The sequence below is a fragment of the Talpa europaea genome (assembly GCF_964194135.1).
Source record: "Talpa europaea genome assembly, chromosome: 1".
Lineage (NCBI taxonomy): Eukaryota > Metazoa > Chordata > Mammalia > Eulipotyphla > Talpidae > Talpa > Talpa europaea.
This window is the reverse complement of record NC_140073.1, coordinates 157489518-157550358: the sequence shown is the minus strand read 5'-3', so window position 1 is coordinate 157550358 and position 60841 is coordinate 157489518. Positions and strand designations below refer to the sequence as shown.

Sequence of the window (60841 nt, the reverse complement as noted above, 5' to 3'; positions counted from 1 at the left end):
CCGATCCGCCGATCTGGAATCCCAAATGGCGCTCTGAGAGCTGCCGCCAGCCAGGAGCCCTGAAGCCAGGAGGCAAGCGACAGCGAGCCCCTCCAAGGCCCACGTGTTTGGTTTTTATACCCAGCCTGGCTGCCCAACTCCACCCTCAGGTCCCAGCCACCCTCCCTTGGATGGTGACGGGATGTGTCTTTCCCAGTGTCCTGATGGCTTTAGTCTGGGGTGGGGGTGGCATCCACGAAGCCTGCGTGGGATCAGCTCAGGACATCCTCTCCCCTGACAGAAGGAAAAGGAGGAAGAGGTTACGGCTCCACGCGCTGCAAATTCGGCACCGTCAGCGTGGAGCCGTAACCTCTGCAGGCCTCCGCCTGGGTGCACCGCGGATGACGGCGCTGCCTGGTGGCTCCCGGGCCTGGGGGCTCCCGCAGGAGAGATGCTGGGGGAAGGGCGGGATGGGCACCGCCCACACAGCCACCGCCCAGTGCCGCCTGCCGCTGTTCTCAGGCCGCATCTGCAGGTTTGGGGATCACCCGCACCCGCTTGGGGGGCCCCTGGGGACGCGGGGTGCGGGGTGCTCGCGCTCGGCGGACCCGCGCTGCTGAGGATAAACAGGTCACAGGTGAAGTTTGTGCGCAGCCCCGCGGCTGGCGTGTTCTCTGGGGGCAAACACTTGGGCTGGGCCAGCGACATGGGGGTGCACCGCACAGCGGGGTGGACACAGCGTGCAGCAGCCGCGGAGAGCGCTGGGGAGGCAGCTCGCGGGTGGCGTCTGTGCCAGCCGTGCCCCGGAGGCATCAGGACTCCCCTTTGCAACTCCAACTAATGCCGAGGCTGTTCCTAGCAACTGACTGTCCCAGAAGCCGTGTGTAGGGGCAGGAATGGACACGGCAGCTTTTCTGATCCAGCAGACCGGGTGAAGGAGGAGTCAGAGTCCTCAGTGGTTTGGCAGGTCTTTTATTGGGATTTACCCGGTACACGGCAGGCAAGAGTGCTGGGGGGCCGGGAGGCGGGCAGGCCTCCCAGCAAGTCTTCACTCTATCTGGGCTCTCCGGCCTTCTCTGCTTCTCTCTCTGCTTCTCTTTCAGCTTCTGCTGCTTCTCGGCTTCTGCTGGCGTCCCCGTGACGCCGCCCTTAAAAGCCCAGTCTCAGCCCAGGTGAACCCCACCTACCTCTGCCCACACCCCACACCAGGTGCCGCCCTCAGGCATGCGTCAGGACCGCAGGGATCCATCATCTGTCCTGATGGCGGGAGGGCAGGAAAGCCTGACATTTTTCCTTACCCTGCACCGTGAGTTTGCACTGCCTGGAGCAGGGACAGCCGCGAGTTCCAGAGAAAACATCTCAAGCGCTCTGGGTGTGTCGAGGGCAAGAAAAGGGTGGCCTGGCTGGGGAGGTGGGGAGGGGCGTGTGCTGTGAAGGCAGCTGCGCAGACACATGGCCCTTGGGGGGCTGGAGCCGGGCTAGGCAGCGGCCCTCAGGAGACAGGAGACGATAGGCTGCAGCTGTGACCCAGGCGGCCGGGACAGCTGGCCTCGCGCCTACTGCCCTGGCTGCCCGCTGCCCTGCCTGGTCATGGCTTTGGGCACCTGGACCAGGCATCAGACCTGAGGGCCTGCAGGCACGACCCTGGCGCCCTTCGGATCCTGGCAGTGGGGTAACCCTTCCCGGCGACTTGCCACAGGTGGTTCCAAAATCTCCTCACAGAGAGTACGACAGCGTCCCCGCGGGGCCTTGTGTAACGACCCCCTCCTTTGGGTGTGGTGAGACCCGCGGCTTTTCCTAGCAGAGACCATGGCAGGTGGCCTGGCATTGGGGCGTCCGTGTGAGGCGAGTGTGCGCGCTCTGGCTCGACGACGCACGCAGACAGCACCTGTGGGAGTTTGCTGGGTGAGGGGCCTGAGGGGCTCCCCCAACAGCCTGCAACGCGGCCTCGGCCTCCCCCGCCCCCCAACCCCCCCAGGAGACTCCTCACAACAACCTGAGCGAGGCGCAGTTCCTTCCTGGCTGGCCTCTGGCGAGCTGCTGCCCCCTGCCGCCCGCCTGGAGTCAGGGGGCCCAGGGAGGCTGACCCGACTTCCGACCAGGCGGGACTCTGACCAGGTGGGAATCCGTGTTGTAAATGCAGGATGCTCGTTTGCTAACCGGCCCGCGCATCCCCGGACACGGTGCACCTGGACGGGGAGGGGGGGGTTGTCTCCAGGTGGTCATCACGCTAGTTTGCGTACAATTACGTGTTTGTTTGGGGTGTCTTGGGGGTGCTGATGGAAAGCGTGGTACAGAGTCCCTCTAGGGCACCCTCAGCCTCAGCAGCTGAGCCCGGGAGGTTGGAGGAGGAGGTGGCTGCAGCCTGGCTCGTGAATGAGGGTAAGTGCTTGGAACATTCTAGGACAATAACCTGGTGTGAAGAGGACGGTTGTGATCATTTTGACTTTTTGACCCAGTTACTTAAATTTAAAAATCACGGTTTTGGTCTGACCTAGAAGTCCCTAGTGGGCCTTGCTGGAGTGTCGTGGGGCTCACGCACCCGGGCCTCTCTCCTGCTGCGTGGGTGCTCGTGGTCAGTGCACGTATGTGGCCCTGCCCTGCCCACCAGACACGCAAATGGCCACCGTTCACGGTCAAGGTTACTCAGTTCCTGCACGTCCAAGGCCATCTACCTTCACCTGAGAAAGCAGAGCAAGGAGCCTCAGCCGGCGCCCAGCCCACCGCACACCAGCCTGTCAGGCCCCTGCCGGCCGGGCTCATGTCCCGGGTCGCCCCAAGAATTGTGGGAGCAGCTTTGAGGGCTTGTGACCAAAGGCTAGTGGGTGTCCCCAAGCACGGGAGACAGGCTGCCCCCCAGAGATCTGCCTGCTGCTTCCACCTGTGGATTACTCTCCCCTGCCTGACCCCTCCCCCGCTTCCCTGCTGGGCCCGGGCAGGTGCAGGAGCAGGCGCACCTGTGGCCATGGCGCCCCCCCGCCTGGCCCCTGCGGAGAAGAACCTTGCAGCGCGCACGGCAGTGTCTTTGTTCTTCAGGCCGCGGCTGTACAGTCAGAGCCTGGAGCCACCCTTCAGTTGTGGGTTTGGGGGGCCCTGGTGTCCCTCCTCCTGTCTCCTCCGGAGCGCCCAGTGTGACTCGAGCCATCCCGGCTGCCGGGCTGCCCCAGGCTCCGGGTGGGGCTCCAGGGGCCGGGAGCCATCGTCGTCCCTGGAGCCGGTCCCCCTGCGCACCCCAAGAACAAAAGTCCATGGGCTGCGGATGGGGTTCCGCAGTGTAAGGGCAGGAATGGACACGGGGCGGGTTTTCTGATCCCATGCAGCCCGGGTGAGGGGGGAGTCAGAGCCCTCAGTGGTTTTTTTGCAGGCTTTTATTGGGATTACCGGGTACACGGCAGGCAGGGGTGCTGGGGGGCCGGGAGGCGGGCAGGCCTCCCAGCCCCCAGCAAGTCTTCACTCCATCTGGGCTCTCCGGCCTTCTCTGCTGCTCTCTCGGCTTCTGCTACTTCTTTCTCGGCTTCTCTTTCGGCTTCTGCTTCTGCTGGCGTCCCCGTGACGCCGCCCTTAAAAGCCCCGTCTCAGCCCAGGTGAACCCCACCTACCTCTGCCCACACCCCACTGCAGGGGCCGCCCTCAGGCATGCGTCAGGACCGCAGGGCGGGAGGGCAGGAAGCCTGACGTTTCTCCTTACCCTGCACGCAGCCGGTGGGCTCTGCCTGGTGGCCGGCCCTTTCCCAGGGAGGAGGGGCCGCCCGGCAAGACCGTGCCATGAGCCTTCCTCAGAGCCCCCCGCAGCCCCGTGCCCCTGAAATCACCCTCGTGGAGCCGCCCCCGCGGCCACCCCTGCACAGGGTTGCAGGGGGGGGTCCTCTTGCCAGTGCGCAGGACGCCGGCCCCGCGGACGGTGGGAGACGCCAGGCGGGCTTTCGTCTCTTCAGAAGAAGCGCGTTCCTGCCGGCCGAGACCGATTCGCAGGCGGCCCGAGGGAGCGCGGAGAACACCCAGCCGCGGGGCCCGCCCCGCGGGCACTGGACACCGGCGGGGGCTGACAGCGACCGTGGGGCCCCGGGGCCAGTGACTGCAGCGCGTGTCACCCCGTTATCCTTCCTCTGCCCACGGCCCCCGCCCGGGACGCGAGAGGACGCCGCGGCCCCGTCGCTCCAAGGCTCTTCTGGACGCTGACGGACACCGTCTCTCAGCCTTCCCTTGTCCTGGAGGACCCGGGCAGCTTGGGGGAAGACAGGTCATCGGCTTGGTGGACTGCTCCTCCCTTTGGAGGTTTCCACTTTTTTGATGATTAGAGGGGGTTATTCTTCTTGAGGGAGGACACGGAGGAGGAGCACCAGCCCTAACCCAGCCTAGCGGGGAAGAACCAGCCCTAACCCAGCCTAGCGGGGAAGAACGCGGGGCTCCCGCTCTCTGGAAGCGCCTTCCTCTCTCTGTGGCTGGAGGGTCTATTTGGGCCTGGGGAGGCTCAACATGTTCCCTCTGTTCGTTCACGGCTGGCGGGGCCGAACAGCTCGCCCCTGCGGTGCTCCCGCCGAGCAGGCGTGCCAGGTTTTCCTATTGTCAAGTTACTTTTATTTTGACCCTTGCTTGTCTTGTCTTGTCTTTTTTTTTTTTCTTGGTGTTAAAAAAAGTGGAGCGCTCACTCACTCCCCGCACCCCTCGCCGCTTCAAGCAGCCAATGCCACTGCTTTGGGCCAATGTGCAGCCAAGGACGGCCATCCCCAGGGCCAACCCTGTTTTCAGGGTTTCATTCTCACCCCAAAAGGGAACCCGGGCCCGTGTGCGGTCACTCCCAGCCCTGTCCCCATGGGGACGGCAGCCAGCCACCCCCTTCCTTTCTCTGCGGATTGGCCTGTTCTGAGCCCTTCACGCCAGTGAGCCGCAGGGTATGTGCTTTCGTGGCCGGCTCCTTGCACGCCGCGTGTTTTCAAGACCCCTCCACGTTGCAGAAAGGATCAACACGTCATTCCTTGTCATGGGTAAACGGCGCTCTGCCCCGTGGATGGGTGACACTCGCCCCACGCGCCCAGGGATGCCCCCTCGCAGGTGGCGTCAGCGAAGCTGCTGTGGACGTCGGTGCCGGGTGTGCAGGCACCTGCCCGCAGGCCTGGCGCTCGGGCTGCACAGCGGGATTTCTGACCGTGTGGGCGGTGGCACGGTTAATAGATGCTGATCGTGTGGCTTTCCCAAAGGGTGTCATTGCTTGCACCTGCGGCAGTATCATCCCTGGGGGGTTTATCACGCTGAAGAGCTTGCCAGCGTCATCGCATAGAAGGCGGCGGCTCACTGGGTTGACCTTGCACCCCTGCCTGCCCGCTGCCGGCCGCCCGCCTGCCACGCGCCCTTCACAGGTCTCTACCTTCCTCCTCTGTATTTGTCCTGCGCTTCAAAGCGTCCCACGGCTTGGAGCGAGGTGGAAATTTTCCAATTCATTTTACAAAGGCCACATAAACCCCCCAGCTCACGAAAGCCTGAGAAGAGGAGACTCCAAAGAAAACCCAGACTCAGCTGCGCAGACACGCAGAGCTGCTCAAGAGTCCTCAGTGCGTAGAAGTAGTTCCTGGGGCTGTGGATACAGAGAGGGCGCTGGCAGGCGATGGGGCGGGTGGAGGGGGGTGTCTCTGTCGATGGGCAGCCGGCCTGGCCAGGTCGGGCGAGGGGGCTGGCCTGGGGCTGGGCGTGTGGGCCCAGGGCAGCTGGGGCCGGGGTTCTGGACCGGGCTGGGGTCGTGCAGCCTGGGCAACTATCTCAGACACCTTCAGGACCTCCTGCCGCGAAGTTCTGCTTCTAAACTCGTGTTTTAAGGAAGAAAACAAAAATTGGCACATCCGAGCATTAATATAAGTCGCAGTAAAGAAATCAGACAAACCCCAGCCTTCTCGAACTTGTAAAGATCGTGCAGGCGTTGAGCCGGCCTCTGTGAGAGGGTGAGTCGGGTTTTTGGGCGGCCCCGGTCCTGCAGGGCTGCACGCGAGCTGCGCCAGGCTCTGCGCCAGGACGGCTGCTAAGAGAGGGTCTGTTCCTTTCGCTCCACACCTTCGCCAACATTTGCTGTTGCCAGTTTTTTTAATATGTGCCGTTCTCCCTGGTGTGAGATGGTATCTCATGGTAGTTTTGATTTGCATCTCCTTGATGACAAGTGAAGTTGAGGGCCTCCCCGGTGGCGCAGCGGTTGAGCGCTGGGTTGCGAAGCTGCCCGCGGCCTCTGCGGCGCCGGTTCGATCCCCGCTGCTCCCCGGCCACCAGAGGAGGGTCCCGCATGGTGCGCAGACCTCTCCTGCCGCCCGCTGCTCCCCTCAGCAGTGTCCTTCGGTCCTTCTGCCTGCTCTGCTCCCCGCTCTGGCTCTGGTGGATTCTCTCACCCTCCCGCGCTTCTGACTGTACCCAGTGCATGTGTAAACAAAAAACAAACAAATAAACAAATAAATAAATAAAAAAAAATGCCTCTAAAAAAAAAAAAAACAAGTGAAGTTGAACATTTTTTCATATGCCTGTTGGCCATTTGCATTTCCTCCTCAGAGAAGTTTCTTTTTAGCTCTTCTGCCCATTTTTTGACTGGCTTATTTTCTTTGTTGTTGTTGAGTCTCATCAGCTCTTTGCAGATTTTTGTGATCTGTCCTTTATCATGAGTGTTGTGTGCAAAAATGTTCTCCCAGTCGGTGGGGTGTCTCTTTGTTTTGGTTATTGTCTCTTTTGCTGGTGGGAGTGCAAACTGGTCCAACCACTGTGGAGAGCTGTGTGGAGATTTCTGGACCTACTAAACATAGAGCTTCCATCTGATCCAGCAATTCCACTCCTAGGTATTTACCCAAAGGACACAGAAACATCCATTCCAAAGAGCACCTGCACCCCTATGTTTATAGCAGCACTGTTTACAATAGCTAAGCTTTGGAAACAACCCAAATGCCCAAAAATAGATGACTGGATCAAGAAGATGTGGTCCATATATACCATGGAATATTACTCAGCATTCAAAAAAGATAAACACATGCAATTTGCAGCAACATGGATGGCGCTGGAAGGGATCATGCTCAGCGAGATAAGCCAAAAAGAAAAAGAAAAATCCCGGATGGTCTCACTCATAGCAGGAATCTAGAAAACTTAAATAAGGGACCAGGAAAATGAATAACTATAAGAAAGTGAAAATCAAAATCAACAAACAACTATGAACCAGAGACACACTTTGGGGGGTGGCGGGGAAAGGAGGGATTAGGGTCAAAATCAGGGGGCTGCAATTGTCTGGGGAAATATTAAAAAAAAAAAAGAGAGGGTCTGAACGGCAAGGTCGGAGGCTTCCTGCCCGCTCGCCTGTCCTTCCTGCCGCGCGCGGGGCGTCCAGAGCAGAAGTCACTGTGACGCGCGGCCAGCAGAGCAGGGCGCGGGACTCTCAGCTGCCTCCCGGCGGCTCCGCCTTCACGAGGGCATCGCTCACGCGGGGAAGAACCGGGGCTAGGGGGGTGGTGGGGACGGGAAGGCTCGCCCTGGGGTCTCTTGCGTGCGCCCCCAGCGGGGCCGAGCACCACCAGGGTTCACCCAGGGCCGCCCCTGGGCAGCTCCACCCCGCCCCACCGGCCAGCACCCCACTTTTCTCTCCGCTGCGCTCCCTCGAGCCAAGCTCCCGCGCAGCCTGGGGAGCCCCCAGCCTGCAAAGCTAGGGGCCTGCAAAGCCAGGAAGGCTTTTTTTAAAACCACAAGCAAGGAAACTGCGAAGTGAGACAGCCCTCCCCCCAACCTGGCGGGGAACCACTGCTGGATGGGTGCCAGCTTGGGGCGTTGGAAGAAAGAAGGGTGTGCAAGGGAGGGTGCCCCCCCTCTGGCCTTGGGTCAGGAGGGGGACAGGCTGTCAGGGTGTGGAGGCTGAGCCCACAACCGGGGCAGTGAGGGACCTTGGGGCCAGCATCGGGGGACCCACACCCCAGCCCTGAGCAGGGGACGGAGCCTTACTTTTGGGGAGTCTCACAATCCCTCCTTCCTGCATGTGATCTCTTGTTCCAAAAATTAAGCACAGCAGGTTCTGGGTAAGGGGCTGAGCCCCTCCTTGGGGTGGTGGGGTAGGCGGAGGCCGGGGCGAGACAAACACCAGGTCCCTCCAATCAGTGGTGAGTGCACGGAGGGAAGAGCCTCTTGTGCCAGGCCAGGCGGAGCCGCCCTCGACCCTGACCTCCGAGTGGGTGCAGGTGCCCGGCCGTGGCTCCGACTTGGGCTCCTGCTGTGGTTTCCCAAAGGGATGGGTGGCGAGGCCTCTGTGTTGGGGCACCGGGCGCAGCGGCTTCCCGAGAGCAGAGAGCAGCCCACCTGGACGCAGGCCCCAGCACTGCAGACCCAGCCGGGAGCCCCTGGATGCACGCTCAGCTGGAGGGGCAGCCTGGCCCTGCCCTCACCTCCCGGCCCCTTCCTGACTGTCCCCATGTTCCTGTGCCGGGCAGAGGCCCAGTCACAGGGGACACCGGGCGCTGGCGCTCAGAGTCCGGCTGCAGCACCCTGTGGGGACACGGGCTCGTGCGCGCCTCCCTGCGGCCCAGGCTCCTGCTCTGCGCCACGGCCATGACCTCTGATGGGCCAGGAGAGCAGAAGGCGGGTGAGCGTCCCTCCTGCAGGCCCCCGCACTGGGCATGGGGTGCTTGCTGCCCGGTCCTGCGGGTCGGCCCCTCGCCCACCTGGGAGGCAAGAAGGCCAGGCTGCCCCTCTCTCCCCTCCCACTGCGCTCACAGGCCGACTCTGCAGGCCTCCTCAACATTCTGGAACATTCTTAGGTGCTCCCAATGGTTGACCCAGTTAACTTGGGAAAATGTGTTTCTCTTTTCCTTCCTTTTTCCTCAGCGCTTTATTTCTTTGTCACATTTCTGAGCCAAAAAGAGAGAGAACAACAACAACAACAACAAAAAACCTGTAAAAGAAACACAAGAAGGTCATCTCGTGGGGAACGCTGGCGGCAGGGGTGAGACAGGCAGGAGGGAAGCCCCCGCGAGGCAGGTACATGGGCCCTGGGAGCCCTGGGGGCCGCTGAGCCCGCAAGTCCCCACCCCTGCGCCTCCCACCGGGCCCGGCCGCACCTGCATCCTGGGGCAGGCCCTGTCGGGATCTGCACTGCTTCTGAGGGGCTGCTGGGCTGTCCCCACATTTCCCAGCAGGGGGCGAGTCTCCCGCAGGGGCCTGCCCTTGGGGTGGGGGTTGCGTCTTCCCCACTCACATGGGGCATGGAGCGAGACCCCGTTCTCAGCGCGTGGCTGCACATGGAAGCAGGGTCTTGAGAAGGTGTTTGAGGTTGGCTGGGGCGACGGGAGGCCCTCTCCGCCCGTGGGGGCCTTATATGGAGAGACGGACATGCGCTGGGGGACACACAGAGGACTCGGCGCAGAGGGCCAGCCAAGGGGGGGGGACTCGGGACACCTGAGTCTGTAGACCCTGAGCTCGGACTGCAGCTCCCAGAACTGAGAAGGCGGCCTCCTGTGGGTGAGGCCTGCCTGGGCTTCCTGAGATGGGCACTGGCTTCCCTGGCTCACGCCTGCATCTGGGGTGACACGCACCAGACAGAAACGCAAACATGGCGCCATCCCAACTTTGGCACAGACAGCGCTGGGAGGCTGTGGACTGTGGGGTCCCAGGCGGTGCAGTGCCCAGGCCTGCTGGGACCGCTGTCACCTGCTGTCACCTGCTGGGCCTGCTGGGGCTCCTGGGCCTTCTGGTGCCCAGTGGTGCCACTGGGGCCCCTGGGGCCTGCTGGGGCCATCGGGCCCGCACAGACATGTCTGTGGCTCAGCAGAGATGACTCCACACAGGTCAGCCTGGCCAGGAGTGAAGCTCAGCCATCACCACATGATTAACGGGAAATATGCTGACCGAAAGCCTCATTTGCATAAAGCGGACCTGAGTGGAGACTAGCCTGCCTTTTTACCTGTTTAACCCGCAAAGCGGGGCCCTGGGGCTGCTGCCTGGTCTGTGTCCCCAGCCTGCAACTATATGGCTGGCCTTCAGTGGGTGGAGCCCTGCAGCTCACCTCTAGAGAGCCCTGCGGTCCTCGAGCCTCTGGAATTCCCGTCCGGCTCACCGTGTCCAGCTCACTGCGGCCGCACTCGGCCCATCCTCACCGTGTCTGCCACCCACCCGTGCCCGCAGACGCTCCTGTGCGGCCTACCCGTGCCCGCACCCGTGCCCGCAGACGCAGACGCTCCTGTGGCGGGCACGGGTAGGCCGCAACCCAGGGCCCCAAGCACAGGCCTCTGCCCACAGCTGGCTTCTTGCCGTGCAGGGAGGGGCTTCTCGTAATGAGAGAGAGAGAGAGAGAGACCCACTCACACGGCGGGTTACAGCCACACACCGAGACAATGGCTGCTTCCCTCCGCCCTTAGGTGCGCGCAGCTTCCCTCTGGGGATCCTGGGATTTGTAGTTCCAGTGTCTTGATGGAGCGGGGGTGGCGTCCACAAAGCCTGTGTGGAATTAGCTCAGGACATTCCTTTCCCCTAACAGTAAGAGGGGTGCTGGGGTCCGAGCGGGGTCCCTGTGTGGCCCAGGGCCGGCGGGGGTAGCCTGGGCCCTCCTCGGGCTGCCCTCACCCATGGAGCCGCGCCAGGGACGGGTGCCCAGGGCCACCTCGCGCGGCCTGCGAGGAAGAGCCAAGGCCGACTCAGGCCGGCACCTCGCGGTGCCCTGTGGGTGTGCCCTGGTCTGCTCCAGGAGACCCGGAGGGCAGCTACGTCCATGCGGGGAGAACTTCTCCTCAAACCTCCGTCCTCGTCCTCCCAAAGCCCACCCGCCGCAGCCCCCACCCGCCCCCAGGCAGAGGCTCCCCCTCCAGTAGCGGCGCTTCGGGCCTCGGCGCCCAGCCGGCGGGTCTCCAGCGTCAGAGCCCAGGACACAGCCCCAGGCGGGCCCTCCCTGCCGTGGGACACGCGCCCCACCAAGCTGCAGGGGGCCATGTCCGAGCGCCCCCTCTGAATGCCAGGGAACGTTTACACACACGCACACCCTCCCACGCACACTCCCACCCTATATCACACCCCACACCCTCCCCCACACTCACTCACCCGCACACACTCCCACTCCACACTCACATTCTCCCTACACGCCCTGCCCCCCTCCCCCCACCCCAGCTCACGCTCCCTCCTGCTTTGCCGCCGCCTTCCCCAGTGAGCTCGTCCCGCGAGAAAACGCCCCCTGCACTTATTCCTGAGGCTTCTTCCTGCCATCCGGGTTTCATCGAGCCGGACAGTCCTCTAAACGCTGCCCAGTGCCCACGCAGCGGCCTGGGAAGGCCTGTGGGCACCAGCCTGTCCCGGGCTGCGTCCCTAGGGGGGCCCCGGGGACACACGTCAGACGGGCGTGTCCTCACCCGCCCTCCCGGGAGGCAGCCGCAGTGGTTTTGATGAGCAAGAGGGACCATCTCAGGGACCGGGACTTCCTCCTGCGGGGCTGCCGCGTGCAGGCCCAGCGGGCTCCGGCCCGGCCCGGGCTGCCCCCCCGCGGGGTATCTCTGTCCGGGAAGCCCCATCTCCCGAGGGATACATCCTGGGGGCTGATTCTCAGGACTCTGGGGACAGCCCAGACGCGAAACTTCGCTTCCGAGTCCTCCCCCTCGCTTGCTTTTTGTTTGTTTGGCTTTGGGGCGAAATTCTTTGGCTTCTTTTTTTAAGATTTATTTATTTTTACACGAGCACTGGGGTGCAGGCCAGAGGCGCGGGAGGGTGAGGGAACTCACCGGAGACAGAGCGGGGAGCAGAGCAGGCAGAAGGACCGAAGCACACTGCTGAGGGGAGCAGCGGGCGGCAGGAGGGGTCTGTCACGCCGTGTGGGAATCTCCCCGGCCGGCCAGGATCGAACCCGCGCTGCAGAGGCCGCGCCACCAGCGAGGCCTGTTCTTTGACTTCCAAGTGACATTTTCTCTGGATCTCCATGACCAAGCTCTGGGCGGGCGGCTCTCCCAGCTCCGAGGGCACCCGGGCGCCCCGGCCTCCAGGTCCCTGGGAACCGGGTGTCTCCTCAGGAGCCGGACGCCGGCCTCGCTGTTACATGCACGTCGGCTGTGGAACAGCTTAGGGCAGCTTGTCCACGGCTCACAGCTGTCCCCTCTCATGGTCCACGCAGGGGGGACTGAGACATCCCCCGGTCTTGAGTTTGCTGAGTGTATGAGGTGAAAGGTGCCCCCCAATTCCATGTCCACCCGGAACTCAGATGTGACCTTACCTGGACCTAGACCTTTGCAGATGTTACCGTCTGAGTTAAAATGAGTCCCTCTGGGTCAGGGTGGGCCCCGAGTCCCTGACTCTGTCCCCACAAGAAGAGGGGGCACCACCGAGAGAGGGGGACGGCCTTGGGGGTGCAGCCACAGGCAGGAAGGCAGCGGGCCCCAGGTGGAGGGCCCCCCAGCGCCCCGCGCTCCGGCCCGGCGTGCGGCGAGGTGAGCGGGGCCGGGAGGCGGCTGGTTTCAGTCCGGTGCTCTCAGTCCGGCCGCACGCGCAGAGCCGGACTCCGCTGGGGCCGGTTCATCCTCATGAAGCCCCTGGTCGGCTGGTCGGAAGCCCCCGGGGGGGCAGAGCCTTGCCTCGCCCTGGCGGACGCTGCCCATCACCGAGGCCCGCCCGGCCAGAACGGGGAGCCCTGAGGCTCGCGGGCCCGCAGGGGAGGCTGGCGTCTGGGTCAAGGGGCTTTCCTCGTCCAAAGCGGAGTCTCAGTAATCTGTGGTCAGCAGGACCACAGGCGCGAGCCCCACTTAGGGAGGCCATGAGGCCACCCCACTCCTGCCCCCAAGGGGCAGACACTGGGGCCCCCATGATCCCTGAGGGGTGGACACCAGGGTCTCATGGGCCCTGTGGGGCGGATACTGGGGCCCCCATGATCCCTGAGGGGTGGACACCAGGGTCTCATGGGCCCCGAGGGGCAGACACTGGGGTCCCCATGGTCCCTGAGGGGTGGACACCAGGGTCCCTGTTGTCCCTGAGGCCAGATGCTTGGGTGCTGTGGCCCTGGAGGGACCAGCACACCTGCTGGCTTCCTCCCTCGTAAAGTGCAGTCCACTGTGTGGCCAGCGCACCCACGGGCCATCAGAGTGGCCCCAGAAGCCCCTTGGGAATCCTGGTCTCTTCGGGCTGGTCACAGGGCCTGCTGGTGACAGTGCCCTTGAAGGCCAGGGGGTCCTTGGGAGGAGCTGGGGGAGCCCCCCTCATGGGGGCAGGTGGGGTCTGGTGGCCCAGCGGGGCCATGGGGGGGCGCCCGTGGCTGTGGTGTGCTGAGGCGGATCAGTCTGGAAGGTGCTGGAATTGCCCCCCGCATTCCAGAGCTGTCCCTTGCTTGGGTCAGGGCAGAGCAGGCTGGGGCTGCAGGGGCCTCAGAGATCTGAGCTCATAGGACATCCTGGAGGGTCAATGCAGGGGACCCAGAACCTTCTGGAAGCCTGGTTATGGGGAAGGGGCAGGAGTTGGGGGTGAGCTGAGGCACAGTAGAAAGAGCCAGTGCGACGCTGGGGGGCAGAATGGAGGTGTGCGGGGGCCAGGCCTGTCACGGCGGCTTCTGGCGGGGCCCAGTCCAGCGTGGGCCAACCTGCCCTGCCTCACTCGTGGCCGCAAGTCCTCTGAGCCCTGGTTCTAGAATCTATGGGGGGTCACGGGGAGCACCTGCCACCTGGGGGCCCCACCCCACTGCCCCCTCCCCCTAGCATCTCACCCTTGCATCCCGCGAGCTCGCCCAGAAACAGCACGCGCCCCGAATCCCAGGACGGCCTTTTAATCACAAGCAGACCCCGCGGTCTGGCCAGCGGGGGAGGGGCGCAGAGGCTCACAACGCGGGGACAGAGCGGGACACCCCAGAGGCGACAGCTGCACCGTGCACCCTGCGGACCCCGGCCCCCCCCCCCCGGGGCGCGTCCGCCTCAGTCGGGGTCCACCCGCCACCCGGGGACCGGGGAGCTTGGGGCGGCGGGGCTACACCACGCCCTCGGGGCGCTTGCTCCTCCAGACCACCAGCCCCGTCGCCAGCAGCGTCACCAGGACGGGCACCGCGATGAAGGGGCAGAGGACGCTGCTGGGCGGGTCCCGCAGGGCGCGGCCGGACACGGGGCAGGCCTTGAAGTAGCGCCGGTGCACGGCCAGGAAGAAGCGGTCCAGGGCGGCGCCGGGCCAGCTGCAGTGCAGCTTGTCCGCCAGCTGCCGGGTGCAGGCCGTGAGCTCCCCGTAGCTCCTGCGGGAGACGGCAGGTCGTGGGCCTGGGCGGCCGGGGGGGGGGCGTCTCCCGCCCCCACAGTGGTGAGCACCCCCGGGCACCCTGCATCCAGGAGATGAAGGTCCCGCGTGGGGGTGCCGAGTCCTGCACGTGCCCTGGGCCCGGAGGGTGAGCCGGGCATGGGCTGAGCCTGCGCCGGGATCCCAGGGTGCCCCCCGCCCGGCCGATCTGGAGGGGGCAGCAGGCGCCAGAGCGCAGCGGGGGCGGCACAGCAGGGGCAGGCGATCCGCAGCCTCTTGCTGCCCCATCACCCCACCCGTGCCCTCAGCCTGGAGGTCCCCCAGCCTCCCCACCCCACCCAAGGGCCGGGCCTTGAGCGCCCCCCCCCCTCACCGGCGGCCCTGGGCACCCGTCACCCTTCGACAGGGCGCGCCTCCCTCGCTCATGGGGGGCAGCGCAGGGCCCCAGGGGGCGCCGAAACCACACACGCTGCCGAGCCCCACGCGAGGCACAGGGCTCCGTGTGAGCTGAAGGGACACGGCCCCCGCGCGGTCACCTCCTGGCCCGGGGGCCCGGGACAGTCACGCATCAGCCCCAAGGGAGGGACGCGCGCGGCGACAAGGGTGACCAGACAGAGCGACCGGGCCGGGGGCAGCGGGGGCGGAAAGCGACACTGCGGGCAGGGGGGGACCCCTGGTGGGGTTGGGGGGCGCCACACGGGGCTGGGGGTGCCGTGCAGCCACGCCCTCACTGCCTTTCCCGGCTGCTGCCCCCGGGCAGGGCCTCGCTGAGGGCCTGGCACGCGGCAAGAAGCAGGAGCTTGTTCCCCTCTTCCTTGCAAAGCAGAGACGACAGCGACCCTTTCAGCCCCTGAGAGCGCGGGTCACGCCCCCCAGACGCCCCCAGGTGGGGAGACCCGCGGGCACCACACGGGCGGGAGTCACGGGACGGGACCCAAACTGCTGGCGCCTGCTGGGCACCGGGTGAGTGCCATGTCCGGCGCGGCCAGTGCCCAGGCTCCGCGCCGCGGGGGTTGTCCCAGGACACGCGGACCCTCCTGCTGGCCCGTCCTCGGCTGTGGGTGGGGCTGGGGAGTCCCCCTGGGCGGGGCGGCGCCACCTCAGGCTGCCCTGGGTGGGGAGGAGCCCCCGGGCCCAGGAAGCCCCGCTCCCACCCCGCTGGGCACAGGCTGAGCCTGGGGCCGACCAGCCGCCATTCTGGGCTCAGGCCTCTTCCCCAGACTTCTCCGTCCAGCCCCGGCCACCCCCGCCAAGAACACCTCGTGCGGTCGCTGCCCACTGGGTCCTGCCTATTTACAGATGGCCGCCGGGGCGAGCAGCAGCTCCCAGAGCGGCGGGCGGGCGGGCGGGCGGGCGTGAGCGTGTCTGCGGGCCTGAGCGCAGGCCTCCCCCAGCCGCCTCCTCCCGCTCCAGGGGCAGCCGGACCAGGGCCCACACCTTCAGGGGCACCCTCCAGGCCAGGGACCCTGCTTGAGCCCTGCGCAGAATGTTCCCGAACACCAGGGCCCGTCAAGGCTCTCCGGGGCGCCACAGTTCACGGTTGCTTATGGCCGTGCCCTGGGGGCCGCCTGCCCTTGGGCCTTGTGTCCTGACACTCGGGAGGGCGCGGACCTGAGGACAGGGCCGCGGTGGGCCAGGAGAGGCCAGGGCTCCGCAGGCGGCCCGGGAGGGGGTCCCCTCGCCTCCTCCCGGACCCGGAGGCCGGGCCCACAAAGCTGCTTTCGAGAGCACAGACGTGAGCAAGAGGACCAGGCCGGGTGTCCGAGCCCTCGGGGCGCGGGGGAACCGCTCCGGGCTGGGCGGGTGTCTCTGCACGGGCCTCCAGGGACAAGGGGGCTTCCAGCTGCGTCACCTGCCGGCGGGGGGGGGGGGGGGGGGGAGCCCCGGTGCTGCAGCCGGCGGCGGGAAGGTGGGCGAGACCCAGACCCAGGTGAGGCCGGCGGGAGCCGCTGCGAGGTCAGGCGATGTGGGGGTGCGCGGCGCGGGGGTGCGGGGTGCTGCCGGTTGAACAGGTTTTCTGGAAACTGCGGGCGAACGGGCGGCTCTGAAGACGTTTCACCCTTAGGGGCTCCAGGCGTCGCCCCAGCTCCAGCCGGCGCCCGGCTCCGCGCACGGCCGCCAGAGGGCGCCCTCCCCGGACCGGCGCCCCCGGGGTCCCCCGCCCCGCCCGCCCCGCCCCCAGCCCCGCCCCGCCCGCCCCCAGCCCCGCCCCGCCCCGCCCGCGCGCGGTCCCCGCCAGGACTGGGGGGGGCGGGGGCGGGTGACGGGCTCGCGGGCCGCCGCAGCCGCACCCCAGGGCCCGCGCTGCTTTTCCGCAGGGTCTGGGCGCCGCCCTCACCCCTCTCCGTCCCCCTGGGCCTGGGGGCGCCAGCTCTGCCTGCCGGCCCGGCCCCCCCCACCCCCCGCCGAGCCCCAGGCCGGCCCGCACGGGCCCTGTCGGGGTTCGCCCTGTCGGGGCTCATCCTGTCGGGGTTCGCCCTGTCGCGGGTTCGCCCTGTCGGGGTTCGCCCTGTCCCCGGCTTCGTGCTCGCGCTCCACGCCCCGCTGCAGCCCCCCTCGCTCAGCAGAGGCCCCACACCCGCTGCCCTTCTGCCTCAGGACCTCTGCGCACGCGTGCACGCGGCTGCCAGGCCTGCACCCCAAAGCCGCCTCTGCTCACCCCAAGGGACAGAGGGCCCTTCTGAGGCTTCAGCGTCACTGGTCTCCCTGGTAACGGGCTCCCTCACGGCCAGCCTCCCTGCACCCCACTGTACAACGGCCTTCTGCTCACCGCGGCCACCACGCGGGCGCCCTGTTTCGGAGCCGGGGGTGCGCCCAGCAGACGCAAGCGGGACCTGGGGCGGCCACCCCACAGGCGCAGCGGGGCGCCCCAGGCAGAGCTACAGCCGCACGGGCGAGGGGCGGAAGGGGTTTGTAGGGACCTGGAAAATGCTAAATAAACCTGACCCGGGCCTGGGTGACGGTCCGCGCCCGAGGCTCTGCTCCGCGGCCCAAGGACACACGTCCCTCGGGGGGACGGTCAGCCGGGCCTCCCCGACCGCACCGCGAGCTCGCACGCGAACGGGACAAGTGGAAAGGCCCCACAACAGGCGGGATCCCCGGCGAGGAAAGCGCCCACGGGGGGGGGGGGGGGGGGTGGACACAAGACTAACACGGTCCCGACAGGCTGACGGGAAACGGCAGCGGGAAGCCAGGATGTCAGAGCTCGTGGGCCAGAACCAGAACCGGCACCAGCGACGCGAAAGCCCAGTTGTCAATCACCTTCGTGCTCAAGAGGAAGAAATGAAAATCAGTATCCAGATCCAGACACTTTCTCCGGCGTAGAGAAAAGCAGGCCGCCTGCGCCCGTGGGGAGTCGCTGCGGGCAAGGCCGAGACACGCCGCGGGCGAACCACGGCGCCGGCCTCCGCGCGAGACCCCCGTGCAGAAAAAGCCACGCTGAGGAGTGGAGACGCCGTGACGCGCGGGAGACTTTGGGGAAACGATGAACTGTCGACCTGGGAGGTGGACAACCTGGGAAGGCGGGAGATGGTCCCGCTCTCACAGAAGGCGCCGGCCCAGGCGGCTCTTTCAGACACTCAAGGCCACAGAGGAAGACGTGGCGCTCCCCGGGTCTTCTGGAAAAAGGAACAAGACCCTGACCCCAAAACTCCTAGGGGGTGGGGTGGGGGGTGTGGCGGCCCCGCCCCCGACGCCCCAGGGACAGGCCGGGCAGACTCAAGGGTCACTGTAACCCACTCGGCGCTTGCCCAGGGGATAAAATCCAGCCTCGGCGCTGACCAGAGAAACCCCGCCCTGTGACCACAGGAGGTTCCTCCTGCAGGTGATAAAATCTGGCAAACCGGCGCGTCATTTCCAGGCCCCGCGAGGCTTCACAGTCCCGGGCCCTCCCCGCGCACTGCCTCCGCCCGTCACTTGCCCGCAGACCGAGTCCGCGTGTGGGGCGGCGGCCTGCCCGCGGGCCGCGCTGCTGTTTGCAGAAGGACGACTCCCGGATTGTTTGCTGGAAACCCTTTCCTGGCCTGGGGCCCGGGCACCCCACCCGAGCTCCCTCCGGGTTTGCGGCGGGGTGAGGCGGGCCGCACAACCGCCCTCCCGGACCCGGCCGGTGGACCACGTGTCGCTGGTGGAGCCCGGGTGGGGCCCTCCGCGGTGCGGCAGTCAGGGCGGGATGGCGGCTCGCGGGGTCCCTGCGGCGGTTGCCTCCCACAGGCCAGACCTGGGGCTTCAGACACTGGGAGGGCCTGGAGTGCTGGCCCGGCCGCCCTGCCGGCCTCGGGGGCTCGCACCCACTCCTGGGTCCGCAAACAGTCTAGACCCCAGGACGGGCTCAGAGGAAACCCCACTGAAGGGGCAGCCTCCTGTCTGGGGTCCTACTCTGGCTAAACTCTCCACCCCCCACCCCCAGGGCACTGGCTGAGCCAGGCACCCCAACATTCCTGCCCGCGGTGAGGGACAACCTGCGAGGAGGCAGAAGCCAGGCGGCAAGCAAAGATGGGGACCCGCGCTCCAGGGCTACAGAACACAGACGGGTCGGCCTCCGGGGCCTAGGCTCCCCGCCCCCCACTTTCTGCTCTTTCAGTCTCTGTCCTGGCCTGAAGCCAGCCTGGCCGCCCCAGGAAGGAAACAGGTGACAGGGCGTCCCCAGTTACTGCACAGACAAGGCCTCGGGGCCTCAGGCCAGTGGCCGCAAAGGCTCTTCTCGTGTCCTCATTCCCCGCAGAACCGCCTCCATCTGCACCTCAGCTCCCACTTGGGCCTGACCCGCTCCTTATCCCAGGGACTGGGAGGGGCCTCCCGCCTCCTGCCCTGGAGGCGACTCCGCTTCCCCAGCCCCAGCCCCAGCAGGGCGGCCAGGCCCTGCGCCTCCAGCCCTGCCTGCGGGTAGACTCCCAGCCCCCCACCCCCTCCCCGCCCTCCCGGCCACCCCGCCAGCCTGCTGACTGACTTCCTCAGGCCTGCTCGGCCCCTGCGGCGCCTGGGCCCTGGCAAAGGTGCACAGTAGGGCTGGCGCTTGGTGGTGAGTGAGGAGGCTGGTGTGCCTGCATCACCAGCAGGGGACACCCCCAAGCCTGGGGTGGGGGAGCCCTGGGGCCATCTGGGGTTCCTGCCTGGGAGGGGTCTGCAGCAGGGAGCCCCAAGGCCCCCAGCTAACACGGCCCCCAGTCTACACACTCAGAGCCGCAGGGCCCTGCCGGCCCACACATCCTGCCTCGGATGCGCCCAGGAGGCGGCCCTGCGCAGACTACCAGCGGAGGGGACACCAGCATCGTCCTGTGTTTCTGTCCCCCTCGACCCATCCTGGGGTTCCGCAGGCTGGACAGGGTCAGGCCAAGCCGGGTGGGGGCACGAGTGGGCAGACACGTCGAGGCCAGCTGCAGGACTGGTGAGGGGGTGCACACGGGTGAGGGGCCAGAAGCCCCAGCTCTTCTGCCAGGGACACCACTGGGGGCCTGCAGGGGCGTGGGCCAGAGTAGCCGTTCCCAGGGCCCCGAGCCCGCAGTGCGCCTCTGGGCAGCACGCACGGTCCCAAGGTGCTTAAAGGGCAGACAGCACCAGGGACTTCGCCCTGAGACCCCCCAGGAGCTGGTGCTCAGCCCTCCTTACAGGCCAGTGTGACCCTGTGGGGGGACCCCAAATCCCTCCATCAGCCCAGCTCCTGTGCCTGCACGGAGCCAGGGCCCCTTGCGAGGGCGCTGGGTGGGCAGCTGGGGGCGCTGCTCCTGGGGACGGCAGCTCACAGCGATGAGGCCGCAGTTTAAATTCCTTGGGGCCGCAGTTTGGGGTATCTGTGCCCACAGCCACCCCCTGGGACTAAGCATATGGGGAACCGAGGCTGCTCACCTTGCGGGGCCCTGGAGGCTGGGCGCGGCTGCGGCCCGGTGACACCCAGGCTGAGGCGGCCCAGGGCAGCCGGCCACACCAGGCCTCCTGGGGCTCCCAGCCTGACAGCTGGGCGCTATATTTGGACGTTAACACCCCAGGGTTCAGCTGTCCGCGTGACGCAAGCCCAGGGCCGGGGGGATCGGCTTTCCCTCCAGTCCCCCTGCACCCCACCAGGTCAGCCCCTCCCCTGCTCTGCCTGTGGCCCCGGTGGGCTTCCTGAGACCTTGAGGGTCCCCTCATGGCCCAGGAAAGCGCCCCTCCCACTTGTGCCCCCCAGCCCTGCGGTGTTGGGAGCCCCGAGTGTGTGGGGGGAGGGCAGGGCCGTGCAACCTTCCACGCTCGGAACAGGGGACTCTGAGCCGGGCCTCAGCGCCTCCACCTTTACAAGGGGCACAGGGATCTCAGCTGCCAGGGAGTGACCCGTCCACCCGCTGCTCTGCTCCCCTCCCACGGGCCCTGGCACCCATGGCTCGCTGACTGCACAGCTGGGGGGTGCTTCTGCTTGGGGGTGCGCGGCCGGAGCGAGTGTGCGGGAGGGAGGGAGGGTGAGAGGGCGCTTGGCTCCCGGCCCGCCGAGCAGCTGGGGCGGCCTACGCGGAGCAGGGCCTGGCTCCGAGCAGTTCTCAGAAAGAAACAGCAAGAGCCCCGCCGGAACTCGGCCAGCGCGGAAAGTGAGGCGGAGAGGAGCCCAGGGAATGACCCGGGGCTGTTCTGGCCCTCCCTGGGGTCCCCGCCATGGAGTGGTCCCCCGCGGCCCAGGGGTGTGGCAGCACGGAGGGGTCACCCTGGTGTGGTGGGGAGCCGGGAATCCCCAGGGCCCTGAAGGTGACCCCAGGGGGGGTGGCAGTGTCCTGGGCCAGCTCTCGGCCCCTCCGGGAGGGGGCCAGCGGCGTCACTGTCCTCCCGGGGACTTGCCCGCGCCCTGGGCAGAGGTGCGCCGGCCAGCAGGGTGGTCTCTGGACAGGGCCCGGGGGGTGGCCCTTACAGTGGGCAGAGGGCTACAGCCGGGCCCGTGCCCTCCGACTGTTGGGGCTCCAACTGTGGGGCTCACCTGAGGGGGGTGAGGGGCTCCCCAGTGGCCATGGTGCTGGGGGAGGGAGGCCAGGCCTGGCCGGCTGAACCCCAGCAAACAGCTACTGAAGCGAATGAGACATCTGGTTCTGAAGTCGCCTAGCCCTTTAGCGAGCTGGACCAAGTGGGGGAGGGTAGTGCTTCCCACGTCACCCTGGCAAGGGAGAAGCTTCTAGTCACCACCGGGGCATTTCTGGGATTCAAAATCCATGAACCCTGAGCAGCCCCAGGGCTGGGAGGATGGGACAGAGGAACAGGCGTCCTGGGGACCCCAGGGCTCAGACCCGCTGGCCGCCAGGAGCGTGTGCACCCTCTGGTGCCGATCAGCCCGAGGGGCCCAGGCACGGGAGCGGCCCACACCCACCCCGGGTCCTGGCTGCGGGTCTGAGCACCCGTCTTGAGCTGCCCCGGGGCCCTTGCACCAACCCCCTGCCGCCCCGCAGATGGCAGGTGCTGGGCCACGTCCTGTCCCCACCTTTGCCATCACTTCCCGGCCCCCAACTCTAGCAACACGCCGAAACGGAGGTCACACCGGAAAAATAAATCAGCACCTCGTCCGCCTTCTCTGACGGGAGGAAAACCCAGAGACGGACAACAGCTCAGGCGCCTCGGAGCGCACGAGTGAGTGGGGGGGCAGACTAGGAACTCAACCCTAGGAACTCAACAACCGAGGGCTCCTGCTCTGCCCTGGCGAGGGGCCCAGAGCACGTGCCGGGCAACGGGAGAAGCAAGTCCGGGGAGGAGAGCTTCAGTCCGTTTCGCATTCCACAGCTGGTCGGGTGAACAACAGCTGCTCCAGGGCCTCCCCGGCGGCGCAGCGGTTGAGCGCTGGGTTGCGAAGCTGCCGCAGCCTCTGCAGTGCTGGTTCGATCCCCGGCTACCAGCGAGGGTCCCGCATGGCGCGCAGACCTCTCCTGCCGCCCGCTGCTCCCCTCAGCAGTGTCCTTCGGTCCTTCTGCCTGCTCTGCTCCCCGCTCTGGCTCTGGTAGATTCTCTCACCCTCCCGCGCTTCTGACTGTACCCAGTGCTTGTATAAATAAATAAATAAATAAATAAATAAATAAATCTTTAAAAAAAAAAAAAAGAAAGAAAGAAAGATAAACAGCTGCTCCACACGTCAGCCCCAGGGAGAGGGAAAGGGCGGCTGCAACAGGAGGGGAAGCTTGGCAAGAAAAGAATGAGGACAAAGCTGTCTGCGGGGGGGCGCGGAGTGCCGGGGACGCCCCCTCCTTCCCGAGGGCCCGGCCTGCCAGCAGGCCCTCGCCAGGGACCGCAGGGACAGGAGGGTGCGGGGGCTGCGGCGTTAGGACGAAGCCGCCCCGAGAAACACCGGGCTCGCGGGGCTGGCGCGGGACGGTCCCCGAAAGCAAAAGCTGCCTGGCGTGACGAGGAGAGGGCAGGCCACCTGCTGCGGGCGACGCGGCACGAGGGCACGGAGGCCGCTGCTACGAGCAGCGAAAGAGACACAAAACGCACTGGGAGAAGAGCAGACGCGGCGCGGTCGGAACCGGAGACCCGGAGGCTCCGTCCTCAGGCCTGAAAGACTCTCAGAAGCGCGTGAGGAGCCGCGCCCGGCAGGGGGGTCCAGGCAGGGCTGGGGGTTCCGGGCAAGTGGACGGGCACCGCGGTCCAGGGTGTCGCGGGTCGGACACGAGCGCCCCGAGGCGGCGGTACAGGCCCAGGAGGGGGGTGACCCACCCTGTGTCCTCACTGCGGCCTGGGAAGCGGATTCAGGAACCAAACCAAGGAAACGGGGGAGCTGAGACCCAGTCCAGGACGGGCTGCCGCGGGCAGCGGTGAGGGACGTGACGGCTGCCCAGGGACGAGGCAGGGGGAGGACGCGCGAGACGGGAGGTCCGGGGAGACGCCGCGGCTTTCACAGCCCTCGCCGTGGGAGAAGTGGCGAGAGAAGAGGACCCGGAACCTCGCGTGTGTCTTCGGAAAGAAGCAAATTTTTTTTTAAAAGGGAAAGAGAGGGAAGAGCAAGGGGCGGAGGCGAGGAGCAAGGGCTCCCAGGGCAGAGGACCCCGCCCCGCGGAGCGGCTGCGCCTGGACGCGCGCGGGCCCCGAGCGGCCAAGCCGGGCCTTGCGTGGACGACGTGGCGTCTGGACGAGAAACACGCCGACAACTGGGCTCCGCGGGGCACTGGCACCTGAGGGGCCCGCGCCCCGGCCCGGAGGACCAGGCATCTCGGGGTGACCCCATGACCGCGCCGCCCAACGCGGAGATGAAGCCGGCTTGGGGCCGGGGTGGGGCAGGAGGGGAAAGGCGCCCCGTCTCCCGGCGCAGGGACGTCCACTCCAGCTCCCGAGGAGCAGGCGACCCCGGCCCCGCGCGAGCCCAGCCTCGACCCCACGGCCGGCGGGCACGGCCCGCACCCCGCTAGGCCGAGGGGACCCTGGCCCTGAAGCTCGGCTGACTGGGGAGGAAACGAAGCCCCGAGTCCAGGCTGGGGTGGGGTCGGCAGGACCGGTGCCCCGTGCCCTGGGGGGCCCCACTCCCGCGGGCAGCTTCGTCAGCTCTTTGCTAAAGGCGCCTCTGGAGGTCGCGCCCAGCCAGGCGGTGCCAGGCCTCGGGGCCCGGGCCACACGCCGCCTGCGGGGATGGTGCTCCCCGGACCTGACGGAGGATCTTCTCCTTGAACCTCTCAGCACGACTTGCTCTGGACTCCGGCAAGTGGCTCTGAATTGCTTTCGGCAAAATAGGCCGAAAATACATTCCAGAGAGTCAACCATGGTGCGGATTCCAGAGCAAGCGCCCCGAGGCCGCAGGGTCTCCTGAACTGAGGAAACCAAAGCCAAGAGGGCTGCCTGGGGGCGGCCTGGCCCAGGCAAAAGCGGCAGCCCCGGGAGGAGCCGGCCTGCAGGACGCGCCTCCCCGCAGGAGCCCCGGCCCGCCGGAGGGAGCACCACGCCCGTACTAGGCCCACCCCGGAGGATGGAGATCAGCTTTCATCCACGCCCTAACATGCTCAGGAGACAGATGTCATGTCAGGGCGCAGCGCAGCTGGCTGGAAACGGCAGGTCCCGCGGAGGCGCGTGACGGGCGCAGCGACGGGTTCTGCAGCGGGGCGGTCTCGGGGGCCCGGGCGTGTGGAGCCGCGGCCGCGGGGCATAAACATCGCCAAAGTAAGCACCGGGGATCCCGAGAGAAAATATTTAGACTCAAATGACAAATCCTCGGCGGTACCATATTCAAGAGTTTATAAAAGAAGATTAAAAACACCCCCAATGACCCCGAAGACCAGCAGCCGCCGTCTGGTCCGACGACCGCACTTGAGAATAAACAAACTCAAGCTGCAGGACGACTGCGGCTCCCAGGGGCGGGGGTGGGGGTGGTGTGTGTGTGTGTGTGTGTGTGTGTGTGTGTGTGTGCACGCGCGCGCAGCAGCAGGGGGGCCCAGCTGGGGGCAGCTGTGGGGAGGGGTGCCGGGAGCGGCCGGGGGAAGGGGGGGCTCTCGATTTGCAAAAATCAAACCTCCACCCGCTCGACACGCCTGAACCAGGGGGAGAGGCCTTTCAGAGGCTGCAGGCTCTCCTACCCCGGCATCCGGGGCAGCGTGGCTGCCTCCTCCGGGCCGGAAAGAAGGGGTGGAGGGAAGGCAGCCGAGGGCCCTGGGGCGGCCCCCGGGGCGGGGGAGGGAGGGCCAGGGGACCGCACCCTGCTTCCAGCAGCTGCCCCACAAGGGACTCCTGACGCTGGCCTCCGCAGACCCATTTTCCCAGGAGCTTTCTGAGAAAGAAAATGGGGTTCCTCCTCCCCCTCCCCCAGAGCCCCCAGCTCGATGGTTGGGCACCAACAGACCCTGTCCCGAGGGGCGCGAGACATCCTCAAGGACTTCCCACCCCCAGGGGGACGGTTCCGCTGGCAGGGGTGGGTCGGGCAGGGCCCCAGTCTTGATCTGGGGTGTCCCTTCCCCCAGGGACTTCTCTCTCTGCCACAGCTGCAGGGGCAGCCCTGGGCACGTGAGGAGGAGAGATTCCAGAACCGTCTTCCCTCTCACTTCCCTCTCTTCTCTGGGCACAGCGGGGCCCAGCCCCGGACTGAGCCTTCCCTCCTCCTCCTGCAGGACCTGCCGCCGTCCCGGCCCTCACCTGCACCCCTGGCCCGGCCCTCACCTGCACCCCCTGCTGCGGGGCCAGGCCCTTTGGGACACTCTCCAAGGCAGCCCAGCCCCACAGGCTCTGCCGACGCCTTCCAGGGGGACTGTTTTGACTGGGCGGGGGCCGGGATCTCTGCACCCTACTCTCTGCCCACCCAGCAAATGTCGACTCCGGTGCCTCCCGGCCAAGCCGAGGCCCCTGCCCTCCGCCCTGCCCACTGCCTGGCAGCTTCATTGGCTTCGCCCCCACAGTGGGGCCTCCCTCCCCACTGCTGAGCCAGCAAGCAAGACCCTCCTGCCTCCCCATGAGCCCCGAGAAGGCCCGGGTGGGGGCAGAAAGGCCCGGCTGAGCGACAGGCCCTGGGAGCGCCCGGCAGGGGCCTGAGCCGGGCCTGGGCTCGCGGGGCTCAGGCTTATCTTGCCCGAGAGGTCAAGGCGGTGGTCAGCTTCCTGGGCTCGAGGTGCAGCTGGAGGTCTGGAGACACTGAAGGCCCCACCCCCACCCCAGGGCCCCGCGGAGGCGCCGCCTGCTTCCCGTCCTGGACACAAATGTGGCCCAGCAGGCGTGGGCCTAACCCTGAGCCCACGGGGTCCTGGCAGCAGCGCCAGAGCGCTGGGGGGGCGTGGGCAGGCGGCCTGGGCCCAGCCCTTCCGAGCCAGGGGAGATGGGCTGGCGTGGGGGGTGGGGAGGGAGGGCTGGCCTGGCCTGACAGGAAGACGCCTCCTCTCAGTTCCCCTTGGGAATCAAAACAAAGGCAGCTGCCCCAGGCTATGGCTGGGTTCTGGAGGCTTCCCTGACTCGGCTGGGCTCCCGGCTGGGCTCCCTAAGGGACACAAGCAGGCTCTTTGTTCTGACCACAGGGGCTGCTGCCGGCCGGGCAGGGCCGGGCCGGGCAGGGCCGGGCCGGGCAGGTGCCGGGGTCCGGATGCGCTGCCCAAGCCGGCAGTTCTCAGCAGCTGCAGCCGCAGGACTGGCGCTCGCCGTGGTAGAACGTGCCGGCCCCTGGCCTTGCTGCCAGCCTTCCCTGCTGTGCTGCCCCGGTCTGCCCCACGCCAGCCCAGAGCCCCAGAGGGCTCCCCAGGGAGACCCCAGCCCCTCGGGCTGAAGGCCATGTCACCAAGGTGCTGCCAGTGGACAAGCAGCGTGCACAGGTCTGGAAGCTTCGGGGCAGAGGAGAGAGGGGCTGACCAGGTGAGGGGGCTGCTGGATGCCTGCTGATGGCTGAGCAGGGGCCGACCCCCCGGGGGGCCCCTCAGAGCCTGCCCCCTGCAGGAAGGGCCCCTACACCACCTGGCATTGCTGTCTTGAGTGAGGAAGCCCCAAATGTACTTCAAAGCTGACCATTTTCTCGTGAGTTCTGGAAGGTTCCTCCTCCTTGCCCTGCTCTCCCTCCCTCATCTCTGGAAGGTCTCTGGAAACTCGCCTTCCTGATGACGCATCTTCCCATGCCCTCTGGCTCCGCAAATTAGATCACATTCCCGGCTAATACGCTAAACGATGCCGGATTCCATCAGCAGACCAGGGCAGCCCCACACGAGTCCCCCGGGGCTGGCAGCTGAGCCCGCAGGGACCCGGCGCGGGGTGGATGGGCAGACGCCCCACATATCCAAAGGAGATAGCACCCAGGAGTCCCCTCGCGCTGTCCCACGACAGCCCCACAGAGCCGGCCGAGAGTGGGGTGGCCCACACAGACTGGACACAGGCGGGCGGGCAGCGCCGGCCACCACCAGGGGGATCTGCCGCCACAAGCCTTGACTGCTGGACAGCAGGGACTTGTGGGGCTCCTGGCAGGCTCGGAATGTCCCTGCTGCCCCCCGACCTTAGCTGGGACCAGCCACAGCATCTCCCACTGGACACAGCCAGACGGCCCCTCAGCAGCGGCCTGTGCTCAGCCCCCGCCCCCTGGCCCTGGCGGTCAGGGACGTGGCCTCCTCCCGCCCCTCACCCAGGGGCCCCAAGGGTCCTCCCACCCCACCCCGGGGCCATTGGCGTCCCTCCCACAGCTGCCACCGGGACTCACGCGAAGGTCTCGCCCCAGTCGCACCACAGCGTCTCCCCGACGGTCTCCATGTCCAGCTGGAAGCGGGCGAGGCAGAACTCCCGCAGGAGGGCGCCATACCTGTCGTCCTGGCAGGCGCTGGCCGCGAGCAGGTGGTGCGCTGCGGGAGAGGGGGCGTCACCGGCCGCCCCGTGGGCTCCAGTCCTCCCGCCTGCCCGCCAAGGCCCCGCCCCGCCCCCGGGCCAGCGCTGCCCGCGCCCTGCGAGGTGCCCGTTTCTCCCCTGAACCCTGACACGGCGCCCCACACCCCTACTTCGCAGCCGGGAGACCGAGGCTGAACCTGGTCCTCGTCCGCTTGGCCACCAGGCTGCTCTGCCTGGGCACAGGGGGACGGACCAGCCACCAGGCAGACCCCCTCCGAGGCCGCCTGTCCAGCGGAGGAGACCGCGGGTCAGAGCTCAGTGCCTGCGGGGGGCGTCCCCGCCCCGCCGCCTCCCCGTGGGCCGAGCCCACGCTCTCTGTCCCTCTGTGGGGGGCGCGTGGAGGGCAGAGCTATCCCCCAGGCCGCAGGAGACCTCTGCCCAGGAGCCGCGGCCCCACCTGAGTGCATGCCGCTCCCCAACAGCCCAGGCATCAGGGGCTCCTGGGCCCTGAGAGGGCGCCCCAAGACCAGCCCTGGGTGACCCCCACCCTGGAGTGTTCTGCTCACTGTCGAGGCCAGCTTGGGAAGGGGCACTTCGACATCTGCCCACCGGGACGCCCTAAGAGCCCACCTGCCACCTGTAGAGGAGGCACCAGGGCTCCCCAGATTCAGGAAGGAGCCCCAAGTCTCCTGTCCAGCCTCGCTCAGGCCTCCACAGCTGCCCCCCCTCCCCCAGCCTCTGCCCTCTGGGCCCTTCCCGCTCCTCCTGAGGCGAGTCCCCCGCGGGGCCCCGCCCTGCAACCCCACGTGTGTGCAGGCCGCGGCCCGGGTGGGAGGAGGAAGGGGCAGCGGGGTGAGAAGCCGGGCCCTCCAGGGCCCCCCGGCCGCTTTGGGGCGTGCATCACGGCCTGGGCTCCCGGGCGCACACGGCTGGACCCCGGAGCGATGTGAGCAGTGGAGGACTCTGTGCAAGGACCTGGGGGACCCCTCCCGTCCCTGGGGCGCAGGGGACACAATCGCTCAGCAGCCAGCGGGGGGGCAACAGGGGGCGAGCAGGTGCGGGACCATCCCCTCCCCGGCCGTGCCCAGGCTGGGCTGAGCTCTGCGCGGCGCTGCCCAAGGCTCTGACCCTCTGTCTGCGTGACCTGCCCTGGCTGGTCCTGGGCCGGCGCCGGGGGCTCCGGGCCTGGCAGCTTCTGGGCTGAACCCCGGGTGCTGCAGCCTCCCCGTCCCAAGGCCAGGGCCCTGCTGCCCACGCCCAGAGGCCCCCCTTTTCCCTCCCGCCCCGGAGCCGCGGCAGACCCTTCTCTCCCGCCGCCTCTGTCGGGCCAGGCCGGGGGGTGTCGGGAAGGGCCTGGCTCCCGGGTGTGGGCTGCGCGAGGTCTGCTGCGCCGGGGGTCCAGGCTCCCACCCTGAGGAGTGGCACCCCCGCCCCCACCCCTCAACGCGGCATAAAGCGCCAGCCTCTGGAGGGCGCCCGGGGCCAGGGCAGGCGCTTCCCGGGAAGCAGGACTCGGGAAGGCAGGGCTCCCAGGGGGTGGTCGGAGGAACCCCGCTCCCCAGCGGGGGACACCTGAGGCGAGGAGCAGCCCCCCCAAAGGCAGGAGGGGCAGGAAGGGCTCTGGGCCAGGGAGGGCGCCCCGCCTGCCAACCGCGCGGGCCCGGCCTGGGCACAGGGCAGCTGGGCACCTGGGGCGGCTGCGGAGCCCTGGTCCAGACCTGCGCCTCGGACAGGGCGGCCCCGCCGGCCACCGTCCACGCCACGACCGCCGGGAAGACCTTGGACACACGTCCTGCTCCCGGGCGAGGGGCCTGCAGACCGCCTGCTGCTCTCAGGGACTCTGCGCCCCGCAGCTCTCGTGGCCCCCCGGGTTCCAGCTTTCGGGCCCACAGGCCGTGACCCCGGGGCGGGCGTGGAGCGGGCCCTCACCCCTCGGGGCAGCCGCCCACCCCGGGGTCTCTAAGGGACTCACCCTCAGCAGCTCGCTGGACCCCGGGGCCTGGCCTGCGGCCGCCGCGCAGACACAGAGGGACGCAGGGCGGAGGGCGCGCCCGCGGCTGGCGGCTCGGTCCCGTCGGGTCCACCGCCGTGGGCTGCGGGACTGTGTGCCCGACGCGGTTTGCGCCGCCCGGGCAGAGCCGTCTGAGACGCGGGTCGGCGGCTCCTTCCTGCCTCGGGCTCCCCTCTGCTCCCCGCGCCGCCGCCGAGCGCCACGTCTGTCCCCGGGCCTGCTCCCAAGAGCCATCTGCGTCCTTCCGGGCTCTGAATCACTGCCTGCCCCCACCCAGGGGCGCCCCTCAGCCAGAGCCAGGGGAGCCGCGGCCCAGGGCGGGCGATATCGGCAGAGCCGGCTTGAACAGGTCGCCTCAGCCTTCCTCGGCTGATGCCAGACCCCAGGGACCCGGGCCCGGGCAACTCTGCTCACCCCGCAGAGCCACGCAGGCCTCACGTCCTCCCCTGCCGGGCGCTCCGCTCTCCCCAGGGCTGTGCTCCCCTCCACCCCCTTGAGCGCCTGCTCTGTGCTAGATGTGGGGGGCCCGCTAGCGTCCCCCTCAATCCATGAGGGAACAAGATGCCACATGAGGTGGGGAGGGGAGTGGCATGGCGTGAAGCCTGGACGGCGGGCAGTGGTGGGCCTCTGGGCATGAGCGGGGGTCCGCCGACAGGAGGGGGAGCCCTGCAGGTCTGAGAGGGGAGAGCAACCCGGTCCCGGGGCACAGGCTGGGGCACAGGCTGGAGCCCGGCGCCCGCAGCAGCTGGCGGGAGGCGGTGGGGCCCACAGTGGGGCACCCGTGCGGCATGAGGGGTGCTTGAGGGGCAGGCAGGGCCAGAGGAGGAAGGTGGGGGCCCTGGGTGGTGGGGAGGCGCCCCAGAGCTGCGTTCTCTGGGCAGGGCGGGGCTGAGCAGAGCGCAGTGGCTACCAGCTGGGGCCGGACAGTGGGGTTCTGGCCGTGGGCCACGTGCACCCCGGGACTCAGCGGGGACCACGTGCACCCCGGGACGGCATGGGGGGGCCACACATACTCCGGGATCGTGTGTGTGGGTCACACGCACCCTGGGATTGTGCGGAGGGCCCCACGCACCAGGGACCCCGGGGGTCCGCGGGACACAGTCAGGCCGGAGAGGCGGGGGTGGCGCGAGGAGGCCCCTCCCTGCCCGGACGGCGCCGCTGTCCCGGCTCTGCTCCTGCTCAGCCGCTTCGAATCCGCTTTGTAAACGCGGAGGCGACAAAGAGACTCTCAGCGTCGGAGAAGGCCCGAGAGGAAGCGGCCCGGGGAGCAGAGCCCTTCCGGGAACAGTAACCCCTTATGCTGGCCTGAATGGGGACTTGTTCTGCGGCGCCTCGGGCTCTGCCTGTGTTGATTTAACCTCCCACTCAGGACCAGCGAGTTTTCTGGAAGTGCGGGGGTGCGGGTCACCCGTCCCAGGGGAGGGGGCTGCGATGGGGGCAGCCCGCTGGGGGCTCCTGCGGTGGGGGGGCTTGGGGACCCCGCGGGAGGGGCCGCAGGGAGGTGCATCCCCAGGGCTGCCCCCCCCAGCCCCGCAGCGCCGCTGCCAGGGCCCGTGGGACCGGAGGCTCCTGAGCGAGGCTCCCACGCCCCGGGCGCCCGCTGAGCACCCCCAGGCGGGACACGGCCAGCTCAAACCCTCCGGGCTCACCCGGGGGAGGGAAACGCTTGTCCCCTCACGGGGCACTGCCCGGACAAGCCCCGAGGGAGGGGGGGGCTGCCCTCCAGGGCCATCCTGGCGGGCAGCCTGGGGAGCGGCTGAGGAGACGCCAGCGCGCGGGTGGACCCGGGCCAGGTGGCACTTCGCCTGAAGGTTGGGGACACTGGCAGGCCAGCCCTCAGGGTCCGCTCTGGGCACGGGGGTTGAGTGGGGGCAGGGCCCACACCCCAGCCGTCGGAGGCCAGTTTTTGGAGCCTGTAGTTGGTTCATTCTGGGGGGAAATCAGGAGGAACCGACTCCCCGGCCCGCTGGGGTTCTCCTAAAGCCTCCTGCTGGTGTGTGCTGCCCCCCCCCCCCCGCCCCTGCGGCTGCAGCAGCCCGCCCGGGGCTGACCGTACGTCGGCACAGGGGCTGGCCCCGCTGGGGAAGGCAGATGAACACCCAGAAGATCTCCCCGCAGCACACACGCCGCGTCCACGAGCACTGAGCACCCCGGCAATTTGGGCCCCAGGACCAGAACCACCCCAGGCTGAAGACAGCAGGACCCCCGGGCGAGGCAGCTCTGCGGGGCCACATGGCCCTGCCCGCACTAGTCACGTACTTCAGCGCCCGCTGCAGCCTCGCCACAAGCCCGCCACCCCGTGCGGCCCCCACAGACCTCCGGGAGCCCGTTCCGGGGCAGGGAGCGGGGGTCGGCAGGTGGCCCGGCAGATGGACCCCGGCCGTGTCCGGAGAGCAGGCCCGGTCCCTGGGGCCGCCTCCTTCTCTGCCGAGGAAGAGCTCGGCGGGGCTGGGCACGGAGCCTGGCAGAGCGGGCGGCCGTGCCCGCGTCCTCTCCGCGCAGAGGACACCGCGGAGCCCAGGACAGGGAAAGCCACGGGGACTTCCACGCTCCCCGGGCCGCTTGCTTGGGAAACCGACAGCCGCCCCGGAGCCGAAGGAGCAGCGGCTTTTCCCAAAGATCCCACGGGCTATTCTGAGCCCAGCGCCGCTGCCAGGGCCGGGCGGAGGGGCCGGCGTGCCCGCCTCCAGGCCCCGCTGACCCCGTGGAGTCCTGCCTGTTTCTCAGGCGAGCCGCTGACCCGCCAGCTCCGGGGTGTGGGGGCGCAAGGAAGGTCTCCCCGTGACTGCCACAGCATTCTCGCTGAGCTCGCGGCGCGGGGAGCGGGCATCTGTCCGCTGGTTGGCCCACAGAAGCCGGCACCCCCGCCGCTGCCCTGGCAAGCTCCGGGGCGAGCTCCCGCGCCAAGCCGGAGGGGGCTCTGGCGTGAGGTCTGCGCCCTCAAACCTCAGCCAGGGCCGGTGCCGGGAGGAGCCTTCAGCTCGCTGGACCCGGCAGGTGCTGCGGTTCTGCCCCGCGACCCGGCCGGGCTCGCCCCCCGCGGGCCGGCCCCGTGCCCAGTGCCCAGCCCCGGCCCGCCCGGCCCAGCGGCCCTTCACCTGCGGGGGCGAGGCCGCACCCCGCGTCTCTGCCCCGCCGCGGCTCCCCCCGCCGCATCAAGGCTCCGTCTTCATCCGAACGCGCGTGGGGCGCCCGGCCCCGCGCGGCGAGCGGCCCGGAGGGGCCCGGAGGGGCCGAGGCGGCGTCTCCCCACGTCCCGCGGCTCCCGTCGCGCTCGGGAAAGGCGGGGGGCGCTGCCGGCGCCCCGGCCCCTCTCCGCCCGGAGCCGCCCCGACGAAGATGGCGGCCCCGCCGGGGAAACCCGGCGCCCCGCGGGGCCGCGCCGCCGACCTGGGGTAACGGCCCGGCCGCTCCCCGGCGCCCCGAAACCAGCGCTCGGGCGCGGAGACGGCCCCCGCCCCGCCCCGCGCCGCCCCGGAGCGGCCCCCGCCCGCCCGCCCGCCCGCCCCGCCGGGCCCGGGGCCTCCGAGCGCTCGCGCCGCCCCGACTCACCCAGCAGCAGCCAGAGGACGCGGCGCGGGACGGGCCCCGCCATGGCGCCCGCCGGGTCCGCGCTCTGCCCGCCGCGGGGAGGAGGCGGCGCGCCCGGCTCTGCGCGCGGGGCGGGGCGGGGCGGGCGGGGCGGGGCGCACCTGCCGGCGGGGCGCGGGGCGCGGGGCGGCCCCCGAGGCCGAGGCCCGACGAGCCGCGCTTCACGGTCGGGGGGGGGGCGGCCGGCGGACCCCGCGTCCCCGCCTCGAGCGCCCCCCGCGCCCCCGCCCCGATTCCGCCCGCGGGTCGCTCGCCCGGCCGAGGCCGCCCCCTCGGGGGCGGACAGCGGGGACCCCCGGGGGCCAAAGCTGCCCGCGAGCTGGGGAGATCCAGGGACGCAAAGTACGCGCGGTGGGGGGCGGGGTGGGGAGACGCCCGGGCGCCCCGGGACCCGCGGGCAGCGCAGGCCGGGCTGGCGGGGTCGGGGCCGCGGGGACTGGGGGGCGGACGGGCGGGGTGCGGGGAAACCGGCTGCTCGGGGCGGGTGGGGAGGCCGGGAGGCCGCGCGGAGACCCCCAAAGTCAGGAGGGGACCCGTCACACGCCCTGGGAGGCGCCGCTGGGGACTCCGCGTGGGGACCTGGGGTGAGGGGGCGAGAAGCTCGGGTGTCCCTTCCGGCCCGAGCAGGGGTGACCCTGGGCGCGGGGCGGGGCAGACATCACTGCGGGCGGGGCTCCAGCTCAGGGGTGTCCGCGCTCCCCGGCGGCCCCCGCCAGCACCGGGCTCCCGAGCTCTGGGCAGCTGAGGCCCCCCCAGCACCCCCTCCCCGTCCCCCCGCCTGCCCGTCCAGGGGCGCCGGCGGCCCAGCCGAGCCCAGCGGCGCCCTCCCCCCGCCGGCCCCGCCCCCGCCCAGGGCTCCCTCCTGGGCCGCGCCCCGCCCACCCGCCCCGGCACCGGCACCGGCACCGCGACCCCCTCGCATCGCCCCGTTTGGGCTCCGGGGCCCGCGTGGGAATCGGGGGACGCGGCAGACGCTGGCAGCGCCGCCCCCGGCTCCTGCCCGCCCTCCGCAGAGGCGCGACCGCGGGCGCAGCCCTGCCGGGTGGTCCTCTGGCCCTCGGCTGTCCCGCCCCCCAGGAGGACGGCGCCCCCCCGCGGGTGCTGTCCTGCGGCCGCGTGCACAGGCCTGGGGCGGGGCGGCGCGAGGACCATCAGTGGGCACGAGCCAGCCCCACGGCCCAGGAGGCGCGGGGGGAGGTCCGGCCCGGGCGGCGAGGACAGCGGCGCGGCCGGGCGGGGGGGGGGGGGTGGGGGGGGCCTGTCCCGCCGGCCCTGGCCACGCGGAGACTCCGCGGCCGGGTCCGCCCCTCCGGCCAGCTGCCCCGCGACGCGGGCTGGGAACCTGGGAACCGCCGGCGCCACTTGCGGGCGACAGTCTCAGGGTCCCCAACACCGCAGACCTCTGGTTCTCTCCGCGGCTCGGCGGTCCGGCCGACACCGCCCGGGGCCTCTGGCGTCCCAGCAGCAGCTGGAAAACGAATCACGTAAATCCGCTGAAACGATGGGAAACTGCCAGCTGAGGGTATCTAGAAATCTGGAACCACCGCCAGCCTGAACTAGATTCCACAAACCTTTCCTTAAATTAACGCCAGCGATTTTGAAGATAAATGCTGATTTTTTTTTTAGTTACAGCTTCAAAAGATGCGTGATTATTTCCATGCCTGCGTTTAACTCGGGACGCCGAGTACAGGATGGACTTGCCGGCCACGACTGAAAGCCCCTGATACAGGCTGCCCTAGCTTCTGCGGAGACATCCTCACTTCAAGCACCCTGACAGTCCACAGGGCTCTGTGTGGATGTCCCCAAGTCGAATGCAGGGACGTGGTCCCCGTATTCAGAAAGGGCATTAGACGCCGTCCAAACCCTCGGCAGCGTCAGCGGCGGGCTCCTCAGCGACGCCGAGTGCCCAGGGGCGGCCACGACCCGTGTCCGCCCTCAGCAGCGGCTCTGAGCGCAGCACGTGTCCCCACAGGCAGGAAGAAAGCGCCGTGGCCTACATGCTAGAAACATAATGTGGGGCTCACACCAATGAGCCTCAAGCTGCATCTAACAGCGCCCTTTAAAATCATGTTTTTTTACATTCTGGACCCAGTTCCTGGGTGAGTCTGACAGTAACTACAGACAAACAAATGCAATTAAAAATTTCCTAAGAGATACTTATGAAATCTAGAAGTGTGGCCTGCGCTGTGCCCCCCGCCCCCCCACCGCAGGCTGGCGGTCCAGTCACACCTGCAGAACGCCGCCAAGCCTGCAGACGGCTTCAGTTGGGCTGTGGTCCCAGAGTCTGCCTTTAGCAAGTAGAGAATTCATCAAACACAAATGTTCAGTGGGTAACTTTTAATCTAGTCGTGTCAACTACACGCTGACTATTCTGAACATTTTAAACATTTGAAGAAAATGTATGTGTAAACGGCACCTTTAAACAATGTTACTTTACACAAGTAAGCGGTTAAAGAAGTTTACGTTCTCAGGTAAGGCACACAACGAGATGCTGAAAGATGTCTACTTTACAACCTAACCTAACACCACAGGGCCCTTGACAAGACAAACAGGAGCAACACGCAGACCCTGCAGGCCTTCCCCAGAGGGCGCTGCCCTTCCAGACAACAGGGAGCCGCATCTAAGTGCTTGGAAATGAAGCGGTAACAGTGCATTAAATGTAACACAACAGCAATTTAATTATCTTGGAGTCTTAAAAATATACACGCTCCAAAAAAATGCGCCCCTGCAGATTCGGTTTATTTGCCCATTATCTTAGGGCCCCATGTCAGAGCTTTGAGACAACTCAAAACTGGAAATAAAACAGGAACTCAGGGATACATTCATGGGTGAAAACCACAAGTTCTGAAACAAAAATGCTTTTGTCAATATTTAACAAAACTGATTAAACAAACACATCTTTAAAATGGACATGCTCGTTTGTTCTTATCCAAGACATGCAGCTTTAAGTCTAAGCATCAAGTGTGAAATAAAGTTTCCAAACATTGAAATTACCTTTTCATTTTACAGAGGATTTTCATATCGTAGAAATACCAGCGACTGAACTTTAAGGGAGGTCATAAAGCAGATTACAAACGGTAAATCCATTTATTGAGCTATTTAATCACATCACCTTGTTGTTATCACAGTTTCCTAAATGCCGTATGTGGAACGTTCTCTGAAGGGTGGAACTCATGCTTTCCAAAGAAATCCTACAGGTCAAGGAAACAAAGGAGAAATCAAGAATAAAACATGTTGATAATTAAAAATCTGATATTCCAGAAAAGTGTGCTAAGTCACTCTCTTACCACAGCAGGCACAGTGAGCACGCTCACTCGCCGCATAGATGAGCACCAGCCACACACACCTACATAAAACTCTAACCCTTGCCTAAGGAAGTCACTACACTGTATTAGATCAGCCACAAAAACGGGTCACCAGAAATTACATACACAGAGAACTAACCAGGCTGTGTTTAACAGAGAAAACCAGATCATCACCATTGTAAAAACGCGAGGCAACATTCTGAACAGAAATCACTCAAGTGAGCTGTTCAAGGTACTTCATTTCCCATGAGGCACTGAAGCTAGCATCATCAAGGCAGACTCGCAAGTACTGGCCTACTCATGAGTATTACATGAAATTATTTTTAAGGCATGACCATGGGAAATAGACCTGAAAAGGAAATTCTAATATGCATCCTGGAGAAAGCTCTGTATTCACATAAAATCCTACACTTGTGACCTGCCTTAGTTTAAGCAGTTTTCCCCTTATTTTCAAGCCCATTTCTCTGCTTTATTCTTGTCAATTTGTCACTATTTGAAGTTATCTTGGCAATTTATTCCCTCCTCCTCTCTAGAACATACGTAAGCTCCCTGAAGTCAGAGATCCGATTTTTTCAGTGCGGAATCTGAGCACCCAGAAGGTGCTGGAAGCCCGTGCCCTGGCATGTGGGCCTGGGGCTACGCGCATGAAAATTCACTGCCCTCATGAGGAGGTAAGGAATGAGGAAAGCACTCAGCTGGCTACTCGGGAACCTGGAAGTGAGCACGGTCAGGCAGAACAGACTGGAGGGGGTGGCAGCTGGGACGGCGGCTGAAGATGTCACTGCAACGCTGTCTCGTGTGTGGCTGCGAAGACGCAGAGGAGTACAAGACGGAAAAGTAGGAATTGGGTTTCAGAGAGGGCAGCTGTGCTCAGGGTCACTGGGTGTCACTGCCCCGGGTGTTTTCAGTAAGTAGATCAAAAAAATGAAAAATAATCATAAATATGTATTCTTTCCAATTAAAATATAATAGTGTGGATTTTCAAAATTCTACAATTGACTTTCTACCTCTTTTTTCTTGTATACCAAAGATCTTGCTTCCTAACAAAATCAACACAGATAGTCTCTCCATCTAAATTTCAAAATAACAATATGCTTCTACTATTGGACAATTACATACAATTCGGGGTTATCTTTGCACTGCTAGTTATCCTCAGAATATATGACACTAACGTGTATATTTAAAATGTGTTATCAATGCAGCAAAATAATTCTTTACTCTGAGGTGGTCATGACGAGCTTAATATACTGTTAGTTTCATTAACTTTATTTTGTTTGCCTTGCCTTTTTGAGGACTGGTTTCCCTTTCCTTTTTCATTGTATTTTAGCACACACAAGCCCTTTGTTTCCTATACCAAAAGTAAATGATTTTCAGAGAAGTCTTCCTTCCACCCCCAGCACTACCCTCATTTTACCAGTTTTTCTTCCCAGAGTTTCTTCTCACAAACACAAGCCAGCCCGTGTGTGTGAACACTGTGTCCTTCCTAATGCTCAGTTAACACACGCTGCGCATCATCGCTAGTGCTTGCACCCTGCACGCCACACACACACACAGGTCTTTCCCAAGTGTTTTCCCCCAGGGGACACTCAACCTTTTATAGGAATATTTATGTTTAGTTATTGACATTACTGGGTTTTTATCATCTTTCTAAATACTTCTGACTTGTCCTATGTCTTTTTTTTTTTAAGATTTATTTATTTATGCATACAAGAGCTGGGGTACAGGCCAGAAGTGTGGGAGGTGAAAAGGATTCACCAGAGACAGAATGGGCAGATTGACCACTCAGGCAGATTGACCGAAGTACACTGCTGAGGGGAGCAGCGGGTGAGACAGGAGAAGTCTGCTGTGCCATGTAGGTTGCTCCCTGGGATCCCAGGTTGCTCCCTGGCCGTCTGGGGATGGAACTCGTGCTGCAGTGGCTGCGAACTACTTCATAGGTTGCGTCTTAACCCTTTGCGCCACCAGGGAGGCCCTGTTCCATGTCTTTTTATAGTGCTTTTTATTACTCTATATACTTCCCCCCGTATTTGTGTGTTCTCACTTTGTGATTGATCATTGGTAAGTGTACATTCTCATACACAGACTGACTAGTGAGTGTAAAACTGCTGGCAGAAATAAGGTGACCCCTGGGCCTCTCCAGAGGTGCAGCGGTTTGAGCACTGGGCTGCAGAGCTGCCCACAACCTCTGCAGCGCTGGTTCAATCCCCGGCCACCAGCGAGGGTCCCACATGGCGCGCAGACCTCTCCTGCTGCACCTGCTGCTCCCCTCAGCAGTGTACTTCGTCAGTCTGCCTGCTCTGCTCCCCTCTCTGGCTCTGGTGGATTCTCTCACCCTCCTGCACTTCTGACTGTACCCAGTGCTTGTATAATTAAATAAATGAATCTTTAAAAAAAAAAAGAAATAATGTGACCCCTAAAATACAACTTCTTGCAACAAATTCTTACCTTCATTTCCTCTAGGTACATGGCAGAAGACATACCCCAGACATTTTAATATGATTTAGGGAATAAATTCTGAAGCTGAATTACACCCTTCTGAGGAACTAGCTATTTCTGGTTTAAAGTTACTTCTAGAGCACAGCCTGTCGGGAACTGCGCACCTCTGCTGAGCATTCACCAAGGTCCCGCCGCCTGGCTTCAGTGCTATTAGAAGGATGCCTGACGTTTCTAGCTGTCCCTCTGCAAATACTGCCAGAAGAAAGGGGTGCCAGACCCTGGGCACATTTCCCTGGGACTCGTCTGCTCTGTACCCTTCATAGCTCTCGAGTGCCTTCAAGCAGGTTTCTTTACAATCATTCAGCTTTTTAGATGTTCTCCATGGAAAGTCGGTTTTAATCGCCTAGTTTTAATTGGGAACAAGATCCAATTCACTGTTTTGTAAAAAGGGATTCTATGGTTTTATGTGGTAATTTAAACACACACACTCTCTCTCTCACTGACACCTCCTTTCTCAATTGGTGGAGCTTATGTTCCTGCCTTGAATGGCCCCCACAGTGACACTCATCTAATGTGGCAGACACAGTGGGGTGTGACTCCCGAGGGCAGGCTCAGAAGACACTGCACCTTGTATCTCGGCCCCTCCCTCAGGCATCAGCTGCCATTATGTAAAGACACTGGAGCAGTTCTACGGAAAGGGCCACGGGGTAACTGCCAACAGCCACAAAGGGGTCATCTTAGAAGCAGGTCCCCAAGTCTCAGTCTAGCCTCCCAGTGGCAAACGCTCAGGCCTATACCCTGAGAGCCCCAGAACCACCAAAGAACCACCCAGAACCATGCGAAGCCACTCCTGAACCCTGCAAACTAGGAGATGAATGTTGTTTAATTTGATAAATTTTTGAGTAACGGGCTTTGCACTAATAGTGAATTAATAGGGTAGGTTTGCCTTTAAATTAACATTATTTTAAGCTTACTATTCTTTTTATTTGAAAAGAAAATGAAATCAATAGCTTATAAATAATAACATAACATTTTAAGTAATAACACGTAAATATAAAAGACACGATTGAGGGTCTCCTTGGTGGTGCAGGCGGTTGAGCACCACACTGTGAAGCTGTCCACAGCCTCTGCAGCGGCGCTGGATCCTGGCCGGCTGGCGAGAATCCCACACGGCACAGCAGACCTCTTCTGTCCCTGCTGCTCCCCTCAGCAATGTATTTTGTCAGTCTGTCTGTTCTGTTCCCGGCTCTGTCTCTGGTGAATGCTCTCGCCCTGCCGCACATCTGGCCTGTACCCCGGTTCTTGTATAAATAAACAAATCTTTAAAGGACACGATTGACTTACCTCTATTGCGACTTTTATTCTTAACTAGAAGCAGAATTTTTCAAAACAGATGAAGTCATTTCCACAATAGTATTAATAGGTAAGCCGTTCAGAAAACCTTTATGATTTATTCTTACTTCTTGAAGAGCATCGATAATATGGTCTCTGTGTAAAAGGAAAATGTGTGTGAGTATCTGTCCTTTTGCACAGTAACACCTGCTTAATATAGCTAAGTGATTGAATTGAACTGTATTTCTACATGAAAAATTTACAACCAGTTAAAATATAATTGCAGGCATTACCTGCTAACTTCTGGATGTAGTTCAGTCAGTCTCTTCATAATCTTGGTAAAACTACGTAGATTCAATGTATTTGGAGGTATGAACTGAATAGGTATATCAGGCAATAGTTTAGCAGATTCAATCTGTTTACAATTCTTCTTGACACCCTAAGTATTAAAAGGTTTTCTTAAAATCAGTAATCATTACATAGAGAAATTCCAGCACAATTAAATAATAAAATTACAAAAAGTAAAATTAAAATTCCTATGATATTTATTTTTTATTTGGGATTTATTTTATGAGACTATTTATTCCTGGTAGGTTTACTTGAGCTGTGTTCAATAGCAAGTTTTAAAAAACCACCAAACGGGGCCTCCCCGGTGGCGCAGCGGTTGAGCGCTGGGTTGCGAAACTGCGCCCGGCCTCTGCGGCGCCGGTTCGATCCCCGGCTGCTCCCCGGCCAACGGAGGAGGGTCCCACATGGCGCGCAGACCTCTCCTGCCGCCCGCTGCTCCCCTCAGCAGTGTACTTCGGTCCTTCTGCCTGCTCTGCTCCCAGCTCTGGCTCTGGTGAATTCTCTCACCCTCCCTCCCGCGCTTCTGACTGTGCCCAGTGCATGTATAAACAAAACAAGCAAACAAACCAGCAAACAAATAAATAAAAAGCATGCCTCTATTAAAAAAAAAAAAAATTAAAAAAAAAAAAAACCACCAAACGTATTTTCTTATAGTAATGATAAAATACACAAGATTATGTCTAAATCAGCTTTCCTTAACTGGCATTCCTCATCTGAACTGCGGAACACAGAAACGATGTAAATTAATTTTTCAGTCTCCCCAAAGATAGGATGTAACTAGAGGCATCCACTCCAGATAAGCAGTAGAGTATTTAATTTGTTGCACACAGTGGACATTTTAGGCTTAGGGTGTGGTTTCATTCTCCTACCCGATGTGACAGAGGTTGGTGTACGTGGTGTCTATGAATGCTCTACATTTATTTACCGAATATGCAGTGAACACTAGCTGTGTGTTTGGGGGGGAGGGGTGGTGGGAAACCATGGATATAAAATAGAACTCCCTCCGCTTACAAATCTTAAAATCCATTTGAAGGGACAAAATTGAAATAACTAATTACTCTTGCCATGTGAGTAGGCTAAAATTGTAGGAAACCACTATAAACCTCAAAAGCATTATAAAAAAATCAACACTTTAAAAGCCTAAACAAAAAGTCAGAGAAAGATGTACAAACTATTAGCTCTGACTTATCAGAATGTTATTATGTCACTTATTTGCTTATTGCCTTATCTCCTCTACATTTAAGCTCTTCAAGACCACTGATTTTTGTCTGTTTTGTTCACTGCTACTTTTCCGGTACCTACAACAGAGCACACAATTGGTGTGCAATGACTACTGAATAAATGAATGTTTGAGATACAATAGTTTAAGTGATAGCTGAAACTGCAGAGTTGATGAGATTTCCAACAGAGTCAGATGACTGTCAAACAACAATGGCTACTGTTTTTTGGGTGCCCTTTCCATGCCAGGCACTGTTCTGAGAACTTTCTGTGTAACTTATTTAAAGCTCACGGTATTTGTGAGGGAGGAGCTATCCCCTCACTTAAGACAGGGGTGCTCAGATGCAGAGGTCAGATAACTGCCCAGGCACGTGACAAGGGGGGAGCAGAGCCAGGTTATGGATGTGTGGCTCTTTATCACCACTATTCTCATCATAGATAACGAATTATTTTCTAAATGAACATAAGGAATACATGTCAAGAACGTGATGAAAAAGGAAGGTGACAAGTAACTCTGGAGAGGTAGAGCGCTTGAGGGCAGAATCTAACAGATGACCACGGAGCTTTCCTATGCACACACTCTAAGGCAGGCCTCTCCTCCTCTACCTGGGGTGCCCCAACGCCAACAACCCCACCCCCTGCCCAACCTAGTGCGAAGGCCCACCGCTCCAGCTGACTGGGCTGAGGGTGCTGTAACCCGAACTAACAAACGCCAAGATCACAGATGGGTCCTGTGAACGCATGTGGAATCGGAACACAGAGCAAGCGCAGTAATCAGTCATGACAGGCGTTCGAACTGGAAATAAATTTGCTGCAGCTGGAAGGAAAGGACACGCAGTCAGCTGGTGGCAGGCGCCATGAGTAGATGAGGCCACCACCCGTTCAGAGAAGCTGGAGAGCGGAGCACAGAGACCGGGCAAGAAACGTGCTTCACACGAAGAGGAGGGGGAGGCCAGGTCCCCCCATCTCCAGTTCAGGACCCCATACTGTTCTCCTCTTCCTCCTGCAGTTAGGTTGGATGAACCCCACATTACACAGTGTCCTGGGATAGAAGGAAAAGATGTAAAAAAAGATGACCCATACCAAAAAGAGCAAATGCTCAAAAGGCAGGCAGATGGGGACAGAGCAGGGAATCGGCCACTGGTCACAGCAGAAAGAGTCGTTCAAGTGCCAGTTTAGACCCCGAAGTCAGATTATTAGGACAAAGAAGGAATACCAAAGAAATCAAGATACTGAATATAAAAAACTATTTAGGGGGAGGCCTCCCCGGTGGCTCAGCGGTTGAGCGCTGGGTTGCGAAGCTGCCCGCGGCCTCTGCGGCGCCGGTTCGATCCCCAGCTGCTCCCCGGCCACCGGAGGAGGGTCCCACATGGCGCGCAGACCCCTCCTGCCGCCCGCTGCTCCCCTCAGCAGTGTACTTCGTCAGTCTGCCTGTTCTGCTCCCCGCTCTGGCTCTGGTGAATCCTCTCACCCTCCCGCGCTTCTGACTATACCCAGTGCTTGTGTAAATAAATAAATCTTTAAAAAAAAAAAAAACTATTTGGGGGAGTTGGACAGTAAAATCAGAGGGCAAGTAAGGATGGCAGCTTCCAAAGAATGAGAAGTCGTGAAAACCTCGGCAGGTCTTGGAAGAGTTGGGCGTGAATGTGAGTGGCGAGAGGGCGCTGCCGGCGAGAAGGGATCGCCGAGGGTGCACACAAGAAAGCAGGCAACCCCGGAGTTAGGGCGAGAGGGGGTCAAGGACAGAATAAGAGATTACTTTATTTCTTAAGGGGAAAATCTGGATGAATTTATATGACAAATATTTATTCTTTCATACATTTATTAAAAATGGATTGGCTCAGCTCTTATCTACAGATTCAAAATAGCTCCAATGCAAATTCAAGGGGGACTTTCAGTCTATACCGACAAATTGAATTATAAAATGTACACAGAGAGGCAAACAAACTAGAATAAACAAAACAATGTTGTGAAAGAAAAAAGCTGGAGGATTCATTCTGCCGGATTTCAAGACTTACTAGGGAGCTGCACTGATCAGGACAGCACAGCCTATGGAGACAGAGACATACAGGCGGGAGTGTTCGCTTGGTCCATTTTTTTTTTTTCCATACAGGTGCCAAAGGCAATTCAATGGAGAGTCAACAAGGATGCTGGAGTAATTCCACATGCAAAACCCACACCGCACACACACACTATATACCACACACAACCAACACACGTGTGTACCCCCCCCATGTCCATCTGTACCTCACACATTATATGACAGTTAATTCAAAATCTTTGTGACCATGGGTTATGCAAAGATTCCTCAGAGACAACACAAAGGTACAAGTTAACAAGAAAACACTGCTCTGAGAAAGACACTATTAAAAGAATGCAAAGAGAAAGTAGAGACTGGTGAAAATATCTGCAGATCGTAAACCTACCGATAACAAATTTAATTTAGAATATAAAAAACTCTTGAAACTCTTAAGACAACCACCTAATAAAAATGATCAAAACATTAACAGGAATGAGCTGCTGAGACAACAATGTGGGTCCATGTCAAATTCCTGAAACTAAGTGACAGAGGCCAGGAAAGAGAAGACTGTAAGCACAGGAGACAGCGCGGGGCCACAGACACCTGCCTATTCTTTTTTTTTTTTTACTGTTTTATTTTTAATTTTATTTATTTATTTATTTTTATATTCCCCATACAATTGCAACCCCCTTATTTTGACCCCAATCCCTCCTTTCCCTGCCCGCTCTCCCATAGTGACACCTGCCTCTTCTCACAGGAGCAACAGGAGCAACTTACCAAAGTAAGTTGGGCTGAACACCCAAGGTTAGAAATGATACTGATGCTGTTCCTATTCCCCCTTCAAGACTGCGGAACACACACACACACACACACACACACACACACACAGAGTTGCATGAAGCTTGTAGCTGCAGTACAGCATACCCAAGGACTGTTTAAGGGACAGGTCAGAGAACTAACCTTCTGGTCGGAAGGGAAAAACTCACTGTCTTGCTCAGATCCCAGATGCCGTGGCCGGGATCTGGGCAGTCGAGAGACATTGGTGGCGGAGCCGACTGCTCTGCCGGTGCTTTTCTCCAATTTATCCAAACCAACCCGACTCCCACTTCTGGAGGAGAGTGGTGCTGCGCATTCTCCGGGAGCTTTGACAAGCCGCACATTTACTGGTTTTCCCTTTATTTCTGTTCCGTTCATTTCTTTCACAGCCATCTTTGCGTCACTGCCTTTTTTAAAAGCAAGAGATGCATATCTAAAGCAGGAGAGCAGAAAACCAAAAGGTTCTTTGTTAATCATTTAACACTGCTTCAAACTTTAGTAAGAACTGGCTGAGATGCACCTTCAGGATAGCCATTCTTAAAAACAGAAGTGACTCTATCCTGGGGTGTCATCTCAACTTGTATAAATATTTCACTCTTTACTAAGGATTTCTGTGGAGATGAACAATTCTGAATTTTTACCTAATTTTTTGAGGTCTTGCACTTTGTAAGAAAATAAATAAAATTTACTATACTTATCTTGGGATTAGGAAGTTTATTTAAATAAAAACAAATTAAAGATGGGAAATAAAAGGTGTAAGCATTTCCTACAAATTGTCTCCTATTAATTTTATATTAAAATTGAATGCAGGGGCCTCCCTGGTGGCACAGGGGGTTAAGCACCACACTGTGATGCAATCCGAGGCCTCTTCAGCATGAATTCGATCCCTGGCCAGCCAGGGAGCTACCCACGCGGTGCAGCAGACCTCTCCTGCCTCCCCCACTGCCCCCCTCAGCAGTGGATTTCAGTCCATCTGCCTGTTCTGCTCCCTACTCTGTCTCTGGTGAGTCCTCTCATCCCTGTATCTCTGGCCTGAATTCCAGCTCTTGTATGCATAAATAAATCTTTAAAAAAAAATGAATGCAAAAGGTTTACAAAACTTTTAAATGACAAGGTTGAACAGATGAGCAGTCTGGGTTATCCAAACTAAAAAATTTTTGATGAACCCTATACACAAATATAAACTTCAGATGTCTCAAAGGCTTAAAAATTTAAATGTAAAAGGAGGGCCTCCCTGGTGGTGCTAGGGGTTAAGCACCGCACTATGAAGCAATCCACAGCCTCTGCAGCGGCTGGCCAGGGAGAAACCCACATGGTGCAGACCTCTCCTGACTTGCCCGCTGCTCCCCTCAGCAGTGGATTTCGTCAATCTACCTGTTCTGTTCCCCACTCTGTCTCTGGTGAGTCCTCTCACCCCCTGCATCTCTGGCCTGTACCCCAGCTCTATGTATAAATATATAAATCTTTTAAAAAAATGTAAAAGAAAAAATTTGAAAACATTTAGCAGAATATATGAAAACATCCTTATGACTTGTAGTGGAAAAATACGTAGGCCAGCAATAGTTGGGGAATCTCCAACTATTCTCTGGGCATCGTCACCAGAGAACTGAGCTAGCTGGGACAGGCTGCACCTCCGAGGGCACCAGCCCTAGGTGGTGGCCGTGAAAAAGACAGGCAGCAAATCTAAAAAGAGGGATTTTCTAAAAAATCTCGGGGATTACAAGTAAATTTTTATAACCTCCTTGTATTTTTATATCTATTTTCTAAGCTTCCACACATGTGCAAGACTTTGAGTAATTAAAAAAACACAAACTTGGGCCTCCCCGGTGGCTCAGCGGTTGAGCGCTGGGTTGCGAAGCTGCCCGCGGCCTCTGCAGCGCCGGTTCGATCCCCGGCTGCTCCCCGGCCACCAGAGGAGGGTCCCACATGGCGCAGACCTCTCCTGCCGCCCGCTGCTCCCCTCAGCAGTGTCCTTCGGTCCTTCTGCCTGCTCTGCTCCCTGCTCTGGCTCTGGTGAATTCTCTCACCCTCCCGCGCTTCTGACTGTACCCAGTGCATGTATAAACAAGCAAACAAACAAATAAATAAATAAAACATGCCTCTATAAAAAATTAAAAAAAAAAAAAAACAAAAAACACAAACTTGTATTGCATACTTTAAAGTGCTAAGAAAGTAGATTTTGAAGTTCTCAGAAGAAAATTTTTAAAATGCTGTAACTTTGTATGGTGATAAATATTAACAGTACTATTATAATGAGCACTGTTGGAGGCGGCCACCCTGCGTAGTAAGCGGAAGGGCCTTGACCCGAGTCTCTAAGGCATGTGAAAACACATGCGTCTCGGAGGAAAACCTCTGAGTGACAGGACTTGGTGTTGAGAGCCTGGAAAGTGACCTGCGTGGAGTCAGGCTTGTACATCTCCACAGCCTGAGAATAATAAAATGGAGAGATCCTGCACAGTAAGCAGAAGGGCCTTGACCTGAGTCCCTAAGGCATGTGAAAACACATGTGTCTCGGAGGAAAACCTCTGGGTGACAGGACTTGGTGTTGAGAGCCTGGAAGTGAACTGCGTACATCTCCACAGATTGACAACAACAAAATAATGAGCGAACTTCCCAGGCTCAGGCTAGGAGGCGATAAGATTATGTGTGTGAGAACTAACCGCCTGGTATCCTACTGTCTGAAGTAAATAGATAATAGTAAGAAAATAGACTAATCATTCATACGTGTTATCATTATGTGGTATGCTTTGATGTTACACCTGCTACAATTAAAATAGTATATAATAAGCACTAAGACAATAAAGATTTGCTGCATGCTGGACATGACAGTCCCCCATGTCTGATTTCCTTCACTGTCGCGGGTCAGGACTCACTAGAAGTCCACAAGCACTTTGCAATATATACAAAATATCTAATTTTTATGTTGAACACCTGAAAAAAAACACACAAACTTTTGAAGAACTTATCCCCAGGCTGAAAGACTCTTTCAGTCAAGCCACTCTTAGGATCCCAACACTACTCTGCTATAATGAAATGTATTAGCATAGCAGCAGGACAAATAAAAAAGCGTATGATCTTAAGTTACTCCATTTAACATAAACCGAAACATATTTTTAATAAATTTCAATCCCAACTACAAATAGATTCCTTTTGAAATTAAGATTTTCATATCTGAAATAAACAGCTATCTTTTTACCAGCGAAACAAAGTCATTCCCACTAAGCTCTCGCCATCATTACTTGATTCTGTCGAATGTTCTCGCAATGCTATGAAACAGGAAGTAGGAGCACACATGCTGACTACATGCAGATGATGAAGCTATCATACATAAAAGCATCAACTAAGAAGTACTTAAAGTAAAAAAATAACAAGAGTTAAGTACAATTTTCCAGCGCCTACCATGTACCAGGCCTTATTTAACTAATAAAAGCGTCCCAGCTATGCATAAATAAATCTTAAAAAAAAAAAAAATTGAATGCAAAAGCGACCATGAAGGGACCAGGATCTGCTGCCGAGGTGCAGACTTTTTCAGCAAGCATTGATGAAGCTGGCCCTGATCCCACGCCTCGGCTGTGGGCCTGTGCTCTCTACTGACGCACTCCACGTGCCCCTGCAAAACAGCATAAAGTGCACGGAGACCAGCTCCCCTAGATGTCATCAGCGAGGCAGAAGCCACGACAAAGGGCGAATCTGACCAGACGGCCCCCCTGAGCGACCGCGGCTCCCCACTAGCTGCAGCTCTCTGCGGCGGGGCACCCCGGAGGGGACAGTCCAGGACAAAGTCTCTGGCACGGCAGATACCCAGGACATGTGTCTTTACTGACTTTGAGAAACATACCTGTAATTAGTAGCACCACCATAAACTGCAATTTCAGAAACATGGTATTTTTGGAAATGAGACCTTAAATCAGCCTGGAAGAGAAGCGGGAAATGTAGCAAAATAACAATGACCCAAATAGACACAATCAGTAGATTCAAAGGTGAAGCTGAACAAACAGCCCCGGCATACCTCAGACACGGAGGGGCAGAGGCCCCCCACATGTATCAGGTGGCCTTTCTCTCTGCGCAAGGGGTCAGCGGTCTTCGTTTCTGCGTGCGGTAAAACACAACACACAACTCATGACGACCTTCACAGAACTGATGATTTTTCGGAAAAATGGAAAATTATTTAATATTTTATTTTTTATCATCTCTAAGGTTATTAGCAAATACCAACATTAGACAGGAGAACAGAGCGTAATCTTTAGATTTCTGGGTCTTAATCACATCATCTTAAAAACGAAGCGGCTAGACTGGTAGCTCAAAAATGAATCAAAAGCATTATGAACAGAGCAATCAATTACATTGTAATTCGTTACATCCCATCTGTGAAAGTGTCTCCCTTTTGTCTCTGGCTCAGAGAACTGCTGGCTGAGGTGCAGGGTGCAGGCCTCACTCACATCAGCTGGCTCAGGCTTCCGAGCACACACTCTTGTGCTGGGAAAACACGATACTGAGAAGCCTTGAATGAGAGGCGTGAAGGTGCTGTTCCCAGCTCCATCAGGACTTACCTAATAAATCTGCACCTCAGGCCCTTCATCTATAAACTGAGGGTAAAATGGTACCTTCCCAGTACTGCCGGGACAGACGCTTTGATTAATAAGGCCTGGGACAGTGTCAATGGCAGTGACAAAAATAACCCAAGGGCAAAAGAGAGGGGCGGGCAAGCAGCTTGATTTAAACAGCGTATTTTGGAAATCACAAATATTAGGCTCATAGATGTATTTTTTTCTGTTTGATAAAATAATTCATAATTTGTAGACTACGTTTTTCTGGTCTCTGTTTTGACCAGAACCTGGTCTACAGTAACACAGGATTCACTACATTGACGGGCCTTCAAGTTACTATCAAAATCCGCAGCTTGGGCCTCCCCGGTGGCGCAGCAGGTTGAGCGCAGCACTGTGAAGCTGTCCACAGCCTCTGCAGCGAGGGGTTGATTCCCGGCCGGCCAGGGAGATTCCCACATGGTGCGGCAGACCTCTCCTGTTGGGCCCGCTGCTCCCCTCAGCAGTATTTTCAGTCTGTCTGCCTGTTTTGCTCCTTGCTCTGTCTCTGGTGAATCTTCTCACCCTCCTGTGCCTCTGGCCCGTACCTGAGTTCTTGTATAAATAAAAATAAATCTTAAAAACAACCCCCCCGGGCCTCCCCGGTGGCGCAGCGGTTGAGCGCTGGGTTGCGAAGCTGCCCACGGCCTCTGCAGCGCCGGTTCGATCCCCGGCTGCTCCCCGGCCACCGGAGGAGGGTCCCACATGGCGCGCAGACCTCTCCTGCCGCCCGCTGCTCCCCTCAGCAGTGTACTTCGGTCCTTCTGCCTGCTCTGCTCCCCGCTCTGGCTCTGGTAAATTCTCTCACCCTCCCGCGCTTCCGACTGTACTCAGTGCTTGTGTAAATAAATAAAAAAAAATACTAAATCTTTAAAAAAAAATCTAAGGATTATTTATACAAGCGGGATAAACACCCCCACGAGACGACTGCTATCACACAGGATAAAAGCCCACAGACGCACACAGGAAGACAGGGAGGGAGGGGACCACAGGGGCTGGCAGAGGGCAATGATCACAGGTAACAGAGGAAATCGCAGGTACAACAAGCAGTTAAAGACGATTTCAAGGTGAAAAACATCCCTAGAAGAGGCTGAATTCCTAAAGAGAGGGGAGCCAATCAGACGCAGTCCAGCTGCCTGACAGAAACTGGGGAGCTTGTTCCACCAGCCATGGACCCCACATCATGCCTCAGGCTGCTGCAGAGTAGAGGAGCCCCGAGGGAGCCTGGTGCCAGCTGTGGACTGGAGGAAGGAGCTGTGGGCCCCCACCGCTAACTAAGTCACGGGCGTGTGCACTCAGTAGGCAGCGTTATGAAGGAGAAACGAACATTTATAAACTGATTTGTCATAAAGGGGCCCACAAACAGGAATACTGAGACAGTTCACTGGGTGCCCCCAAGTCACCCGGAAGACAGGATACACTATTTCACAGATAAGCCAGTGACAATGGCCAAGCGGGCAGGCAGGAACTCACCGAGTGCAGACTCCGGGCCCTCTCTGTCCTGTCCCGTCTGACTTTCCTGGATTCCTGAGAGGCCGACCCCAGTCAGGTTCTCTTGAGCATCAAACCAGGCTTCACTCATTTTGGCACAGTTCTTGCCCTCTGAGAATGGAGCACAGGCACACAGGAATTACGCGTGAAGTTCAACTTCTGAGAAGTTAGCTAAAAAGCTTCTCAGAACAAATCAGTATGATGATTAATTTTACGTCTAAATCTGAAATTAATTATTAGCAAAATAAGAGAACCAAACACAGAGACTCTGAGCGGCCCAAGTAAAATTATTTCTCGGTCCGAGTGACATGCTGCCTATCATTCCCAGCTTCTTCTGTCTAGTTATCTATACATATATATATATATATATATATATATATATATGTTTTATTCGCTCTAGTTATATATATATTTATATATATATATATATATATATATATATATATATATATATACACACAAGACATCTATAGCATCTTTATGCACAGGAGGACAATGAGTGTCTTTAAGGCGGGTCAAGCAGCGTTACACTCTCCATGTCATCTAACATGGAATTATTTAGGAATGATCCTGTTTTTTTCAGAGGATCAAACGAAGAGGAACTATACATAATTTACAAACACAAACTGGACAGAAGAATTTTCAGATTGGAAAACATGAATCAGAAGAGTGAAAGGCTGTTATTATTTGCACTATCAGATATATTAAATACCCTTACGATGTCAAATAGATGTAATAAAATAACATTCACGATCAACATTACTCATATTCAGCCAGTTAAAAATGTTTGTTCTGGGGCCTCCCCTGGTGGCGCAGCATTTGAGCGCTGGGCTGCGAAGCTGCCTGCAGCCTCTGCAGCGCCAGTTCAATCCCCGGCTGCCGGGCGAGGGTCCCACATGGTGCAGCAGACCTCTCCTGTCACGCCTGCTGCTCCCCTCAGCAGTGTATTTCTTTGTCAGTCTGCCTGCTCTGCTCCCCGCTCTGGCTTTGGTGAATTCTCTCACCCTCCTGCACTTCTGACTGTCCCCAGTGCTTGTATAAATAAATAAATAAATCTTAAAAAAAAAAAGTTTGTTCTGACTTGACGAATGGGCACTGGGGTATTTTAAACCTTGTAATTTGTTTCCTGACAACGACACCCGGTAACACGTTCTCACACTGACCTCTATCGTCAAGTCTCATCTGATGCAGGTCCATGCTGATGTCGCCACCTTTCAGCCCTCCTCCCTCGGGGGAGGCGTGCCGTGCAGCGTGACCACTGTCAGACAGCCAGGACACCTGCGGGTTCCAACAACAGGACTAAGCGCGGTGGGACGCGCACTCCTCGCTGCTGCTCAGCCCTCACGCGTGGAGGTTCAGAGAGCAAAGCCATTCCCAGCCCGAATTTGCAGGGAGCGAGCTGAGTCTGCCAATAAATAACTTGTTGCTTTATGTCGGTCACAGAGTCTAGGAGAACCAGGACTGAGCAGAGTGTAGGGAAGAAAAGCTGGCGCTACCATCATTTAGCAGGTGTGGTGCGCACAGGACGTGAAGTATTTGTTGGAGGAATACATATATTTTTCACATTAACATTTAACAGTTACATATTTATTTTAATGTGTGTTAATATGTGCCTTTTATTGATGGGGAGTAATACCGCTTTCCCAAACATAACAGTAAGTTACTTTACATACACATTTATTTCAAAAGGAAAAATATTTAAAGAAAAATAGAACAAAAAACAATCTAGGTAGCGCAGCTACAGAAAATGGTGAATTTGGCACAGAAATAGCTGTGACTCAGAAACACGCCACGCCACACTGGCTTTCATGCATGACCTGCTAATTTAGTTATTAAATGATATTACATGACATGTAATACAATGTAATCCCAACTTAAAATACTGTTTGATAGAACTAAGGTCATAAAATTGTTTTATCCTGTATCTTTAAAAAATAATTTATTGTTCTCAGATAAGTGGGTTCTACTATTGGTACCTATACAATAATGGGAAAAATAAGGCCTCCAGAACATTATACATTTTTAAATAGACAAGTGGTTTCTGCAAACTAAGTAAGAAACTTGAGGATATAAAAATATGGTTTTAGATATGTTAATTCTTTTTGGATAACTTTTTTTTTTTTTTAAAGAGTAGGAGGGCCTCCCTGGTGGCACAGGCAGTTGAGCGCAGCGCTGTGAATCTGTCCACAGCCTCTGCAGCGCTGGTTCGATCCCTGCTGGCCTCGGAGCAACCCACATGGCGAGCAGACCTCTCCTGTCTCCCTGCTGCTCTCCTCCGCAGTGTCTTCGGTCAGTCTGCCTGTTCTGCTCCCCGCTCTGTCTCTGGTGAATCCTCTCACCCTCCCGTGCCTCTTGCCTGTACCCCGGCTCTTGTATAAATAAAATAAATTTAAAAAAAAAAAGTATAAAGGTTCTTTTTTTTAAAAAAAAAGAGTAGGAAATACAAAATGTTGTAGGGTGGTCATTTAGGTTAATAGAAAGGAATCAAAATCAATCAAATCTCACTTGTGGCTCTGAAACGGATCTTTCTTAAGACCAGCCAACACCACTACCTCAGGGTCACAGCCTAAGTCAGAGAGCCTCCCTCGCCCACGGCTCACCTGAGCCCGAGCTCTAACCTATGTTCTACGCCCTCTCACACGTTAGCGCCCCCCCCCCACCACTGTCACCTGACAAACACACTTCCTTGGGGCAATGAGAGATCAAGAAAACCCGATGCCAGGCATTTCAAAACTGTTGAGATCATTTCAACGGAGGAATTAAGACCCTGCCCTGCCAGCGAGTGGTGTTACTCTCTGCAGGAAGGGAAGGCGTACTAGTTGTAACCACAGGGGAGGGATATGCCGGGGAAGCCGTAAGTCATGTGACGTGCCCACACCCACCGTGACTTACACCTACTGGCACAGGGAACAGCATCACTAACTTTCATCTTCAAAAATCTCTTGGTTTGATGACAAATTATGCGTCACTCCACTTAGTATGTACCACTGACATCTGTTTCATCAGGACGTAATGCTCCTCCTAATCAGGGACAGCCCTCACGTGGTAGCAAAGTAAGCCAGTTGAGTTAAAAGAAGGATGAAATTTTGAAATTTTAAATTTACTTTAAGTCATAACATTAAAAATACACATTTAAGAATTATTTTTAAAAATCTCACTTGAGAGAGAATCTTTTTTAGGCTCGAAGAAACGTCAACATCACTTGTACTTTGATTATCTAGTTCAGAATCTGCTCCTGAAAAGCTGAAAAGATGAATATTACATTAGAGAATTTATCAATGTTCTGTTCACTTAACTTAAAAGTTAAGTGAATTAGGCAATTTTAAGATCTAATGAGTCATAAATTAGATGAACCAGAACTTACACACGGGCGTCTTCTTTTATTAGCTGTGAAGAGAGGAGGAGGAAAGGCCTTTTAGTTTAAAATGTTTCCTGTCCAAATGAAATAAGAAATTGCCCCTACACTATACCTACCCTGCACGCAAAGGCAGAGAAAGCAGAGAGCAACTTTGATTCCATGGACAGCGGGGGCAGCTCTTCCAGTGGCACGCCCTGGTCTATTTTTTCTTTCAAGCTCATGTATCTAACTTTTAAATCTCCCAGAACAGACAGCAGTGCTGATCCTAACTCCTTCTTAGCCGTGTTACTTGATAAATTCCTGTTTAAAAGGTAAGTTCACAAAGCTAAATTATTTAGACCCTAGTCATCCACTTAACAATTATATACTTCATTCTAACGCACCAAATCTTAAAATGTTTTCCTTTATAAAACTAGTAAAATAAAATCAACCACAAAGGTATATCTTTCCAAGGACAGCACAGGCAACCTCTTATACAGAAACCAAAAAGAGGAGGTGGCAGAGTGGCAAGCAAAACCCTCCAGCTGACTTCATCTACACGTGAACTTTATAAAGGAAAATCAAACCGGCCCTGTTACTGGCCCCACACCCCAGCACGCACTGCTGCCTCCCCATGAGATAAACGTATTTCCCCCAGTCCAGGACTCCTAGACCAGCTAACAAACCCTGTTAGTTCAAAAATGAAAATTAAAGTCATATTCTAGAATTAAAGCTAGCCACAAATTTCTAAGAGATTTTCCTGAATAAAAGATACAGATTTAAAATAATCACCCTTTTAATCCGCCCCAGTTTTCCATTACAAGCGCGTACATGTCACCGCACTGGCGACGGCACATCTGGTAGTGAGCGTCCAGCAGCTGCAGCTCTGCCCTGGCGGCCCTCTGCACCGCGTGTGCACAGCAGCTCAGCGGCAGATTCTTCTCCGTCTCTTGGGAAAGTTGAAATTCCCTTTGAAATAAAAGACGGGATTAGGTACGGCTCTACAGATTTTTTTTGCATTAATGACATGGCTCTATCAACAAATTTTAAATTTCTTACATTTCCCTGTCAAGTTTAAATCATTTTTACTGAAGATGGAAAGGCCGTGGGAAGACAATATAGCTTCAGCAACCAATCATGTCCTAAGTCAAAGCTAAGTGCACTCTATTTAGAAGTCAAGGAAGCAGACAATTCTCAAAGTCATGTATTTTTTTTTTTTTACCAGAAAGAACTTCAAAGTAAAGTACTGATTTTATTTATCCAGAATCAATAGGTTTTCAACCTAAATCAAGTCTTGGCCAATATATTTTAATGTGATAAGTGTTGTATATAGAAATTGCTCTTGAGTTATCTTTTTAATAGAAAAGATAATTTACACTTCTCCCAAATAAGGATCATTATTAGAGGCAAGTGTTTTGTTGTGTTCTCTATAAAAAAGCTCCAATCACTACATTTTTTGGGTGTTAGGAGTCCTTGGTAAACAGCTCTTTCCTGGCGGTTACTTCCAGCTGTTACACTACTTCTGTCTCTGGAAACTAACTCTTCTATTTAATTTTATAGGGCTGGATACCAGATTAAACTCATTAGAAAAATGAAGACTAAAGGAAAACGCAAGTGACCTCAGAGCATTTTGACAAGGAGCTTGAGTTCTCAGAGATGTCCTCTTTTGTCTCCCCTCCCCCACCTACCTCTTCTCCATGGGTTCTGAATTATAGTGGTCTTAATAAATACAATTATACAATGAATTAAAATCAAGATTAAAACATCCCAATGAAAGTAGCTATCTATTCCTTCAAATATATGAGATTTTTCAAAGATACTGTTTCGTTTGGTTTATGAGGGGATCACATGAAAGAAATGGAGAAATGAAGTTAGTAGGAATTTGGGCTGGATAAAGACGCCACGGGTTTCGGAAGGAATTGCTGATACTGAAGTCTCAGTGAGAGGTGTTTAACAGCCTATATGGTGTTAACATTTATCTGCCTGCAGGTGACTGGCTGAAGTCGGTTGCTGCTTGAGGCCCTTGAAGCTGTTACTCTACATGGCTACACACGTTCACGAAAAGCAAATCACTACTTTCTTTTTTCCCCATGCGGATCTGCAAGCGTACATTTGACTTACCTTTCAGGATGTTTCTTTACGTCTACATTATCAAATGTGTTTCTTAAATCCAGGGACACCTGAAAATAGGATTTTAAGTCAAATTAGAAACAGGTACCCGCCGCGCCTAGCGCTGTGGACTGGCTTGGGAGTCGGTGCACTTTCCCTTCAGACAGAGCTTTTTCATAAAAGCCTCGGGAACCCGGTATAATTTAAAGAGTCAAACATTTTTTATCAGCATATGCTTCTTCATAAAGTCAAATAAAATCTCAGTATTCATCCTAATGGTTTTACCTTACGGAGGACACCCCCATCGGGGTTCTCATTGTCCGCTGTGAGAGATTCTCCCAGGGGCCCCTCCGTCGCGGCTGCCAGCGCGTCTCTGTTCCCCGGGCCGCGCCGCCCGTCTGTGTTACAGGCCACGCTTCTTTCTTTCTTACTCTGCCACTCACCAGGCTGCTTTTTATTCATCATCGTTATCCTGGTGTTACTGGATGTGGAAACCACAGAAGGGCTGGCGCTCGTCGCCCTGCTGGTAGTGAAGCAAGCCCTGAAATCAGTGCTGGCGTCGACGGCCCGAGTGGCGGTGACTGTGCCACCCGCTGCCTCTGTCCGCGCCCCACGGCATGTTCCTTCCGCGCTCTGAAGGCAAGTTTCACTCTTGGTGTTGCCTTTAGCAGCTTTCAGGGAGGCCTCTTCGTCCACTGCCTGATCATGTCTGGTTGCAGCTCTCGGTACAGTAACAGAAAAGCCCAAGGCTTGGTTAGGGGCGCTTTGCAGGCTTTCATAGAGGGAATATGCATCAGAAATTACCGAATCATCAAAAAGGGAGGAGTAGGAAGCCTGACAGTCTTGACAGGGCTGGAGCGATGTTTTTAAGGCTTTGTCCGGTGGTAATACACTAGGATTTTCAAGGTCCTGTAACATTTTGTTCTCAAAAACTGCATTTCCGCGGAACTCTTTACTTTCAGGTACTGGAAGTTTCAGTCTGCCAGTACAAATTTTAGTTTTTAATGATGTTTGAGGGCTTAAGAAATCACTCTTAGATTCCTGGCTTTCAAGAGGACTACTCCTTAGTACAGTCTCATCAAATGCTGTGTGGTACATTAAACTCGCCTCCTGCTCTTCACACTTGTCATGCACTGATTCGTGATACTCTCTTAGTATCATACAATTCTGAAACTCGGAGACACAAGGTGAATTTCCTTGTCCATCAACATCAGCTGAATCTAACGAGGTGCTACAACTGCTCCCTGCCCTAGCACGGCTGCCTCCCAGCTTGCCAGCGCCCCCCACTTCATTACCCGACTCTGCGGATCTAACACCGTCCCCGCGGGGCGTGCTCACTGCCTGTGTCTGGCCGAGAGACAAGCGGCTGCTTCTCAGCTCTTGCTCTTCCGCACTGTAATACTCCTGCTGCGAGTCCTCATCTAGGTCACCCCTGGGCGTGTCTTTGGCAGTTTCTTTATGCGTTTCATCTGAAACCCTGCAGATTCTGCCCAAATCAACAGTCTTATTGCCTTGATGTTTCAAAATATCAAAAAGCACCTCCTCTCCTTTCTGCATATCAGAATCTAACTCCGAGTTTAAATGAGTAAGATTTTCATCCTTTACTTCCGACTCTGAATAATGGATAAAGTATGTCTTATTCAGGAAAGGAAAGTCACCGTCTTCAAACTCACTCGACCGAGAGTGAGCGCTCTCTGAGCTCGCATCCGGGCTCGCGGTGAAAGATGGCTGCGACCCACCTACTCTGTCAGTGTCACTGATTTCTTTGCCATTCGCTCTTTGATCCAGTGCCAGGGAAGCCCGAGGAAAGGTCAATTTGGCTTTATGACAATGATTGGAAAGTAAGAGATTTTCTTTCTTAGAACCGGAAGCATCATCTGAAGGAAGAAAAAAGTTAGCAGTAAAATCACAGGATCTAGACATTAGGAAAGATGTCAGCTGTGACCTGGTCCAAGCCCTCCTCAATGGAGGCGCACCTCTCACATCACCCACATCAGACATCCCTGTAGTTGCTGCCACGAACTAGACTGTCTCCCCTCCCCCCAGAACTTGCATGTTGCCGGTAACATGACAGTGACTATAGATGGAAACGCTGGGAGGTAACCGGGGCCAGTCATGTCATGAGGGTGGGGCCCCGGGCTGGGGTCATTCCCCACGCCAGGAGACACCGCGAGCAAGCACCACGGGAGGGCGCCACGAGAAGGTGGCTGTCTGGACAGAGTACCAGGACCCACCCGTGCTTACGGCCTGATTCAGACTTCCAGCTCGAGCAGGGAAGATGGCCTAGAGTTTGAGTCACCAGCGTACGATGTTTTGTTAAGGTGGCCTCAGCCGACCACGCCAGTAGCCAAGATTATTCTCACTCTTTCAGTGGCAAGGCGGTTACCACTGATAAAGCAGCCACTGCGAGAGCTGGGTGCCTCCCACTGCGAGCCATAGGCACTGCAGAAACAAAAACCGGCTCTGGACCTGAATACTCCCGGCTTTCAGAGTCAGAGACAAGAAAAGCACATAAATGTAAACAGCTAGAGAGTGCTCACTAAGCTGTGTCGAGCAAGTGAGTGCTTAAGAGCAGCAGATGTCAGAGAAAATTGACATTTAAAAAGTATTTTAAAAAAGGTATTTTAGGAAATCCAGCAGCATATACAAAGCCAGCTGTGTGAAAGAACGTGGTGTTCTCAGGGAAGTGCAAGCTAGCGTGTCAGGAATGACAGGGCTGTGAGCATTGAGGCCTTTCCTGAGTCTGGCTCCAGAAGGGCCGGGCGAGCGGAAGTGAGGGCAGATACCACCGGCAGGGCTAGACTGAAGGCTCAGAGGGAGACCAGAGGCAGACCGAGCGCGCAGAGTGGAGCTGGAAAGGAAGTGACTGGTAGTAAGTTCCGTGGGGGATTAGAACTGTCGAGGAGGAAAGGAGAAATTAGTGGCTTTCAAATACTTTTTTTTGACCAAGAACACAATCAGGGCCATCTCAAGAAAATCCACTACACGTGTGTGTATGTGTATAAGTGAAACAAAAATTTTAAAGAACAGCAACTACCCCAACTATGTCCATTGTATTTGGTATTTTCTATTCTATTTTATTAAAAAAACTGATCCAATCAGCGAAACTGATTTCATGGCTCACCAAGTGGTCACCACTTATTTAAACATCATTCAAAGACAGTGGTGAGGTTTACAACTTGGGATCACAGCTGAGTAGGGCAGATGGAGCTGAAGAGAGATTTTCTGAAGAGAAGACTTAGGGGAGGAAGGGGCGAGGGGAGGTGGAGAAGGGTGCTCAGTGCACTGCCGTGTTTCTGGGGGGAGGGTCACGGCGAGCCGCGTCATCTTCCACTCTGCACACAAGCGGGCTGGCTGCGTCGTCCTCGGTTTGCACTGGAGCGCCTTATAGATTGTGGATACAAATTCTTTGTTTTTCATATTTATGATGTAAGTGATTTTTCCTCATTTACTGCTTACCTTATCCCTCTGGGCATGGAGAGCCAGCTTATGCGGTGAATGATGACAGCAAACATCACCCATCCCACGCTGGGACGGCGCGGGGACAGGCGGCCAGGAAGCCCCTGTGGAGCTGAGGGCGCCCAGGGCTCACAGATGTGCCCGTAGCCGCTCAGCTCCCTGCCGACGGGCTCATCACAGCTGACACAACCACTGCTCCTCGTGCCCTGCCACCCGCGTCTCTACTTCCCCCGTCGTCTTCTCACCCAGTGTGGGGATTTCAGCACCCATGGTGGTGCCGTTCCCTTCCTTGTCAACACCCAAAGGCCTTCCAAGTATTCCTTACAGGTGCCACAGTCTGCAGCACAGGCAGGAAGTGCTCAAAGTACAACACCTCAACCTTCATCTCATCACCCTTGGGGTTCCCCAGAACCCTGAGCACCTCGGCAATGGTGGGGTTCTGGCCCATCACATTCCCGAATAGGCTGTATAGGAGCTTGCCTCCCTGTTTGGTCAAACAGCTGGAAGGCCTCGAACTCTGCTCTGGTCCATGGTGAAAACATGCATCTTGACTGCTCAGCTCTGTGAGACCTCGCCTATTGCTTGTCTTTGAACTTTTTCTAATACCTTGTCATGCCATAATTTTCTTTCTTTCTTTTTTTTAAAGATTTATTTATTTATACAAGCACTGGGTACAGTCAGAAGTGCAGGAGGGCGAGAGAATTCACCAGAGCCAGAGCGGGGAACAGAACAGGCAGACTGATGAAATACACTGCTGAGGGGAGCAGCGGGCGGCAGGAGAGGTCTGCGCGCCATGTGGGACCCTCGCCGGTGGCCGGGGATTGAACTGGCGCTGCAGAGGCTGCGGGCAGCTTTGCAACCCAGCGTTCAACTGCTGCGCCATGAAGGAGGCCCTCATACCATAATTTTCAAGATTATTTAATCAGTCCTTTCTCCTCTGACTTCTGGCTTTTGTATCTCTGCTATTCCAGACAGTAAAAAAGTACTCGAAAATTTATCCCAATCTTGTGTGCATACACGTGTATATGTACCACTTAGCCTTTTTGCACTACTTAGTATAAACTTTCTCTTTTGCGTGATGTAGGAATCTAATTGTTCCCCCCAAACAGAAAGTCAGTTGTCCTAATGTCATTTGCTGAATAATTCAGGGTTTCTGTTTTGACTTGACATAGTGTTTTTGTCATGCCCTGGAGTTCTAATTGCTTCTTTCTGCACATATTGTTTTGATTACTATAGCACCATAGGGTATTTTATATCTGATACACTGCTTCTTTCTTCCTTTATTATTAAATTTCTTTAAATTTTTTTCCCCTTAATTATCTTTTCACAGTTTCTCCTCCAGATCAGTTTTTAAAATCTTTTTGTGTGTGTGTGTGTGTGTGTGTGTGTGGAACCTTTTGAATTGCATAGTAAGTTCTACTGGGA

At 58.4% G+C, this 60841-nt stretch overlaps 2 protein-coding genes across 3 annotated transcripts; both read right to left on the bottom strand.

The window, feature by feature from the left end:
* Positions 1-13693: 13693 nt before the first annotated feature.
* RAMP1 (receptor activity modifying protein 1) lies at positions 13694-32980 on the bottom strand. 2 transcript variants are annotated; one of them, XM_084249340.1, is made up of 3 exons: positions 32924-32980; positions 27239-27377; positions 13694-14155 (listed from the first exon to the last, which is right to left on the bottom strand). In XM_084249340.1, exons 1-3 carry the CDS (start codon positions 32964-32966, stop codon positions 13900-13902), a joined length of 438 nt encoding a protein of 145 aa, XP_084105466.1. In that variant the 5' UTR covers positions 32967-32980; the 3' UTR covers positions 13694-13899. The 2 variants fall into 2 exon arrangements, with proteins under 2 accessions (XP_084105466.1, XP_084105467.1); XM_084249341.1 differs by having other exon boundaries at positions 27263-27377.
* A 7087-nt stretch (positions 32981-40067) lies between these two features.
* Positions 40068-59864, bottom strand: RBM44 (RNA binding motif protein 44; the record flags this gene model as incomplete). Its single annotated transcript, XM_084228157.1, has 15 exons — positions 40068-40191; positions 40329-40474; positions 44582-44870; positions 48276-48349; positions 48447-48526; positions 50494-50622; positions 51675-51789; positions 53670-53754; positions 53975-54169; positions 54641-54817; positions 55970-56028; positions 56243-57834; positions 58344-58399; positions 59417-59520; positions 59742-59864. The coding sequence occupies 15 exons, from the start codon at positions 59862-59864 to the stop codon at positions 40068-40070; spliced, it is 3348 nt and encodes a 1115-aa protein (XP_084084283.1).
* Positions 59865-60841: the final 977 nt, after the last annotated feature.

Bases quoted from the DNA above. Each gene is read 5' to 3' on its own strand.
- RAMP1 (XM_084249340.1), bottom strand. From the start codon at position 32,966: ATGGCGGGGCCCGTCCCGCGCCGCGTCCTCTGGCTGCTGCTGG. The intron at 27,378-32,923 runs GTGAGTCGGGGC...CCTCTCCCGCAG, and splicing joins CGTCCTCTGGCTGCTGCTGG to CGCACCACCTGCTCGCGGCC. The intron at 14,156-27,238 runs GTGAGTCCCGGT...CGTCTCCCGCAG, and splicing joins GACTGGGGCGAGACCTTCGC to GAGCTACGGGGAGCTCACGG.